General features: G+C 36.7%; 10 protein-coding genes and 2 pseudogenes across 11 annotated transcripts in view; 6 read left to right on the top strand and 6 right to left on the bottom strand.

Annotated features, from left to right (window-relative positions):
* LOC137715236 (uncharacterized) overlaps positions 1-3,364 on the top strand; it is a 5,662-nt gene extending 2,298 nt beyond the window's left edge. Inside the window, exons 8-17 of the mRNA XM_068454488.1 lie at positions 14-133; positions 266-315; positions 847-1,009; positions 1,107-1,244; positions 1,443-1,565; positions 1,661-1,759; positions 2,127-2,216; positions 2,356-2,440; positions 2,695-2,825; positions 3,029-3,364. Coding sequence (XP_068310589.1) covers positions 14-133; positions 266-315; positions 847-1,009; positions 1,107-1,244; positions 1,443-1,565; positions 1,661-1,759; positions 2,127-2,216; positions 2,356-2,440; positions 2,695-2,825; positions 3,029-3,172 — 1,143 coding nt within the window. The 3' untranslated portion in view covers positions 3,173-3,364. The remainder of the gene's footprint in view (positions 1-13; positions 134-265; positions 316-846; positions 1,010-1,106; positions 1,245-1,442; positions 1,566-1,660; positions 1,760-2,126; positions 2,217-2,355; positions 2,441-2,694; positions 2,826-3,028) is intronic.
* Positions 3,365-13,408: 10,044 nt separating this feature from the next.
* Positions 13,409-20,730, top strand: LOC137714646 (heat shock 70 kDa protein 17-like). Its single transcript, XM_068453806.1, has 6 exons — positions 13,409-13,449; positions 18,083-18,347; positions 18,441-18,602; positions 18,818-18,892; positions 18,979-19,079; positions 20,266-20,730. The coding sequence occupies exons 1-6, from the start codon at positions 13,409-13,411 to the stop codon at positions 20,363-20,365; spliced, it is 744 nt and encodes a 247-aa protein (XP_068309907.1). The 3' UTR covers positions 20,366-20,730.
* Positions 20,731-21,372: 642 nt separating this feature from the next.
* LOC137714177 (uncharacterized) lies at positions 21,373-23,035 on the bottom strand. The gene is made up of 6 exons (XM_068453456.1): positions 23,006-23,035; positions 22,643-22,837; positions 22,075-22,371; positions 21,787-21,951; positions 21,611-21,694; positions 21,373-21,524 (listed from the first exon to the last, which is right to left on the bottom strand). Exons 1-6 carry the CDS (start codon positions 23,033-23,035, stop codon positions 21,417-21,419), a joined length of 879 nt encoding a protein of 292 aa, XP_068309557.1. The 3' UTR covers positions 21,373-21,416.
* A 1,636-nt stretch (positions 23,036-24,671) lies between these two features.
* On the bottom strand, positions 24,672-26,392 carry LOC137714647 (uncharacterized; annotated as a pseudogene).
* Positions 26,393-27,039: 647 nt separating this feature from the next.
* Positions 27,040-29,993, top strand: LOC137716246 (transcription factor bHLH7). Of its 2 annotated transcripts, none has more exons than XM_068455671.1 (8): positions 27,040-27,233; positions 27,720-28,153; positions 28,357-28,419; positions 28,561-28,707; positions 28,901-28,966; positions 29,237-29,302; positions 29,511-29,570; positions 29,668-29,993. In XM_068455671.1, exons 2-8 carry the CDS (start codon positions 27,752-27,754, stop codon positions 29,824-29,826), a joined length of 963 nt encoding a protein of 320 aa, XP_068311772.1. In that variant the 5' UTR covers positions 27,040-27,233; positions 27,720-27,751; the 3' UTR covers positions 29,827-29,993. The 2 variants fall into 2 exon arrangements, with proteins under 2 accessions (XP_068311772.1, XP_068311773.1); XM_068455672.1 differs by having other exon boundaries at positions 27,725-28,153.
* A 94-nt stretch (positions 29,994-30,087) lies between these two features.
* LOC137716247 (uncharacterized) lies at positions 30,088-33,043 on the bottom strand. Its single transcript, XM_068455673.1, has 9 exons — positions 32,841-33,043; positions 32,570-32,631; positions 32,358-32,412; positions 32,016-32,114; positions 31,760-31,846; positions 31,071-31,187; positions 30,772-30,864; positions 30,600-30,630; positions 30,088-30,439 (listed from the first exon to the last, which is right to left on the bottom strand). The coding sequence occupies exons 1-9, from the start codon at positions 32,943-32,945 to the stop codon at positions 30,264-30,266; spliced, it is 825 nt and encodes a 274-aa protein (XP_068311774.1). The 5' UTR covers positions 32,946-33,043; the 3' UTR covers positions 30,088-30,263.
* A 7,722-nt stretch (positions 33,044-40,765) lies between these two features.
* On the top strand, positions 40,766-42,196 carry LOC137714140 (adenylate isopentenyltransferase 3, chloroplastic-like). Its single transcript, XM_068453421.1, has 2 exons — positions 40,766-40,944; positions 41,049-42,196. Exon 2 carries the CDS (start codon positions 41,073-41,075, stop codon positions 42,033-42,035), a length of 963 nt encoding a protein of 320 aa, XP_068309522.1. The 5' UTR covers positions 40,766-40,944; positions 41,049-41,072; the 3' UTR covers positions 42,036-42,196.
* A 5,172-nt stretch (positions 42,197-47,368) lies between these two features.
* LOC137714648 (uncharacterized) lies at positions 47,369-48,149 on the bottom strand. The gene is made up of 2 exons (XM_068453807.1): positions 47,999-48,149; positions 47,369-47,886 (listed from the first exon to the last, which is right to left on the bottom strand). Exons 1-2 carry the CDS (start codon positions 48,147-48,149, stop codon positions 47,369-47,371), a joined length of 669 nt encoding a protein of 222 aa, XP_068309908.1.
* Positions 48,150-53,240: 5,091 nt separating this feature from the next.
* Positions 53,241-54,054, bottom strand: LOC137716232 (uncharacterized). Its single transcript, XM_068455656.1, has one exon. It carries the CDS (start codon positions 53,938-53,940, stop codon positions 53,446-53,448), a length of 495 nt encoding a protein of 164 aa, XP_068311757.1. The 5' UTR covers positions 53,941-54,054; the 3' UTR covers positions 53,241-53,445.
* Positions 53,873-56,139, bottom strand: LOC137716230 (protein WHAT'S THIS FACTOR 1 homolog, chloroplastic-like; annotated as a pseudogene).
* A 2,247-nt stretch (positions 56,140-58,386) lies between these two features.
* Positions 58,387-64,968, top strand: LOC137715341 (DUF21 domain-containing protein At4g14240-like). The gene is made up of 13 exons (XM_068454631.1): positions 58,387-58,733; positions 58,850-58,926; positions 59,172-59,255; positions 59,368-59,481; positions 59,799-59,882; positions 60,119-60,190; positions 60,595-60,662; positions 63,120-63,207; positions 63,339-63,412; positions 63,507-63,867; positions 64,024-64,070; positions 64,153-64,222; positions 64,599-64,968. Exons 1-13 carry the CDS (start codon positions 58,457-58,459, stop codon positions 64,707-64,709), a joined length of 1,527 nt encoding a protein of 508 aa, XP_068310732.1. The 5' UTR covers positions 58,387-58,456; the 3' UTR covers positions 64,710-64,968.
* Positions 64,969-66,680: 1,712 nt separating this feature from the next.
* LOC137716080 (uncharacterized) overlaps positions 66,681-69,097 on the top strand; it is a 5,164-nt gene continuing 2,747 nt past the window's right edge. Inside the window, exons 1-4 of the mRNA XM_068455474.1 lie at positions 66,681-66,829; positions 67,184-67,248; positions 67,726-67,888; positions 68,076-69,097. The exon at positions 68,076-69,097 is cut by the window's right edge and continues 123 nt beyond it. Coding sequence (XP_068311575.1) covers positions 67,201-67,248; positions 67,726-67,888; positions 68,076-69,097 — 1,233 coding nt within the window. The 5' untranslated portion in view covers positions 66,681-66,829; positions 67,184-67,200. The remainder of the gene's footprint in view (positions 66,830-67,183; positions 67,249-67,725; positions 67,889-68,075) is intronic.

Raw genomic sequence — 69,097 nt, forward strand, 5'->3', positions numbered from 1 at the left:
TTGAATGTATTAGGCCAATCATGCGAGAAATGAAGCAATGACGATTGATGATGTTTTGGGTGAGCGAATACCTTTTAACCAGCAAAAATCAATGCAAGAAGCCGTTTATGATGCACTTAATATGGATAGAAGGGTAGGCACTCAAGTCTAGTGCCTTGTGTTGTGATTTGTATATTAAGATGGAATGTGAACATTTAAATGCTTCCTTCTCCATGATGTTGCTGTTTTTATTTTCTGATAAACTTATTTCTGGCTATGTCTTCAGGGTAAAGGGAATTTACAATTTCCTGGGTCGCACCCTGTTTCGCTCAACAGGTTTGTTGTAAAAATAGCCGTATAGTTTTGTTACTTCTAGTGGTTTTGAATCTTTTGTTTTCAGCATTATAAACTGAAGGCGCCTTTTTCTGTTCAGCTAGTTATCATTGAAAATGTCTAAACATGGATATTTTTAGTTTGTAATTTGGAAGTTCAGTAACCAATTTTGGGCGAATGAACTTATCATCGAAAATATGTTTTTAAGAATGGACAGCTAATTTCTCAGCCCAACTTCCTTTTTGCTTATAAATTCAGTCTTACTAATTTTTCAGCACTTAGCCTGTTGCAATGTATAGATTAAAAATGTCTAGAAATGTTTGGTTTTGTAGCAAATAATATCTGCACGATATAGGTAATTCCAGATCTTGCTTTTTAGTTGGTTCAGGCTGGAGACTAATTGCCTTACATGTTTTTAAAGGCATACTATCATTTTAAAGATACTCATTTTATGGTCCATACAACACTAAATTCAGTACTTTACATTGATCTTCCCTCCATTTCCAAAGTTTAATATCGTTTTGTACTCTGTAGGGACAACCAACAACTGTTACGGCAGCGCTATTACTATGCCACATGGAAAGCAGATGGAACACGTTATATGATGCTAATTACATGGGACGGCTGTTACTTGATTGATAGGAAATTTTTTTTCCGACGGGTCCAGATGCGGTTCCCTTGCAAATTCTCAAATAAGGTGCGTATGTACTTGCAGTTTTGTTACATGGAATGCATGTAGTTTGATGTGAAGTTATCCATAAGTGACTCCCTCCTATGTAATTATTCTTCTTAAGGTTATGCCTGAGAAGACTCACAACTTCACATTACTTGATGGAGAGATGATAATTGACACTGACCCAAATACTCAAAAGCAAGACCGAAGATACCTCATTTATGACGTCATTGCAATCAACCAAGTCTCTCTTGTAGAGGTTAGATATACGATAATGCTCTGGGAATCTGTCTTGAAAAGGCCCCCTCCCGCTGTTTTTCGTTTGGATTTATTTTCTAGTCATCGCATTTTTGGGAATCTCTTGAGTTGAACGGTCTCTAAATGTTCTGCTGTTAAGAATTCCCTTTTATAAGGATACTTCAATTTATTGATAAACTGGCAACCACAAATGGTCCAGCTGCCATTCCATGAACGATGGAAGATGCTTGAGAAAGAAGTGATCGAGCCTCGAAATATGGAACGGGATACTCTTTCCAGGAGTGTGGAGCCTTACTACAGATATGACTTGGAACTGTTCAGTGTATGTATCCTGACAATTAGAGATTACCCTAAATGTTTTTTATTGTGAATATTCTCTTAAGATTGGTGATTAACCTTGTTATAGATGTTCATCAGGTAAGGAGGAAGGGTTTTTGGTTACTATCTACAGTCAACAAGCTTTTGAGGAAATTCATTCCTGGACTTTCACATGCATCAGATGGTCTGATATTCCAGGTGATTGAGGAGTGATTTTGTGTTTATATCGTTTTATATAAGTAACTTATGTGATTATATGCGGATGATGAACAATAGAAACGAGTAATTTGGTAAATTTAGCAACCACCACCAAGCCTTATCCCACTAAGTGGGGTAGGCTATATGACCAAGGTTCAAATTGTGTTTGATACTGAATTGCCTGTTTTGGTTTCTTACAATAACCTTTTGGTTGCTGTTTGGAACTAGCTGAGTTGATTTGTACTCCCGTGAAGTAGTTTATCCGTTCTGCTTTACTTCAATTGCTTATCAATACAAAACTTGATTCTCCTATGATGAGATATCACCAGTTCTAGAGCAAAATTTGTCCATGATTCATCTTTTTCAGGGCTGGGACGATCCATATGTACCCCGCACGCATGAAGGTCTTTTGAAGTGGAAGTTTCCTGAAATGAATTCAGTTGATTTTCTCTATGAGGTTATATAATGACCCTTTCTTTCGAACTGCGCATTTTCTTATTTTAATTTAGTTTCGCGGTTGCAAGTTACAGTTTTCTCTTCCATTTCCTTCTTTATGAACTTATAGGTGATAAGCTAAATGAGTTTTGTGTTGACAGTTAGGAGTCGATGGCCGTGAGCTACTTTTTCTGAACGAGCGCGGAAAGAAGAAGCTTATGGGAGGCTATAGGGTTGTTTTTAAAGGTCGACTTTTGATATTTTTCTATTTTTTATAATTATTAATGGACGACGTTTTAGTTCCAGCTCCAAATGTCTGGTACCTTGGTACTGAAACTGCAGGATTTCTGCATTCTAGTGTAAAACCATAATTCCAGAATTTATGAGCATAAAAGTGCATTAATTTATACTGCAGTAGGTATCTAATTACGTTAATTTGATTTGAAAACTTCAACTTAGCTTGGAATCTAATACCTTGGTGTTCCAAATTCAACTTGCAGATGAATTGGATCCTGCTTTTTGTTCGGGGAAGATTATAGAGTGCGCGTGGGATGCCGGTGGAAATGCGTGGGTGTGTATGCGGACTAGGCCGGACAAATCAACCCCAAATGAGTTCAATACCTATAAGAAGGTATTTCTATCATGCAGCACTGTTTTGTTTTGTTTTTTTTTTCTTTCTGATTTCAGGTTTTACGGAAGAGGTGACCCAAAACCGAGCGCAATGGCGTTATAGGATTCATATAGCCGACCTAATGAAACACTGTTGTAGTAGTTGTTGTTTCTGATTTCAGGTTTTGTTTAGGACTAATGAAACGCTGTTGTCATCCCAAACAGGTAATGCGAAGCATAAACGATAATATTACGGAGGAAGTGTTGTTAGAGAAGATTGAGGAGATTGTCCGGCTACCCATGTACGCCGACCGAATACGGAACGATATTAGGGCCCACGAGCACACATCTTCTTCCCGGCGCCGGTGACTTGGGGTGCCCAAATAAACATACCACCAATTAAAGGTCACAAGAAAGGGGACAGCAAATTCAGTGCAACCCTAATTTCACAACCACCTGATTGTGGTTTATGTTTTTGTCATCATAGCACATTATCAATTTGTAATCCATAGTGTACAATGTACATTAGCAATGTGTTTAATCAATCAATTTATTCATTCATTCGTTTCTAACTAGCGGGTGTGAGAAGCACCCTTGTAGGAAGCACTTCAATTGTTTTTTTTCGAGATTTTCTTACATTTTTATTAAAGATAGGTTCTAAAAATATTTTCACAAAAAATGCTTTTAATCATTTTAAAAACGCTTTCAAACGAGTTATAAACGAGTACATATCTAGAATAAAATGAAATTCAACCGTTGAAAGGTTTTAAAAATAAAAGGACGTATGTTGCAGTAATAATCTTTTCCAAATTAGTCAGGACCAACGCATTTTCTTGTGTAGAAACCTTACAATTGTGTACTTCTTTCTTTTTTTTTTTTTTTTTTAGATCTGATACAATTGTGTACTAATTATTACAATAGGAAAGTGTTATTATTTGACATTGCCAATTTCTCAACAAATGACATGTTAGAATGCCACATGAGTAGGAAAGGAAAGGAGAAGTGATTTTCGAACATTGTTTTTTCTCATCCTACACACTATTATTTATTTACAATTTTTTTTGTTTATTTAATCCGAAAGTTAAAAATAACTAAATTGTGTAGGAGAAAAAAATAGTGAAAATCAATTTCAAGTAAAAATTGGATGAAAATTATTTGCTATAAATTGAAAATGTAATGGCAATGTGTTTGGGTTTGTCATGCAGTTAATTTGGGTCCAGTCTCTTTTGAATAAGCTTTTCTTTGTTGTCGGCTACTAGTTGCAGATATAGTTGGAGTCTCATAATCTCCTGATATTTTCTTATGTAATTATTTCTTTTCTGTCGAGCTTGTGCCCAGTTGTCAACCAAAAAATTGTAATGGCAAGGTTGGATTTGAGTATTTTGTTTCATCACTTGGCAAAACCATAAAAAGAAAAGGCTTTTTAGTCAAAATGGTATCTAAGATTTGTATAACTCCTCACTTTGGTCCGTGAAATTTGAAATCAATAGAAGTGTACCATCAATCATTTTGGTCATTTCATGAAAAATTTCCATTAAATAACGATACAATGACAAAAATGCTCTCAATTTTTGTCAAATCATTCGACCCATTGTTTATTAAATTAAGGGTATTTTTATCATTTTGGTCCTTATTTAATATAATTTTTCGTGAAATGACCAAAATGATTGATGATGTATAAATTCAATGACCATTTATATTGATTTCAAATCTCAGGGATCAAAGTGATGAGTTATGCAAATTTCATAAACTATTTTGACTAAAAAGTAAAAAAAGAAATTTACAAGTAAAACCCTATATATATGAGTTGAAATAGTGGAATTCGGCCACTTAAATATTAACTTTCAGTAAAACGACTGCCCCGTAAATTCGAATCCCTTTCCTCCTCTGAAACCATATCCCATTAGCACTAGGAAACACCGATACATATATTCCCAAACGATAAAAAAAGGAGCTACCTGTTCTGTATGCTTTTGGCAAAACTTGCCAGGTCTTTCTGTTTTTTTTACACTCACGTGTCTTTGTGTGTTGCTCCTCATGTGCGTTGTAGAAGAAGTATTCGACGCAATGGTGAAGCCATCTCCGAGCAGAGAGCGCGAGGAGCAGAAGGGGAGTCCACCCGAAACTTCGATGACGCTGTATCAACGAACATCGTTCAAGAAGACGAAGAACTCGAAGGGTTTTGAGAATGACGACGAGGGTTTTGAAATAATATTGCCGCTGCTGACGACGGTATCGATAATTTTCTGTGCAACAACGTGGATTTCATGGCGGAGGACATTTTTAGCGACCCTAGTTTTGACGGGGCTGCTGCTGCTGCTGTGGACTCATCGTTTGCAAGCTTTAAGGCATTGATGGACAACGTTATTGCTGATTACTTGACTGAAGTGTTTGATAATTCCAACCGCAACGAGAGTCCCGTTCGAGTCGAAAGCCGCGAAGATGTTGATGAATTATTGGAAAAATATATTGTTTTTCCTTAATCCGTTTTTTTTTTTTTTTGGGTACTTTGTTTTCAATTTCTATAATTCCACTCCAAAATACTAAGGATTAATGCAGTGAGTTGTTACGAGATGAAGGGGGGACTTTCGTGGGCGGCTTGTGCTTCAAAGTTTGAGGGTTTGGCAGCAAGACATGGCGGCTTTTTGGCCCAAGAGCTTTAGCCACAAAAGCTCAAGAGGGAGAAGACTTTTCTCATGTTGGTTTGGTCCATTCCTCAATGATACCACGTTCATTCTCAATTCAGTTTCGACGGTGAAGCTCCAACAACATGTAAAACGAGAGGTTAACGAGGTTGCTCATAGACTTGCTCGGCATGGATTGACGGTGGATTTGAGGAACCACCCGATTTGATAGTTGATTAGTAATTATTAGAGGACAGTCATAATTTGTACGGCAATGCTAGCGTGACTAAATTTGTAGACAAAGTCTTGGAAACTAAAGAACATGGAAATTGATAATTGATTTATTACTTAAACGTTGATAAACGTACTTATTCCAATTGATGAGGCATCACTTAATTTGCAAATTTAGTTTCGCTAACATTACCATAATCTGTAATTTTGTACGGGAACTATTTTTTCCTTCGTCCAGGTCCGTTTGAGGAACCACCCAAATTTATTGGTGATTTGTTATTAAGGGTTAGTCAATTAGTCATGTATATCTGTAGTTTGCAAGAAACTCTTTTTTTATTTGTCCAGATTGAAATCTGGGGTAAAGTTGAGTTGTTTTATTAACACCCCATATATTGTTGAATACACTCCATATTTGCTTTTTCAATTAAAATTTATCTTAATACACCCCACATTACTTCCAATAATATCCTCATACACTAAACTCTCAACATAAACTCCACATTTTATACACACAATCCACACTGTTTTGTGTATAATTCAAACAATTATCCTAGATATGGTGATCCTTTTGGATCCCGCATGCACATTGAAGCTCCTCATCCCTTTCCCAGGCAATACGAGCAACCGTCACTTCCATACTTTTCTAGACATTATGCTAAAAACAATCCTAATCCATATGGGCTTTACCCACATAATGGATTGTTTCACCATCCTACTTGCCCTTGCTTCTATTGCTATGACAAACACCTGTGGGGTTTAGCGCAATACGAGATGGTCAAGTTACCTTAATCCCTAAATGGGAAGCTTTGTTCATTCCCATTCATATAGGGTGGTGTTAACCGGCGGTGGCCGGCCATGTCTTTCGTTTTCTAGTGGTGCTCCATTTGTATATTTAATTAGGTCAAAATTGTCATTGCATATTAGGGCTTATAAGTTATTTAAAATATAGGTCTATTCAACATTGTTGGGGTGCTAATAAAAAAAGCCGGCAAAGTTTTATCTAGATTCAAATAAATACACTAGATTTTTGTTGTTTTTCTATATTAATTAATATCGTACTTATTGGGGAAAAAAAATACAGTTTGATAGCTAGTTTAAATTGACTAAGAGAGATGGAGTTAAATCTTTCGAGTCCGGAAGAAGTAGATAACCGTAGCTTGCCACTAGTTATTCTTTTTTCTTTTTTCTTTCTTTTTCTTTTTTGAAAAAAAAATAGAGAGAGATGGAGCTAGAAATTTTTCTTAATAAAGACTACTTTGAAGATAAAATAAGGTTGACAAAGAAGAATGCTAGAATGTTCATGTTTAAATTTCTTATACCAACATCAAATTAACAAATGAAATGTACTTTTAGATGTAATATAGTAAAAGAATGTTATGATCCTTCTATTGTTAATTAGTTGTTATGACACTATCACATGTGACATTCTATAGTAAGTTGAGTTACTATCTATATTGTTAATTGATTTTATGGTAGAGCCTCAACTTTCTTTTGATTAAATGTGTAAATGTGAATAATAAGTTCATAACCTTCCTTAAAAAGATTAGCTTATAAACAGGCGGTCAGGTTTTTACAATTAATAAGTTCATAACCTTCTTTTCAAATATTAGTTAATAATACTATCAAACCTAACTCACATATTAAACAGGCAATCAGATTTTCACTCGAAAGTAAATTTTTAGAATTTATAACTCAACCCAACCCAATTTATTTCGATTGGATTGGTCGAATTAGTCGGTGAATCCACTAAATGTCCAAACCAACCCAAACATTTGATGTGTTGGTAAGATTCTATAAATCCAATCTGATCTGTAACTGTTTTGTTTTGTTTTTTTTTTGTTTTTTTGGGGTTAAAAGGCAAATATATTACCACAAGAAAAAACCAAACTTACAAACGGTACTAACAAGGGTCCAAAAACAAAAGTACATATACAAGCAAAATGGACTAGCCAAGTAAACAAAAGCAAAGCCCAACCAACAATGTGGGCCCCAAACAGAAAAACCGAAAGAAAGCCGAGAAATCTGAGAATTCGGCAGCAGCCACCGCTGCAACAGTATTTCCCGATTTGCACAATTCCACGTCTCCAACCCCAGCCGAAGGAAAGGGCAAAACGAAATAGAAAGCAGGGGAAAACTCTGCCGAAGGAAGAAAAAGGAGACAAAGATAGGAAGGAGAGATGGGCTAACAAACCCCAGCCGATCTGCACAGAATTGAAACTTTCAGACAAACACTGAGAAAAACCCTCAAGCAGAGAAAGGCTCTCACAAGGGAGAGAAAATTGAATTTGATCTGTACCTTGTTTAGTAAGAACAAAAAAGAGAACAATTTACATAAAATTAGTGTATTATGTAGCGTCTTTATCCAATAATAAATATCATGTATTGAAAAGTTTGACAATGTTAATATATTATTAAACGGGATGTCACGATGGTAGTGAACCCATCTAATACAAGTCCTATTTTCAGATGTCGGGGAATTAATTAAAACAGCGCGCAATTAATAAGAGAGAGAAACGAACGCCACTCGGGTGCCACGAATCCGATTTTATTCGATCCACAACAAAACCCTAAATTTTCCTCTTCAGCTTTGGATTAATTAATAAAATTAATTACTCATCCCCTGCAGCAATGGAGTTCAAAAAATTAATATTTAATTCCCTTATTTCCTTCTTTCCGTAAACCAAATTAACATGCGAACCATAAGAACAAGCTTAAATTGCTTCAGTCAGTGAAATGACACCCACTGAGATTAGGAAATAAAAATCAATTTTTTACTTTTCGCATGAGGAAGATTTAGAGATATTTTCAAAAATTCACTGGGATCCCTACTTTTCTATCAATCTATATATTTACCATAACCTTCCATGTTTTTTTTAACAAGCTCTTCAACATTCAGCTCCTCAAATTCTTTCTGTACTCTGGTTTCCTCGTTTTTCGATCACTTTCTCCTCGTTTGATTGCCGGCGAAGTCGATGGTGCGACAGGAAGAGAACCGGAAGCGCAAAAAACCGTGCGAAATCAGTTCGCTATGCCACAAAAGGCACCAGACGCTGCACAAGAAAGCTGAGGAGCTCGAGGATATCGATGCGAAGGTTTGCATTGTTTCTTATGATGTCGATGGTAATTTAGGGGTCTGGCCGGAAGACGAGCGCAAGGCTCGAGCCATCATGATGAAGTTCAAAGAAGCTGATGCGAAAGCAAGCTTGTCACCAATGCGTAGAGGAACGGAGGTCAGGATTTCGGATATGCTGGGAGGCAAGATAAATAAGGTGGAAGGAAAAAACAAGCGTAAGATGAAAGGAAAAAAGAAGGATTTCGAGGGTTTTGATGATCGCTGCGAAAAGGGTTTTGAGGGTTTTGAGGATCGTGGCGAGAAGGGTTTGGCAATGTGGGATGATGAGCATTTAGGGCAGCTGGGTGAGTTGCAAAGGGATTCGTGGTGGTGTATAACTAGGGTAATGAAGAGTTGCATACAAATTGCGGATGAGATGATCCAATCAATATTACTTGAGGGGCAAGCTATTCAGCCTTATGATTTCAACAATGTTACGGCCACCACTCCAAATTTCTCAGTAAATTCTGAACCAACCGGTCCAAAGTTGCCAATTTCCGGAGATAATTATCACGATGAAAATCATATTGTTAGTGGTGATAATGTCGGATTTTCTTCTGAAGTTGGGAGTGATGGTCGTGGCGATGTCAATAATACTTATGCTTATAATCCATGGGGAAATTATATTAATTTGGGGGATGATTTTGATTACGGGGATTTTGGTGAGATGGGGGAGAAGATTAACAATATTAATAATGATTATCAGCTTGATAATTATAATCCTCCATTGATGGACTCTTTAGCACAGAGCTCCAATATTTACAGTGAGAATCAATCATATTTTGAGGCAGCGGACAACCTTGCTGCTAATTTGATGGGATTTGAGAGGTGTGCTGAAATTAATAATATCCATGTTGGCAGTATTATTAACCCACCACAAACCCTAATTAGCTCATGGGGTAAGGATTTGACTCACATTCATCAACCAATGATACCCAAACGTCAGGAGGCAGTGTCGTTTTCAGTCTGGCCACAGCCCTTGCAATCTGCTCAGATGTCCAACATTTTTTAGAAATATATTTTGGTACGTACAAGCATATAACTACGGCATTAATATAGTTAATGTGGAACTCACATGTATTAGAGAAAGTTTTGCATGTCTAATTAATATTAATTTTTATCTTATTTTGTTCGTTTAAATATGGCTTTATTTTATTTTATTTATTTATTTATTTATTTTTGTTTGTGAACATTGGACATCATTAACTAACACTGCTACATAACAAGCCATTCTTGGTGTTCTTAAAAAAATTGGACGTTGGACATTATTCACTTTATATCTGCCAGGATTGGTTAAAAAATATTAAAGGCGGGAATTTGGCCATTGCACTTTTCTTGTCGGATATAATAATAAGTTAGTGTCAGTTATATCTGGAGTTTATTGACACTGTACTGCATTGTTATTCGACGATACCTAAATCACATGTCGGAAATATCTTATCCGACAACATATTGTATTAAACCGCCACCACTCACCGACACATTAAGCTAATTTTATAGTGGTGTAATTTTCTGTTCGTCAATATATATTTTGTAGGCTTCATGTCGCTGCAGCAAGACGTGGAGTTCCCTTGACATCATGAAGAGAGAGCAGCTACCACTTAATTACTTTCTAGCATTGAGCTTATTAATTCCATAGCTAAGTAGAAGGAAGAGACATAAAGACCATGTAGAAGAATGAATTAACTGTTCCAATTAGTGATAATTGTCTTTTTGAGATATATATATTCGGGTTTTAACTATGCTAAATATTTGTTGTGGATCATGAAACTTTACTTATTGACTCCAATTTTGTTTTTTTGGTGAGAAAAGAGCGATAGCTAAATGTATTAAGTTGTTAAAAAAAAACCAACAATCTAATACAAATCGAAGAACCAATGACCTAACTTACATAGGGAAAATTTAAGCGAGCTAAACTACTTTACGGTTCAGTTGCTTACTATGCTAGGTCATTTTTCTCATCTCAAAGCGATTATAATGAACCAAAACCACTGATAAAACGCTCGCGGTCACCCTAAAAAACATTTCCTTCTAAAAATAACTTAAACTTAAGTATTACAATTCTCGAGTAAATCATTAGATCTAAGATCATGATACTCTTCAAACCACGTAATGCAATTACCTATATGCAAGGCAAAGCGAGTACAACGTGGGATTGAGAAAACCAAATTGTCAACTGGAAATGCATACAAACTAAATATATATATGGAAAGGTGTGTGCTATTCACACACCCCTTTTTATTTCTTATACATTCTCTTAATTTGTAGACGTCAAATCGACTGAACTAAAGAAGATCAAAAGATAGAAATTAAGAAGATGTGTGTGAAAAGTAAATGGGTGTGTGGATAGCACACCATGTATCTAAACATAAAAAGAAAATGTTTTGGAGATTGCTCGAGTTCCTCAACTCACTCGGTGGCTTAATATGTAACTAAGAATAGAGCATCCCATGTATAGAGAGATTTTTCAATGTGTCCGGAATATAAGCACATATGCTTTATGTTTCGTACAAGTGGAGAGATACTTGAATTTTTTTTTTTCCTTTACTTGTATATTAACATATGGCATACCACTTCATATTCCGAGCACAAATCTCCCACATAAATGGAGATGGTGTTTTTTAAAATGTTGTTTAATGCATGAGTACCTTTATTATTCTCAAGCCTTTACTTGCTAAGAAACGTGTAGATTGACATAAATACGACATGAAACATGAATGCGACACAAATCTAACATGAAAATAATTGGATCAACATGAATGTGACTCGTTGCTGCCCCTCCCAATAAAAAAAAAAAAACCCTTTTATTGTGGCATTTAACTTGCTTTATGTTAGTGAGTAGGTATATTTGGCATTAACTGTATACATTTGCTAAATTATTAGATGCTCAAACTTTCTAATCATGGCAGAATGCGCTTTATCACAATTACAGTAAACTATAATGATTATGCACTTTGTTGCATGTTTTTTTGTTAAAAATCATGACAGTTTATTGCAATTACGATAAAACATAATCTGCCATGATTCGAAAGTTTAAGCTCTTCCTTTTTGTTTGTTAAAAAGTATTTTATAATTTAGCAAATGTATACAGTTAATGCCAAATAATATACCTACTCACTAACTTAAAGCAAGTTAAATGCCACAATAAAAGGAGCTTTTTTATTGGAAGGGGTAGCAGTGAGTCACATTCATGTTTACCCAATTATGTTCATGTAAGATTTGTGTCGCGTTCATGTTTCATGTCGTAATTAGCAAGTAAAGTAATAACATTTAATAATATAATAACACATAGATCGATTTTAGAGAATATTTGTGAAATCTTAAAAATAAATAAGAGACTGAAAAAATCACAAAAATTGCACCTCTGGCTACCTAGCTAGATAGTCTTTATTTCGCAGTTAAATAATCGGATAAGCATACACACAAGTCAATGATCAGTCATATGGCATTTGGCAATGGAGAGAGATTGTTGGCCGGGATCCATCACAAGATGGTGCATCTGCTTGCAATGGCCTCCTCACACCGGACCGCAGCGTGTCGGACTGTCATGCGGTCAGGGTATGTAGGAGGCAAATAAGTACCATGCGACACATGATTATTATTAATATTATTATTATTGCCTGCTGCCTCAGGAGGAGTATGAACGTACTGAAACTCAAATAAGTTGTGGTGGCTACCACCATCAGAACTTGTGCAGCTTCTTCCTTCGCCACCTTCATGATCTCCGCAAACTTTGTTCGCGGGCCTGCTATTGGTGCCTCTTCCTCCGCCATGGGGCTCATTTTGCTCGTCTTCCTTGACATTAATGACTTTAACCCTAGCATGAGCTTGGGGTTGGGGTTGTGGTTGAGGCTGAGGCTGAGGTTGAGGTTCAGGCTTTTCGTCGAAGAATGTGAGCTTAATTCTTTGATTGCTTCCGGATTGAGTAAGCTCCAACTTCTGTAGCCTTTGGATGTTGGGAAGTTTTTGGAGCTCCCCCATTTGAGCCCATCTTATGATCTCAAGCCCTTGATCTTGTGCTCCGTCCGACATGTGGCTACCGGTTGCCTTGGGTTGCAAGAAACTGCTGTCGGGTGGCGGTAGAGTATTATCCTCACACGTGAGCCCTGCAGAAAACCTAGCATGCCCTACTGCCTCGTTCATGTTCTTGTCTACCGTGGATTCAACAGTTAAGCTTCCAGATTCCGGATCGAACTTAACAGAATAGTTTCCTAGTGAAAAATATGATCATAAAAAAGATAAATAAAACACGAAATATGTTAGTACCCCGAATTAGTTCATAAAAAATAAAAAATTATAACAAAATAAAAAAAATACCCTGAAGATTTGAGAGGAATCTCTTGAGCTTCTTTTGAGATTTGGGACATTCTATGTTTATTTTTGTAATCTCAGTCTGCAATGATACAGTTTAAATAAATTAATGCTGCAAAATATTAAAAAAAAAAAAAAAAAAAAAAAGGCGATACCAAGACAACAAAACAATCTGTTTTGCGAGGATAGGAGGATCATACAAATTGGCAAAATGTATACAAACAAATTAGTTTTCAATTGGTAGGAATTGGTAAGTACCTGAGGAATGTGATTCTGGGCCATTGATGGTGGCTTTGTAGTATTATCCCTGGAATCAAGAATGATCAGATGGCTGAGATTTCTTGCAGTTCAAAGGAAATGAGAGAAGGGTATTTATATACATACAGAGGATCCTTTGTCTTAAATTATTTTTAATTTTCTTGATTGAATGAATTAATGATTTTCTAGCATGCAGAAAATATTTTGTGAAAGTGAATATTAAAAGAGAGTACGAGGACATGTATCTTGTAGAATCTCAAGGATTTATGTGCATAAGATATCTCTGCATGAAGAGGAAGGGATTTAAAAATAAAAAAAATTATTACTAAGGGAAGAGGGATTTGAAATGATTATAATAATTTAAAAGAATGAGAGTTTTGCACCCGAAAAGTTTAAGTTTCCCCATCCAATAGAATATCAGACGCATGCGAAGATGGAGGGATTTGAATCCCACGAATTGGACCAAAACATTTCCATATTAATAGTAACTTAGAAGTCCAAGTAAATGGCTAAATTTAGTTAAATTATATTCACGATATTTACAAAAATGCCTTTGCAAATGACGATTAACTCATTCACTATTTAGTACCAAACTTCTTACAAATATATAGCGTTATGTATCCATGTGACTCTCGAATGGGACATCCTCCAACTCAGACCAACTGCTCATATCCGAAGATTGTTTGCTTTGAAATACAATAATACGAGTTTAGTTCATCCAAATTATACATTTGAGCATGACGTGACATGGTTGATAAGTCACACATGCCACATGATGTATTATTCTATATATTATAATAATGATGGACGGCAAGGTTAATATGTCTCAATTCTAAGGTATATTAATAAAAAAAAAAACAAATCCGCATGTTTTTATTTGAGCGGAATAGTAACACCACGTGACTGTGATTCAAACACACCGAAAAATTGAAGGAACTACACCTTGAAATAGAAAGTTTCACATACAGCTTGCTTGATTCTGTTCGTTTGGAACCAAGTCCAAAGTCTCACCAACTTATCTTAAATCAGAACACAGATTTTTTAAAGAAACATGCAGGATTACCAAACACAACAGATCGAATTTGAAATCTATTCGAAATACAATGGTTTTATTTTTCCCACAAACCGAGTCACACTAGTAGAAAAACATGTTTGCGCGACGGAATCTTGCGCGACGGAGAAAATTTTGTCGCGCAAAGTCCGTTTGCGCGACGTATAACACAAAACGTCGCGCAAACGGACTTTGCGCGACGGCACTTTGCGCGACGACGAACGCGTTGCTCAAAACGCCTTTGCGCGACATAGGTGAACATACGTCGCGCAAAGCAGTTTTGCGCGACGCCGTCATTCGTCGCCAAACTTTTGGCGCCAAACGAAAAAGGATTTACCGCTTCTTTCGTTGACTTTGCGCGACGCAGGTGGGCATACGTCGCGCAAAGATGTTTTGCGCGACGTATGACCACCTGCGTCGCGCAAAACATCTTTGCGCGACGTATGCCCACCTGCGTCGCGCAAAGTCAACGACTTTTTTTATTTCATTTGATTAGTTTGGGAGGCAGAAACTGCAAACCCAGTTGCAGCAGCTACCTCCGTCTTCCATCTCTCTCTTCAAAATCGTCTACCAGATCAGGTTTGAATTGATATTAATTCTTTATGTTTTTTCGATTGCAATCCTTCCCTTGTTCTTAAACATGATGTAAACTGAATTAATAATATGTAGATCCTTCATGTGATTCATTTACGAAATTGAAATTGTAAAATCAAGGGAGATAACTATCTTGTTGATTTTCTTTTTCTCTATACACCAGGTAGTTCCAACAATACTTTAACTAGTAAATGTGCTTTGAAAAATATTGTGTTACTAACCTTGTTTCTACTAGTGCTCTTAGCATATGAGTATTTCTAGGATCCTTTCCATGCTGTTAATACCAAAAATTAAGGAAATTATCTACCAGAAAGTAGTCATAGTATATGAGATAGACATTCATTTGATGCATATAAAAACTATGAACTTAATACAAATATTGTGTTCTTATATTAAATAAAAATGCTGAAAAAATGAATTTAAGGAGGAAACATGTAACATTATATATTATCAATTGTGTGTGGCTTAGAAGCTTCTTTAGCTTACATTATGAAAGTTGAGCTAAAACATTATCACCTAACTAACATTGTTGTTGATTTTTGCTATATATGTTGCTATTTGCAAGTGTTAGTGTTGTGGTGGGAAAAGATATGAGAGTTGATTGGACAAAACCAACGAATTTAAATTTGAATGCAAATATAATTGCTTAACCCGGATTGAACATTGGACAAATACATATGACGACTGGAGAAGTTTGAACTCTAGCAACCAAAGGCGCTACAAGAATCTTATGCATACGTTATATTTTTGGAAAGTGATTTCTACGCACATTATAAACTCCTATTTATTTATGGCCAATTATAAACTGAATAAATTAGAAAATTTTCAAACTAATCATATAATACTCAATTGTAAACCATAAGGCACATAGTTCTACTTCCTCATGATTGAGAGTTGAGATACATATAAACACTAACTCATCTTTTAAACTTCCATTTCCAATTTGTTAATTTATGTATACGTTCATATATTTGTCTCGTTACTTGATCTCTGAATGTTTGTTTTTTGCAATTTTTGGCGTATGCGATCTCGAAGCATATATAAACAAGTTTGACGGTTGGATCGTTGAAATTAGTTTCGTAGGATGTGTATCACATCAAAACGATAGATTCACTAACACTTAAGAGTTTATTTACACTTTCATCAAGTATAACATAAGATTTTGTGGTATCTACTAGTGTAAATATTTTAAATAGAAGATCGAATTCATTCATTGTATTTGTTTAGGGTCAAGGAGTGTAGCTGTAAAAAATCATCAAAATCGGAGTTAAAATAACAGTTAAATCGTGATTTTTCGTTTATAACCGTCGAAAAGTTTTGTCTTATTACTTGATCTCAGAATGTTTGTTTTTTGCAATTTTTGGCGTATGCGATCTTGAAGCATATATAAACAAATTTGACGGTTGGATCGTTGAAATTAGTTTCTAAGCTGCATATCCCATCAAAACGATAGATTCACTAACACTTAAGAGTTTATTTATACTTTCATCAAGTATAACATAAGATTTTGTGGTATCCACTAGTGTAAATATTTTAAATTGAAGATCGAATTCATTCATTGTATTTATATAAGGTCAATGAGTGTAGTTGTAAAAAATCATCAAAATCAAAGTTAAAATAACCGTTAAATCGTGATTTTTCATTTATAACCGTCGAAAAGTTTTGTCTCGTTACTTGATCTCTGAATGTTTGTTTTTTGCAATTTTTGGTGTACACGATCTCGAAGCATATACAAACAACTTTGACGGTTGGATCGTTAAAACTAGTTTCGTACAATGCGTATCACATCAAAACATTAGATTCACTAACATTTGGAGTTTATTTATACTTTCATCAAGTATAACATAAGATTTTGTGGTATCCACTTGTGTAAACATTTTAAATTGACGATCAAATTTGTTTATTGTATTCATATAGGATCAAGGAGTGTAGCTGTAAAAAATCATCAAAATTGGAGTTAAAATAACCGTTAAATCGTGCTTTTTCGTTTATAATCGTCAAAAAGTTTTGTCCCGTTACTTGATCTCTGCATGTTTATTTTTTGCGATTTTTGGCTGATGCGATCTCGAAGCATATAGAAACAAGTTTGACGGTTGGATCTTTGAAACTAGTTTCATACGATGCTTTTCTTATGAAGTTCAACCGTATATATATTTACTAAGTAGATTTTAATTTATTTATTTATTTCGTACTTATAATACTTAAGAGATTGACTGATATATATGAAAAAAAAAATTATTGTGGGTTTTTGTTAGAAAAATATATTATTGTGGGCTTTATGTTTAAAAAAATTTGAATTTGAAAGGAGGAAAGTCACATTTTCGGTAATTTTCATAATACTTTTTTTTTCCAATTAAATACTTTGCGTGACGCCTTAGTATGATCGTCGTGCAAAACAACTTTGCGCGACGTCGAATTAAACACCTACGTCGCGCAAGGTGTGATAATTTTGGCGGTATAATAGTGAAAAATAGGCGGTTTTTTTCAATTTTTCCAAAATTTTCCACTTTGCCCTCTTTATCTCCCTCAATTCGAACCCAAATGACAGCCCTTCTTTATCTCCCTCTCCTCCTTCTATTCAAACCTAACCCAACTGAACCCTCCTCCTTCTATTCGAACATAACCCAGAAATCTTGAACCATCCCTCTTTATCTCCCTCTTTCCTCTTCACAAATCTTGAACCCAAAATCCCGTCCCCTTTCTTTTCCCGTAGACCCCAGATCTCTTTCTCTCCTCTTCACGCAAATCTCGAAGCCGACGCGAATCAAGTCCCAAAATCAAGGTAAGGGTTTTTGATTTTCAATGGGTTTTTGTTATTTAGGGTTTAGGCTCAAATTGCAAGTTGATTTCTGAGTATTTTGTTGATGTATGTGTGTTTTGTGTATGAACATGAAATTGGCTTTTATTAATCTGATTTTAATTAAGGATGCATATGCCGTGTTAATTAAGGACCTTTTAAACAGGCCGGCGGCTGATGAACTTAAAATGCCTTCAATGACAAGTACAAGATGATGTTTATTAGGTACATGTTTATAGTTTTATGCATCACGGAATTTGTCTTCACCCATTAAAGCAAGTCTGCATTTCTCTTTGAGTAGAAGTGGTGTTTTATCGTTGGATCGTGCAGATGCTGTTATTGAAGTGTCAGAATGGGTGGAAGTTCCTAAGAAGAATCTGAGTGTGGAGAATTCAACTAATGTTGCACCGAACATTTCGACTGAAACTGGTGCTCAGAACTCTTCAGAAGACAGCAATGGCAATACTAATGATGGTGGAAATAGTAACACTTCCAACTCTACTGTAGAAGCGGATGTTGTTATTGAAAAAAAGCTGAAAAAGCGGACCTTTAGGATTCCACTGAAGGTATACGTTAGTTAATTTTCTTAAAGTTCTTTCATGCTTCTCAACAGCTCATTAGAAGCTCGTATTTTCTCAAATCTCCTTTTCATATTGTAGATTGTTGAGAAAACAGTCGGACCTGCAATGTCTCCTTCAAAAGAATCTCTTGCTGAAGCAAAGCGTAAATTAGAAGAATTAGACAAGAAGGATGCAGAGCGGAGGAGAACGGCAGAGTTGAAAAATAACTTGGAAGGATACATATATGGTACTAAAGAAAAGGTGTGTAGGTGCAATCAAATATTTTTTTCTTCTCGGCATAAGAAAACCATCTTCATTGCATGATATATTTTTTTATGAATATTTACGATGTTTCCAAATATTTCTGGATTTTTCCGTGATATTATGCCTTGCAATTGTTGTTTGATAAAGTTATTAATGTAGTTTGTTTTGTAGTTTGTTTTGTATATTATGCCGTGAATTCTTTCGTATACCAGTTTGAAACATCCGAGGAATTTGAAAAAATTTCAACTAGCGAGGAACGCCAATCCTTTATTGGAAAGCTAGATGAGGTAGACATTTCTTTATTCAACCCAAAATTCAGCTTCATCATATCTCTGTCCTAAGTTTTCCATTTAACCTGTTGTCTTTTTCTTAGGTGCAAGAGTGGCTTTACACCGATGGTGAAGATGCTACTGCTTCAGAGTTTCAGGAACGCCTAGAGATGCTAAAAGCTATTGGTGATCCAATATTCTTCAGGTATATTCCAGTTTAGTTTGTTTGGTTTAAGTTTAATTGAGGGTAATACTGCATTCACCAAGAAAAAAGAATTGGGCAGTGATGTATAATTTTCAGATGTAATTTCTACAATTTAAGTCCTGTGTCAAGTCAATGCAATGTATCTGATCTGATGATTTTAGCTTCATTAGGTACATGTTTATCATATTCTGTTTATAGCTTCATTAGGTACATGTTTATAGTTTTATCATATTCTGTTTCACTTTCATAGAACCAAAGATCAAGATGATGTTTATAGTTTAAATTATGGGAAGAAAATTTAAATTTTGTGCACTGGAGAAGCACGCTACTTTTTCAGACGATACTTTGACAGATAGCTTGGTTTTGACGAGTGTCCCTTTGGTTTTGGAATTGCTTGCCATCCGTTTTCTTTTTCTTTTTCAGACGATACCTTGACTGCATAAGCAGCAACAACTTCACTGGTATTTTTCCTTGATGGTTTTTACCTTATTAAGTGTTCTGTGTCTGTGGTATAGAAATCTCACTGTTTTCGATCAGGATTTTGCTTACTTTCTTGCTTTTTATCTTCATAATTTCAGAAAAAAGACTAATTATTTGGAAAAATTAGAGGCGACCTCATACAACATTTTGATTCCTTTAATGATTTATTTGGAAAATTTTAAGAACTAAAATGTATAAACTTTTGGTTCAGGGCTGAAAAGTTTCTAACAATGTTCTAAAATCCAACTAAGACCAGCCATGTGATACCCTGGCTTTTCCTATATAAATGGAGTATCCACCTACATGCACAGGGTGACCTAATTTATTAAGTTTTGGTCAGTTATATAAAGTCAATAACATTTATAAGGAAATATGGCTAATAACGTAGCCATATCATAATAAGCCTCATGGTCAAAATTTTCTCCAATGTTTTGTAATGATATATATATATATATATATATATATATATATATATATATATATATATATATCTAGTTGTTCTGTATTTATGTAGTTGTGACAAGATTGGGACACTTATATATATATATATATATATATATATATATATATATCTACCTGGTCAGGAGATTACTGAGCAGTTTCATGTAAGTATATGTAATTATTATTATTCTTATATGTATGAATCATTCAAATATTATTTATATTTTGTTATTAAACATTATATGTTTTTTCTTTATTATTATAGGCTACTATGGTGGAAAAGAGCACTTCTGTTCTCCAAGAAGCAACATCGCAGCTTCCCCCGGAGACCCCGATCGAGGACATCACGATACCTGAGGATGTAGGTTTTCAGATCATGACTGATGTCCTGGATCAGAACTTAGGTCGTCGTTGTGGCAAAGTTGTTCGGTGTATGGGGAAAGCACATATTCGTGAAACGGGTGCCTCTTCTTCCAAATCAAACGCAGAGGTAGATGCATTGAAGGAGGAAGTGACAACCCTAAAGGCCCAGGGCGAGCAGATGAAGGAGCAGCTGAGGGCCCAGGGCGAGGAGATGAGGTCATATGGCGGGGCGTGGAGAGACCTTGTACAAGCCATACAGATGTCCGGCCTTCAAATCTCACTACCAGCACTTCATCTTGGTCCACCTTCGACCTCAGAGCCACCTCGCCATGCTGATACCTAATAGCTTGATGTATTAAACCTAGTTCACTTTTAGTTTTTTTTTTTTTGTTCGGATCTTGTATGTACATTTTCATATATTTTATAATTAAATGCTTTTGCTTGGTTAATTAATTATTCTTTCGAATTTAATTACAATATTTATCAAGAATTAAAAAAAAAAAAAAAAAAGTTTGACCAAAACTACTCCCCACTTTGCACGACCAATCACTTTGCACGACGCATGGCTTCGTCGCGCAAACCCACTTTGCGCGACGTACGCATGAGTCACGCAAAGTGGGTTTGCGTGACGCACAAAGTGGGTAGTGCAAAGTGGGTTTGCGCGACGTACTCCGTTAGTCACGCAAAGTGGGTTTGCGCGACGACCAACGAAGTGTGTCGTGCAAAGTGAGTTTGCGCGACGCACCCGTTAGTCACGCAAAGTTGGTTTGCGTGACGCACTCCGTTGGTCGCGCAAACCCACTTTGCGCGACGCACTCCGTGGCCGTCGCGCAAACCCACTTTGCGCGACGCACGCCCCGTGGGCCGTCGCGCAAACCCTAGCGTCTCAGACTTTGCGCGACGATTAATGCGCGACGAAGGTTGCGTCGCTCAAACCCTTAGGCAACGATTTTTTACTTTGCGCGACGAAAGTACCTACGTCGCGCAAAGTGTTTTTTTTACTAGTCATTTAGTTCAAATATTTGTACTTGCACAATGAAACTAACTCTAACTTCAAACTAAAACAGTTCCTTCCATGACAGTAACCGCTTTCCCTCGCAGCAGCACCCTTTGATTCTGCTCGTCTAGATGAATGCTTACAACTCCTCCTCGACGCGATGCCTAAAAATAAGCAATAATGTATCAACATACGGGCTTGTAAGCTTATGATCAGAACGAAGATAGGGAAAGAGAGGGATAGGGATTACCACGTATCCAACAACATCAGATTTTCCGAGTTTTTTGCACCAGTATGATGCTAAGACACAATGTGCGCTCCCGCAAACAGGATCCTGACATAAACAAGAAGCAGCATTCAGATTTTTATCAACTGTAGTTCTTGAGTTCACAAAACCGAAAACTGATAAGTGAGCAAGCAGCATACCTCATTAACACCGTGTTTAGGGGCAAAGAATCTACTGTAAAAATCATAACCGGACTCTGGAGGAGCAATCGCTGTTGCAAGCACTCCCCTAGACCCGGGACATTTTTTTACTGCATCAGGCTGTGGCTGTAAATCTGCAACCGCTTTTGCTGATGGAAGCACAACCTTGCGGAAAATGAAACAAAGAATGAAACAGAACCATCAGAAAGGAAAAGTTATAGGCTTATATTGATTGAAAGGATATATGGAACTGAAAATGCAGGTTCCTAAAAGGATTGCATGACTTACAAGTAGATCATCTGTGACAGTTGCCCTCCTTATATCAATAATACAAGCACTGTTCAAGGCCTTGGAGATAACCGAAACCTCATCAGAGTTGAATTCATTAGACGGGGCGGCAGGAAAGTTCATTTCAATGAAATAGGACGACTCCTGTGCTTCACCATTGGCTGTCTTAACATCTGGAACCTTCTTAGCTGTTAAAATTCCGGACAGAGTCGAAAACTCAATAATGTCGGAACTTATCAAACCAGACTTAAAGAGAGTGTGTGAAGAAGCTAATGTTCCATGACCGCAAAGCTCAACCTGTGAAAAGGGAATCGGATTTAGATACCCGAGTGGAAATAAAGTTTGTTTTTTAAGTAAAGTTACGCACATGAAATCCTAAAAAGAACCATTTTAACTGAATTCTTGGCTGCTGAAGATCTTGACACTCCGAATTTTGGCGTGGGTTTTATATTTCAAACTTTGCTACTATGAACCCAGATTACGAACTTGAAACCAGAGGAACTATAAAGATCGATTATTTGATCATATGAAAGGAAACACTAAACAGAGGTGATTGAGCTGATCAGACCTCATTAGTAGGCGAGAACCATCTGAGACCGAACCGAGGAGCTGAGTGAGAGTCATCGATTTGAGTCAAGTAACAAGTCTGGGAGAGATTGAACTCGAAGGCCACAGCTTGCAGCCACTGGTCGTCTCTATCTTCCTCCAGCAAGCAAACCGCTGCTGGGTTCCCCTTGAAAGCCGAGTCCGTGAACGCGTCCACCTACACAGCCATTTCACCAGTCAGCTCATACACTACTTGCACGCCTTACATGCAAGAGACACTTCCGCGATACCCCAAGTCAATCACGTCCACATTGCAGTGCGTGATTGAGTGGGGATACGGCCATGCAGGGAAGTCACAAACGTAAAAGAGATAACGAAAGCGTACCACATAATACTTGGCTGGTTTCTTCGCCATTGGAAGGAAGATTGAAATGATTATGCAGCACTCCAGAAAGAGTTTAAGTAAGAGAGTGACTCGACAAGATCCCACCTGCCGACAACTTGTCAAGAAACATATCTTATGTCTTCTTGGTCGAGTATGTTTTTCGACTTTCGATACAAATTACCGTCTCACGTTGTGCAGATAACTTTTGTTGTGAACATGTGATTGTAATGCGTTATTTTTGCGTACATATTGTATTATGATTTGCATGTAAATAATCCAACGTATCCCACCCTATCATTGTCGCATCACTTTTGCCAAGTCATTGTTTCTCCCGCTTTCTATTATTAAAGGAAAAGCAATCAAGATTCGGAAAAAAAAAAAAAAAAAAAAAAAAACGTGTAAAACACATGAAACTTGTGAAAATTTTTGTAGGCCATGCACGTCTACCACCATCATCATTGGTATTCACTGTTTTACAAATTCCGCTGACCCCCGCTTAGGACCACCTAATTAATTTATTCAAAGATAATGTTTCTGTTCCACGCTAATTGAGTAATTTATTCAAATATTTATATTTAGCACAATGAAATTCACTCCAATTTCAAGCTAAAACAGTTCCTTCCATGACAGTAACAGCTTTCCCTCGCATCTTTGATTCTGCTCATCTAGATGCATGCGTACTACTCCCCCTCGACGCGATGCCTGAAAGTAAACAATAATGTATCAAGATATAAGGTAGGAAGATTATGAAAAGAACAGAGAGATAGAGTACCATGTATCCAACTCGAATTTTCGGAGTTTTTTGCACCAGTATGACGCTAAGGCACAATGTGAGCTCCCAAAAAGGGGATCCCAAGAAGTAGCAGCATTCAGATTTATACCAATTATGGGCTCGTTTGGAAGTGCTTTTAAAATGATTGAAAATACTTTTGGTGAAAATGTTTTTGAAACCAATTCTTAGTTCCCAATATCATGAACTTGAAAGAAACTTGCTCATAGAATGAAAGGAAGCTGCTTACTACTTCATTAATTCTGTGTTTAGGGCAATCATATCCAGACTCTGGAGAAGCAATCCCCCTTGCAATCACTCCCCCGGACCCCGGAAAATTTCTGGTTTCATCAAACTGCGGCTGTAAATCTGCCGCTTTTGATAATGGAAGCACAACCTTTGAAAATAACACAAGCATCACTTAAGAGTACACGCTAGACTGCATTGACAAGACAATAAAATAGAAAATGATCAAAAGCATAATATGGAATCAGAAATGTTTTTTTTTGGGGGGGGGGGGGGGGGGGGGAGACGATAATTCAATTCAACGAAATAGGACTCTTGTGATCACTTGTCACAGTAGCCGTGTTCTCGGCACACTGAAAAATTTCTCAAAATCAATAACCTTGTGGTGATTAAACAATTGAGCATATGATTATGACATCAAATATGCCGAACAGAAAACCACGTTTTAGCGAGAGAGAGAGAGAGAGAGAGAGAGAGAGAGGAGAGTTCAGCAGCTCAGCTGAGATGAAAGTTGAGCTGTAGTAGCACCTTTCAACCAATATGAAGAATTCGGGATACAAATTTTGAAATGAAAAATCAAGGCACACCAAACTAATTTGCTCAAATTTAATTAATTCAAATATAATGGTTTGTCTCATAAAACTGAGTTATTTATTTCAAATAATTGTACTTGCAAAATATAAAAAATTCCAACTTCAGGCTTAAAACAGATCCTTCCCTCACAAGAACAGCTTTTCCTCGCAGCATTACCCTCTGATTTTGCTCATCTAGATGAATGTTAATTGCTCCCCCCCGAGGTGATGCCTGAAAGTAAACACCAACATATGAGGGGACTAAGATTCTGATAAGACCAGAGAGAGAGAGAGAGAGAGAGAGAGAGAGAGAGGGAGGGAGGGAGTACCTGATAAGCAAAAACATCAGACTTTCCAAGTTTTTTGCACCAGTATGATACTAGGGCAAAATGTGCGCTCCCACAAACGGGATCCTGACGTAAACAATTAGCAGTATTCAGACTTGTATATCAAATGGTTTAAAATTTTAAATCCGTGTTAGCAGGTTCAGATATATATTCCGGTACCTTAGTTCGGAATAACAAAACTGACAAAGATTACACGGGAAAAGACACAGGAAAAGGTTCCAAGCAGGTTATTCAAATGTTTTAAATCCACTTTAGCAGAAAGAAAAAAAGAGAGGCTTATGAATGCAGGTACATAATCTTCTCATCTAACATAGCAAAGCTGATAGAAATATGATACAGCATTTGGCACCAGGTATCAGGCACTTGAACGAAACTTGCTGAGAGAACGAACGCAAACTGCTTACCTCATAAATTCCCTGTTTGGAGCAGAAGAATCTACTGTAAAAAGCATATCCAGATTCCGGAGGAGCAATCCCTGTTACAATCACGCCACTGGACCCTGGACATTGTCGAATTGCATCAAACTCGGGCTGTAAATCTGTGACAGCTTGTGCTGATGGAAGCACAACCTTCAAAAATGAAACCAGTATCACTTAGGAGTACATGCTAGAGTGTACAGGCAATCCAATGTAATAAAAAGCTGTCCGTTGTTTTATATGCTTCTATCGATCGAAAGCATAATACGTAATTGAAAATGTAGGTTTGTGGAAGGATTGTACGACTAATTACAAGTAAATCATCTGTGACGGTTGTCCTCCTTATTTCAACCATAGAAGCACCACCCAAAGCCTTGGAGATCACCGAAACATCACCGGATTTGAATTGATTAGATGGGTCGGCAGGAAAATTCAGTTCAACAGAAAAGTGTTAGCGATTGGGAATGAAATGGAGAACTCTCAGGCAAGAAGAACAAGAAGAGAAGCTAAGAATTTCAATCAGAAACATTCAGAGAATGTTACTCTGCAAATGTTGCAAACTCAACAATGTCGGACTTTATCAAGCCAGAGTTGAAAGAGTGTATGCAGCTGCTAATGTTGCATGACCACAAAGCTCAACCTGCAAAAGAGCAATCAAATTTTCAAGCTTGATTAAAAATGCATATTCTACTTCATACATCAGTTACAAAATCAAGAAATTAGCAATACCAGTCCAGTTCAGGAAAATCATTTTATTGAAATGTCACATTATCACATTAAACTTAGAGAAGTTAACCTAAGTTGGGGATCGTTTGGAGATGCTTTTTGACCCAAAGTGGAAGCCAGCTTTGAGCCCAACACACTATGGACTAAGCAAGAGATCGACCTACATGACACCAAGCTGATGTCAGCCATGTGAATTTCTTTTTTTTTGCCGGTGGCATGTGGGATACACGCACGCGTTCCAACATTAACAAAAAAAAAAGTCAGAATCTTACCGTGGGCCACGTGTCCACTTTTAGGCTGTTGGATTTCATTTTTTTGAAATTCAACGGTCCAGATTAATTAACTTAATACAAAAACAAAATTAAAAGATTTTTTTTGTTTTATATATAAATACTTAACTATCTTTCACAAAAATAATGACACGTGACATGATAAGATTGGTTAAAATTTCTATTTGAAATTAAAAATAAAATTATTTTATTATTATTTTATAAAAATTTAATAATATTTTAATACGAATTAACTAGACTCTTATCCAGCTCATTTTTTAGGGATGAAGATGCACTTAGCTAATTACTATTAATTGGAGTCAATTATTATTCATTTAAGTGGATTAAATGGACTTTAGACCAGCTTATTTTTTAGAAGTGGAGTTGCTCTTAGAAACACGCCCAACTTTTTAATAAAAATCCAAGTGCTTTTACAACCCAAAAGCACTTTTCCAACTATTTTAACAACCTAGTAGAACTTTTAAATAAAGGGAATTTTAACGAAAATCTCGTATATTTTAATAAAAAATCACATTTTTATACTAAAAAGTCAATCCTAATATTATTCGCTTTACCTTTTATTTTATCCTTATCATTAAAACTTAAAATTTTTAAACCTTTTTTTTAATTAGTTTTCTTTAAATAAATCCATGTACGCTAAAGGCCTCATCTGGCCTGCACTCCTCTGACAAAGCTTAATTTCATCTCTGTTTGTACGTACCGCTCTGCTGCCCACGCCAAACACAATGGAGGCAAAAGCGCGCCATCACCTCGCTGCGATCTCTTCTTCTCTCCGCTGAAAATCCCTAAACTCCAAAGCTACCCCTCCCCCCTCTCCGCCGGAACCGCAAGCCGCTCTCGTGCTTCCGCTCGTCACAAAAAGGTAACATAATTAAATCATAAGCCAACCCATTTCACTTCTTCCCATTTTCCCAGCACGATTCTGCCATTAATTCTTACATATTTCTTAATTTTTCATTGTTTTGGTAATTACCAGTTTTTCGTAGTAGCAGTTTTTGTTGAATGGTTATGCTTGTTTGTGATCTCTGGTTGAAGATTTTTTGTGGGTTCGTAATTGATTAGCAAGTTAATTTTTGGGTTAGCATGAAAAATGGGTTCTTAGTTACATCTTAATTAGGATTTTTTTTTGCCACTATATTGTTTGGATTTGCTTACTAGCTTCCAAATTTCCAACTGGGTTTATTGACATTGTTCTAGTGGTAGTAGAAATCCACAGCTTTACCTCATTTCACCTTTCTTGTTAATTTGTTTGGTTTAAATAACTTACAGCATACAGAGCTTTAAATTTCCATGAACATATGATTTGGGTTGGTATTGGTAGTTATGCCGTTTCTTCGCTCGTGGTTAGTTAAGATCGAAGATCCTTTGCATCGGGTTGATATGGAAGGGCAGAGTAGCCTCACCAACCCCATACAAATGCTGTCATTGAGTTTCTGTGGGAATGCTGCGGATGATGTCTCCGAGGCACTGGGCTATGATCTGAACCAACATATTATGATGGAGGCTGGAAGGACTGCAGACCAAACTGATGTTCTTTCTTTACCTTGGTGGATTCAACCCGAAAAGCCATCCCACAATTACGTTGGGTGTCCAGCTGAGAGTTCAGCATTTGTCCCAAGGTCTCCTTGTGAAGATATGTGGGAAAACATTCCTTCATCTGTTGCTAGCATACATGATGTTGGCAGAGTTTCTGAATTCCAACAAGATGGGTTGTACAGTGATCTGGGCAATGCTTGTGGTTCTAAATCAACTGATTTCTCTAGGGATATGGACTCTTCAAAGGTAATATTCTTGGAAATGCAACGTTACATTTATCCGTTGAAATTAAGATGAGAAATCGAAAATTTCTTTGGTTTGAAGCTCTTCCTTTCTTTCTTTGAAGGATAATGCTTATGGTTGGAACTTCCCTGTCTGGTTGACTCTATAATTGGTTTTTCTCACCCAATTCCTTGTTTTGGTTCTTATAATTGAATTTTTTTTGACAGATGAAACTTCTGAGCCTACATAATGAAGAACTAGTGAATAGACAACATCAGCTTCCCGTGCAGGTTAAGTGAATTTTAACAGCTTTCTTTGATATCACATTCAGCTGCGATTGCCTCGAGCAATCAGTTCAATGATAGCAGTTTTTTTTTCTTTCTCTTTTGAGAACTTTATCATGATAATGCTGTGCAATGTACTTTCTGCAGTATCATACTTCAAGGACAGATAATCCAAATTGGGATAGCTATGATAGTGTTTCTCAAGTTGATCCAAGAGCAACAATTGACACACCTGGTTATCTTTCCCAGCCACATCACAGTGTTTCGAAGCAGAGAACTTTTTCATCTGAATATGTAAGCCTAGTGCTTTGAGTAGATAAACTGAACTGTCGAACAATCGTGTGATTTTCCATTCGGATAGCAGACATCACCATTACCTGTTCTGTTCACCTCAAGTCATAATGTTTGTAAATTAATGTAAATGGATTTTGTTAAACATTTTGTTGGAGATACATTAGTTTCTTTAACTGGTTTCTTATTTATTCAGAATCGCAGGATGCGAATCGGTGAAAGGCTCAGTGCATTGCAAGAACTGCTTCCAGAACCTGCAGAGGTATATATATGAAAGAAAAGAAAGTATGCAGTTGCTCATGTACTAGATGTCCATATAAACATAATTAGAGTTTCACATGTAAATGTAATACACTCACCGACATATCATGCTTATCATAAAGATCAAATGTAGGCTTACAGAGTAGGATTACAAATTTAATCATGTCTTATATATGGCCTCGGATTCAATGCTACTATTAGGCAAACCTATTTTTTGCGTAGAATGCGTTGAGATGTCCATCTATATGACTGATTACTTTTGAACGTGTAGGGTCGTCAAGTATGTGTACTGGATGATGTAATTGACCAAATCAAGTTTTTGAAGCTTCAGATAAAGGTAAATCTGTCTCTTTACACTGCAACTCTACAGGTTTGCATGATTTTTACATGAATGAGCACCTTCTCAAAAATACAAACTGCAGTGTGGCGTCATCAGCAGATTGTATTCGGATTGTCATTGTTCTTACAGGAACAAGCCATGATTCTATGGCAGTTTTTTTTCTTCTTTTTACAAATAATGATATTTATATTACTCATCTTTGCAGGATTTAAGTAGAAGCAGATTGGGAGGTGAACTGATTGCTGAACCTATCATTTTCCACGAGGTAAATTCATCTATTCTACGCCCTGAGTTAGGCAAAATCATCGTCCTTCACATTATGCAAGGGAGATTTATATGATGGATCTTTTTATGTTTCTCAGGGATATGGTCACTACTTTTGCCACCAGCAGATGCTGAATGAACCTCTCGAAGAAATGATCGGAAAATTACTGGAGGTAGATGTACTGGCAGCAAGCGAGCTGTTGGAGAAGAAAGGTCTTGTGCTGCTGCCAATGGAATACTCCGAAGATTCAGCTTGAGTTAGATAGATACTTTGCACACTACATAAATATCATGTTTAATGTTGCTCTTTTGTTGAATTTCATGAGATTTCATCAAAATATGAATTGTGACTTGCCGCACAAGATTCTCGATGTGAACACTTGCAAATTGTGACGAGTTTGGCAAGCTTGGAGAATCTTGTTCTTACTGTGTAGCAACTAGTAAATCTTCTAACAAATTCACTTTTCGGGATTTCTCGTCACGTAAGATCTGATGAATGCGAAAGAACACGATTGATTTGAAAACAAATCATTTCGGGTGCTGTATATTGGAACTTGGAAGTGCTGTACACGAATGCTAGAGAAGAAAAACTTCTCCTTTGCACGTTTACACTTCAATCCTAAGCAAAAATATCACATCTATACGTAAATGACGAAAAACATTTACATTTAATTTGCAGTTTCTTTTCGTGATACTATCTTAACCGGTCAGAGTCTATCCGGACTACGAGAGGCTTCCGAAGATCCAAGGACGAATCTGCTCCGATGGATAGCATTGAAGGTGACAAGATGCCTTCTATTTCAGCATTTTCAGCCACTGCTTTGTCCAATGAAGCCTTTGCAACTTTAGTAATGCAAACCATTAGAATCACTGTGCAAGTAACACGAAGGAACTCGAAATTTAGCAAATGCTCGAAAGGAAACGAAATGATCTCATTCTCAGACAAAATTTACCGGTCAAAGAATGAGATATCATGTTAACCACAAGAAAAATATCTATATCACGATTCAAGATAAAGAAAAAAACTCACCGGATATTCCAAAACCTAGCGCTATAAACACCTGCAACCACAAGCCGATTTTGATATCAATTGAAGAAGGAAGGGATGCAGTAGTCACGTAGCATTCCATACAGATGAGAAAGCTTGAGTCTGTTGCACTCCTGTTAAAATTTTAAAGCTCTAACGGTCATGCAGCACTTACCCAATGAGTGGTTGAAACCCCATTCCACCCGTCTGTAACGTCTGAAAGATCCTTAAGTGTTGTACCAACATACACCAGTGCAAATGTGATGGGCTGAAATATAAAGGCAAACCAGATTTCATCACTAGAATGAAAGGGTTACTTATAAGTACTCTCTGATAGAATTGTGTTTCTAACACCAATGAGACGTAGGCGCTGAACTTTTCGGATTTAAAATTTAGATAGATCAGCAAATTATGAGCTCTGACAAAAAATGATCTTCATGGCTAAATCAGAATGTAAATAAAGAAAGTGAATACCATCATCCCCAACCAAGATGCCAGTAAGTAGTCCCCTACGTTAACAGGAGTCACCGAGAGGAGGTAGTTCAGCACGTTAAATGGAAGCAAAGGAGCAAGCCGAAGTAGCAGAACTATCTGTTGGGCAAACACCAAAAGTAGGAAACGAAAGATCAGGAATTTCGTGGAGAAGAATGAAAACCACAGAAGCAAGAATAGAACCTCAAATCAAATTTTTATAACTGTTTATATATAAGGTAACAGATGCATCGACCAATAGAATTTTTAATTTACTACTACTGCAATAAAAATGTAAGCCAGAGCAAAACCCGCTTGCACCACATTGGCTCACATCACTTTAAACTTTGTCCTAAGGAAGTTAACACTACTTAGGTCTCAAAATTGCAAGGGGAGAATTTTCTCCTTGAAAAACTACTCTATATATGCAGGGGTTTCTAAGTTCACATGAACTCTCACATGATCATATGTGTACAGTGTCATCACCCTCGGTTAATTATTCTGTGCTACGGATATGGCCCTGTCGGATTCTAAAATATTATTTTACTTATCAGAAATAGTAACAATATGTCTATGAATATGTTGATGGTATTGGTCACTGTGACTGCAAGAATTTATCTTCTTTCCAACCACACAATATATCACATCCTGGCATACTATGTCCAAAAACAAAAGGTTCAGAAATTATATGCCTTAAAACCCGATCTGTGAATTGCAATGGAAACAGCTTGAAACGTTGGATAATTCTTGAGTTTGGAAGTGACATAAGATCTTCCAATCTGCACGAAGATAAAAAGTTAAGATAAGCGTAAGTGTACAAAGCTGTTAATGACAATATACTATCAACATCATTGGTCAAATCCACTGTTTAGCTTACAATGACAAAAGCATACACATCCAAGCACACATACAGAAGAACCGAGAAAATCAATATCTTCAGAGACTCACTGTTCTTCCAAGAAAAAATGACGCAGTGGCACCTAATGTTGCACCAACAGAGTCGGCAACGAATCCAATGGGCAAGCCAAAAAGATAACCTCCACCAAGCTGGCAACAGAAAAACAAGTCAATCACAAAAGGGATCCCTCATTTTTCAACAAAAGGGGTTAATTAACACCAAAATGTCAAAACTAAGATAAGTCCTACAGTTAGACCCACTATAAACGTGCACTAGATAGCGCATTAATAGTCAAAATTTGGACAAGCTACAGATCTTCACCAATAATTACAAGTTTGAAGCTAGTTTTAGATGACAATTAAAGCAACCGGAAATCGGAAACTTTGGCTTACTGTAAGCACAGAAGCTGGAACAGAAAGGACTGTGAGAGGAATGTATGCAACAGCCCTGCAATTTCCCAAACCAAAATATGAGACAGATGATATAGTGAAATCAGATGGAGGAATGTACTACCTGAATATGCTCTTAGATACACATATACATATACATCATTGATGAATGAATGCAAAAAAAGATAATTAAGGCTAAGTGAGATGAAACTTACAGCACAAGTGGACCCCAGGGGCCAAGATCCTGCTTAACCCATATCAAGAAGTCCTTCAAAAACTGGATTAATAAGCAAATCAAACATGGGTTTAGCTCATAGTTAAATAAATTTACAAACTTTAACCAAAAATCCAACTTAAATCCTGCATTAAGCTCCACCCAAAATCCAGATATTACAGATTAAGCAGAAAACGTTAGCATTGGCAAAACAACACACTGAGAATGTATACACACAGATAGATATATTATATTATAGAGAGAGAGGGTGCCTGTTCGATGGGGAGGGTGACGCAGGCGGTGACGACGGCGGCGAGGAGGAAGAGGAAGATGGCGGATCGGAAGGTGCAGGCCCAGGAGAGGTAGCGGAGTGCCATTAGCGACGAGAGCAGTCTACGACGCCAAGGCCTCAAATGTTGGCGGTGGTGGTGGTGGTCGTCGTCGGCGGCCGTCAAAGTGTGGGTCCCATCATGCCTAAACGACAAGCGGACCCTCAACTCTAGTGCGTTCGCCAGATTTAGCTTTGACGATGGTCAGCTCCCGCCTTTTACTATTGCCATTACCTTTTTTAGCATTTAGTATTACATCCAAAAGGGGGCCAAATCTCACATGCATTGTAATTACTAATTCTGGTTATGTAATAAACTAATCTTATCTTAGGGATTGTTTAGCGGTTAAGGTTAAACAAGATTAGAATTGAGTCCAAGTTATCTCAATCGAATTCACTCCTTTAAGATGACAAATTCTAAGTTTTATTCGTATTATATATTGTTTACTTCAAAATTTAATGAAGTGTTTCAGTTCAAATTGATTCAATAAATAAGTCATTCTTTATCCTTCAAGTCCTATTGGACTAAACTCTCAAAATTAATGAGATAAATGCTCACAAAAAAGCATTTATCTCATGAATTTAAAGTGTTCAAATATGTATTTGTAACTCGTAGTACTTTGTTTGAATCTCTTTCCATGATATTGCTTGTTCAAATAGAAAACAAATCCGATTGCCATACTAGTATTGTTGTATATAAGGGTGACATTTTAGGTCCAATCTTTTAATCCGATCCAACTCATTCATTAAAAATTAGCATTTGGATGAGTGGTCGAGTCTTTAACGAATGGACCCGTTAATCATCCATTATTTCAAGGGTCATTTTGGTTCCATCCACATACCATTAACCTTTGTTAGCACCAGTTAATTGAGGATAGTTATGTAATTTCAAAAAAGAAAAACCTAATTAGGCCGCACTCTTTTCCTTCGACTCGATTGCATACAAATCTCAAACTCACGTAGTCACACTATCACTCCTCTCGTCCTCTTCTGAACACCGCAAACTACAAATCATGGGTTTAACTATGATTGCCCCCTTTAACGACACCGATATTGTCCCCAACTTTACCACCAGCCCAATCCATCAGGTGTGGGGTTTTACCACAAAAGGCCTCAGTACTAGTTAGAGTGGGGTAGTCCTATTTAAAGTCATTGCTTTTCTTTTACCCCTACCGATGTAGGATTCTAACACTCCCCCTCACGTGTTACCCCATGTAGCGGTTCAAACGTGGAGATCCACACATCAACAATTGAAACTCAGAGGTTGACTCCATACCATGAAGAAAGTTGAGGTTCCACCATAAAACCAATTGGCAATATGAGGAGTAGCCTAACCTCTTAACAATGGCATCAACATTCATAAATTTCAACAATAGAAAATCAACATTTATGTAGGATTACCTTCATGGGATTTACCTACTCTAACATGGGATTACCCTTCGTGGGATTTACTGTCAACAACTTCTTTAAACTTCATTGTTTCTAAGTTCCATTGAAAGCAAGTCTGGACTCTTAACATAGAGCCAACCTCTGAGTTTCAATTGTCGATGTGTGGATCTCCATGTGTGAACCAATAAATTTACATGTGAGGGGGAATGTTGGAATCCCACATTAGGGGGTGGAAAAGAAAACCATGAGTTTAAATATGATTACCCCACTCTAACTAATACCGAGGCTTTTTGTGGTAAAACCCCATACCTGACAGATTGGGTAGGTGATAAAGTTGGGGACATTATCGTTGTCATTAGAGTGGGGCCCTATGGGCCCGCCGATCCAAAAATCTAACATGGTATAAGAGCCAAGGTTCGGGCTGGTGCAAGCCAATGTGCTTGTCATAAAAAAGGAAACAAGCCAAGACTCTTAACAAAGAGCCGGCCTCTGAGTTCCATTGAAAACAAGTCTGGACTCTTAACATAGAGCCGACCTCTGAGTGTCAATTGCTAATGTGTGGATCTCCAAGTGTGAACATCTAAATGGGGTTACACGTGAGGGGGAGTGTTGGAATCCCACATCGATGGGTGAAAAAGAAAATCATGGGTTTAAATATGATTGCCCCACTCTAATGACACCAATACTATCCCCAACTTTACCACCTGCCCAATTCGTCAGGTGTAGGGTTTTACTTAAAAAGACCTCGGTATTAGTTAGAGTGAGGTAATCCTATTTAAAGTCATTACTTTTCTTTACCCCCACCAATGTGGGATTCTAAATTAGAGGGTGAAAGACAATAGCTCGGTGGAGGACATCGCTTCAGCTTGGACGATGTAAGCCCCAGTTTCCTTACTTTTATGTGCCTCCAATGCACATGCCACAATCAAAATTTATTCTACATGTGATTAAAATATGTGTAATCTGTATTGAAATACAAAATAAAAAAAATTGCTCACGCTATGAACGGGTTGGATTTGGGTGATCCATTAACTTAAATTTTGAATGACCCGTTAGCTTAACAAGTCCGTTTAAAGTCGACCCTGACCCAATAAAACTGTCCGTTTATAGGTCTAGTTGTATGTAGATTCCTATGCTTTTGTCGAAACCCAACCTGGTGGCAAGAGTGGGCTGTACCTTTTGGAATTTTTCATTAGTTTGGATTGAAAATTCCTACCCAAGTTATCGTCACAAAATAAGGTTTTGGGCACTTGCATCAATCCACAGCCTTAATCTTAACCCACTAGGCCTAAAACAAGCTATGTGAAGCAAGTCCGTGCATTGCCATTGGGAGGGTGCATTCGGTACACACAAACCCTCCCAATGCACTTTGGAAATCCAATTCATAGCTCAACATACTCCGTCAATAAGGGGCTAGCTTCTTCATCACCTCCGCTCGAAAACAATCCACGTCATTGAGCCTGGCTTACGTATATATTTCGTTTTTAGTTTGTTTTTTATTTCCTTTTCATTGGTCAAATAACTAGCAAAGCAATGCTGGACCTTGAGAACAATTTTTCAGTTTTCAAGCATGAGGGTATCGGGTACTAAATTGCAGGAGAAATGGCTAAAAGGCATGATCAAAGGCGAGACAGATAGTTGGCCAGCAAGATGTGGTCCTCCAAATAAAGGTTCATATGACGTAAAATACCAAGCAAACTTGCACATCTTGATGCCCCTCTTTAAGTTTTAACCTTCAGGTCTAGGGTCATGTGGTCCTTTGCGACAACCAAACCCATTTGCATAGAATTAATGTGTTTTCAATTGGCTATAATAAGTTCCTCTCCCTACAAGAAAGAACTCCATCGAAACGCAGATTTCATTTCCGCGCTATATATCTCAAGTTTCCATGAAGAACTTAGGTATGGACATTCCAGCCACATCATCAGTAGGGAACCTCTCATAAAAGTATGGGAATTCCCTTCCATTTTGGTCTCACCCAACTCCAAACTGATCCCACCAATATACCGAATAGTGTAGCCCTACTGAAATTTTTCTCCAAGTTTTCACTCATTGCCACGTGAGCCATGCATAGTGGCATCTCCAGTTTAGCTAACTCTAAACCATATTGCGCAATTGACTTGAAATATGTTCAATACAATCCTCAGCCCTACTAGTTAAACTCTAAAACTTATTGTGTGATTGGCTTAAAATACCTTTATGCAAAATAGTACCTTCAGTGTACGTAGCCAAGTTTGTCTCCGTGCAAAGGAAGAAGGTCTTGGGTGTGGCATCCAGAGTGAGTGTGGTGAAAGAGGGGGTGGAAACTAAAATGAGGTACATAAGTATGTGAGTTTTATTATGTGTGGGACCGCACGAATACGGGGTCATAACTTCTCGTACGAATTGAAGTTTTATTTAACGTTTGAGCACGTTCAACTACCTACTCAATACTCCAATAATGGCACCTTCACTTATAATCATCCATCACATTCATCATTGCAATCCTCCTTTTTTCGTTCTGTCTTTGGTATTTGACCAGGCTAGATTAGCTAGTTGTGACGTTGGTAGGAGCCAGCCACCGCCCCACAGCAAATAATTTGCAGTTACGGATAGGCCATTTTCAACTCGATATCTCGCCGCATTCAACTTTGTTTTTTATTTTCTTTGCACAGCTGAAATTATTGAAACGAAATCATAATTATAATTTATAAAAGCTTTTTCTGACTTTGATTTTATGTGAACTTTGATCGATGGGATGTCAATTTGATCGATGCAACTGTATCTGTACATGGAATGGAAATAATAAAGTTATATACAAAGGTTTCTCATCCATGATGATTAAAAAGCTTTGCTTTTTTTTTTTCAACTTCATCCCATCACCCTAGTCCCAGCTGGCCGCGTGATCTGATTTACACCATTTTGGTACTCTTCGATGTGAAATGAGTACATGACATGTAAGATGTTCACACCTCTATATGATTGATCATATACACACACACACACACACATATCAATAATGAGTTGGGAGAGTTCATGTGCAGGTGGACGACTCTCAGCCACTAATGCATGTGTAACTCACATGACTGATAATCGATTACCCTAAACTCTAACCTCTAAAGATTAAGCTCCAAATAGAATTCATATCACTTGCACGTACATGAATGATTGCTAGTGACAATATTCCTCATAATTTATTTAGTGCATATGATTGACCTATATATCATATAAGGCTTATTAGTCGAAATGCCCCCTGAAATTGTGGTGAGTCTTAGTTTACCCCCTAAAACCGGTTTTGTCTCATTTTGCCCTCTGAAACTGACATTTTCAACTCTTTTGTCTCACTTTACCCACTTCTGTTAATGAACTGTTAAGCTTAAGGGTATTTTAGACATTTCAATTTTTACACATTTATTTACCTCTAGCTTGCACACTAAACAAGTCTTAATTTTATTTTTGACAACTCTAATTCAAAAACATAAATTTTGGGCACTTTTAAAAATAAATTATTCAATCAATAGAAAAATTCCGAGCAACAAAGTCGTTGTATCAACCAAAATAAAGGTTACATTTGTTCGTAAAGTCATTTCACTTGCAAGACATCTATGTATTGGCTCGAAACTTTGCAATTGAAAAATATTCATTACAACAAAATCATTATATCATTAAGCTATCATATCCAAATTAAATACTTCCCAAACCAAAAAAATCATTTAAAGCAAATGTGCACAGTTTGAACAAGCTCATGCCTATTGGAATCAATGTTCAACAATTTGAATTTTTTTGTTTCAAACTGTGCACGTTTGCTTTAAATGATTTTTTTTTTTTTTTGTTTGGGAAGTATTTTACATAGGATAGCTTAATGGTATAATGATTTTGTTGTAATGAATAGTTTTCAATTGCAAAGTTTCGAGCCAATACATGGATGTCTTGCAAGTGAAATGGCTCTACAAACAAATGTAACCCTTATTTTGGTTGATACAATGATTTTGTTGCTTGAAAATTTTCTATTGATTGAATAATTTATTTTAAAAAATACCCAAAATTTATGCGTTTGAATTAGAGTTGTCAAAAATAAAATTGAGACTTATTTAGTGTGGGCACTAAAGGTAAATAAAGGTGTAAAAACTAAAATGATTAAAATACCCTTAAATTTAACAGTCCATTAACGGAAGTGGATAAAGTGAGACAAAAGAGTTGAAAATGTCAGTTTCAAGGGGTAAGTTGAGATGCAATGGCAGTTTCAGGGGGCATTTCGACTAATAAGCCATCATATAATGATGAGTTGAGAGTCCATACGCGAGTTGAGAAAAAAAAATTGTCCATATGAGAGTGAACGACTTCAAGTGTTAATGCATGCGTAACGCACATGACTAGAAATTGGGCTAAATAGAACCTAAATCCTAAGACCATCTCCAACCCATGGGATAAAACTTAAAATATAAACTTAAAACACCCCCCCCCCCAAAAAAAAAACAAAACCAAAAAAAAAAAAAAAAAAAAAAAAAGAAAAAGAAAAAAAACCATCTCCGACCATGGCCTAAAATAAGCCCTGGGCATAAAATATATCTCTGGGCTAGATTTCCCAAAGGATTTAAGTCTGGTTTAAATTATTCTGAACCCACCAAATTGTTATATTTCAAACATTTTTTTGGTTTTCACTTATAATCTAACGGCTATGATCAAATGAGATCAAATCTAATAGTAAAAATAAGATTTTGCGGTCCAAAATTAAATCTAACGTCTAAAATAATTTAAATCAAATTTAACTTAAACTTTATAAATACTTATGTATTTGTATGATTTTTAATTACTTATCAGAATTTAAATATTTTTAGACTATAACGTTCATCAAAATAAATTAGGATAATCTACATAAATTTTATTTTCAAAAAAGTTACCGAAAAAATAAAGTTAGGCTAAAATCATTGTTTAATAATCTTGGGCTAAAATTTTAAGCCATAAGAGTTGGAGGAGAAAAATAATTGCTGGGATATGACTTAAAATTTTTAAACTTTATCCTCAAGGGTTGAAGATGGTCTAAACTATGAATACAATTCAGATCACTTGTGCGTGAATGATTATCCGTGACATTATTTCTCTTTATAATTATATTAGTCGATTTCTAGTGATTAACTGTTATTGGCCTGTACTAATCAAAGCATGACATAACCCAAAAATTCCATACCAAATCGTTTTCAGTTTCTCTTAGTGGAAACCAATCTAGCAAACCCTATCCTATATACTGATCATATATATGATTAGACAAATCATTTGAAATGCATGCCAAAGATCATAATTATCCTCACTATACTTATCCTCACTATCCTGCAATCTGTTCATGTATACATGTTACATCATAATTAGAAAGTTCTACGAATCAAACATTCTACATGGCGACCCAAGTTAACAAGATTTTTCGTTTTTTGAGAGTGAAAGGGAATCAAAAACCTCTAAACAGAATTTATTTAATGGAACCTAATGATCAATTAGCTACCCTTGTAATATTATATTTAACTTTTACAAGTTAATTACTTTGTGATCGAAATACGACCAAGCTAGGTAGATTCAGTGGAGTCCCAAGAAAATTTTACAGAATAAAGTGAGTTATTCTATTACATCCCGAATGAGAAAAGTGACCATTGATTTGACCATCACTAAAACGACACTCTGATATTGGAAAACTTATTTAATTTAATTTGGTTCTTTTTATTCCGTTGTCAAATGAAATTCTTCCCTTCCTGTATGTAATACATATATTTAATTAATTTTTAGGTGCCATATAAACCTAATTAGTAAGCCCTTGGGATTTAATCACATTGAAAATTACATTAGGTTTTTATTTTTATTTTGTATTTCTTCTATATTCGGATTCAAGGCCAGACATTGGTTTTGTCAAATCCACTGTATGTGAAGAATCAGATCTTGCTTATCAAAAATGCAAGCATGTACAGTTGAGTCCAATTAGCGTAACTATCAGATGTCGTTTTAAGAATCAAAATCTTGCTGCAATGAAATTTGAAATGGTACTTACCTTACAGTACTACTACTACTACTACTCATGTATAAAACCATGGATCATGTTTGTTTTGTTTTTCGTTTTTCGTTTTGGCACGAACTGTTTTAATCAATAAGAGTGACGTCAAAGTCGAATACAAAGATATTTTTCACACTGCTTTGTTCAACTAGCCTAACTCGTATATGCAACTCTAATCATGCTTTCGTTATTGTTGGTTGTTTTCTTTCATGACTTTGATTACTATATATGCAACTCGAAAGCTATATTATATATGCAGCTAGCAATCAAATCAATAAATATATCAAACTTTGTGGAGGGAATATATTGCAAGACCACTTCTTTTAATTTCCTTTTTTTTCTACCTCCACAAGTTTAAAGTTGACTACTTGTAATTCCAAATTCATAACCAATTGACCAACTTGCCAATTTTCCTCGTATATAAACATTGAAAACCTCCCCTTTCCTACACGAGGTGTGAAGAAGTTGCTTCAACTTTTTGAGAAAATTTATGTATCCTCATAACTTTGGTTACTTATGACATCAGTTCTCTCTCTAGTTAACTAGTTATATCAAAAGAGCCAAATAAGCGTGTGCTGTATTACCGTCTGCCAACTTCCCTCTAGCTTCTTCGTCTCGGTGCATCTCATAAACCAATTTACAGGTAAATATATTAAAACCAGACTCAAAAATTGGATCAAATTTGATTTGTTTTAAGTTTTGATTTCATAATTTTATGTTTTCCTTATGTTTTGTAACTTTTTGCAGATAAAGTATTTGATCATCACCAGCATGATGCCAATGTGCAAACAAATACAAACATTACTACATGTTCCATCTAGTGGCCATAATCATAAAATGGACGTGTTCAATCCTCACCGGCAGAAGGAGAAGGTGGTGATCGTAATGGGAGCAACAGGGACCGGAAAGTCAAGGCTCTCCATCGACCTAGCCACCTGTTTCCCGGCAGAAATCATAAACTCCGACAAAATGCAAGTCTACGAAGGCCTTGACATAGTCACCAACAAAATAACCAAAGAAGAGCAACGTGGTGTGGCGCACCATTTGCTAGGGATGCTAGATCCTCATGAAGATTTTACAGCCAGGGATTTTTGTGACCTAACCTCACTTGCCATTGAATCCATTTTAGGCCGTGATCGGCTTCCAATCATCGTTGGAGGTTCCAACTCTTACATCGAGGCGTTGATCGATGATTACGACTATAAATTTCGGTCCAAGTATGAATGTTGCTTTTTATGGGTAGATGTGTCTACACCCGTTCTGCACTCTTTTGTGTCAAAACGGGTAGACCACATGGTTCAAAACGGAATGGTGGATGAGGCGAGAGAGTACTTTGATCCCAATGCAGATTACACGAAAGGGATTCGAAGAGCAATAGGGGTCCCTGAATTCGATAAGTACTTCAGGTATGGGCTATTTTTGGATGAAGAAACTCGTGCTCGGTTACTACAACAAGCAGTGGACGAAATTAAGGACAATACGTGCAAATTGGCATGTCGACAACTGGAGAAGATTCATAGACTTAAAAATATCAAAGGGTGGAATCTGCACCCGTTGGATGCCACGGAGGTGTTCCGAAAGCGCGGCGAGGAGGCCGACGAGGCCTGGAAAAAGCTTGTGTCGGGGCCAAGCGCTATGATCGTTGGCCAGTTTCTTTACAATATGACAGCTGAGGTTCCTCCACATCTTGGAAGCCTTAGGGTTCTTGAAGCACTTGCAGCTGCAACTCACTAGAGGCTTAGACATTAAAATTTTCTTATGCAGTAGTTATCTAATTTATTCAGTGTAAAATAAAGAAATTAATTGTCAGTATCATGGACACTTCTTAAGCATTAATTTATTGTATCGAATAATTCCATCTCATGCATGATATGATTGTAGCTTTTTTAGCTTTCTTAAGAGCACTTCCGTCCTTAATAAATGTACTAGCTCAAAGTCTATTTTATAGACCAGTCCCCTTAAAAACCCACTCCACCCCACCCAATAGGTTGGCCCAAAGTGGAGGCTAGCTTTGAGCCCATCACATAATGGACTGATCAAGGGACTGGGCTACATGATGTCATGCTGACGTTAGCTATGTGAATTTCTTTTTCTTTTTTTTGCCACTGGCGCATGGGATACATTCATGAGTGGGCGCGCGTTCCAACATTAAAAAAAAAAAGTTAGAATCTTACCGTTGGCCACGTGTCCACTTTTGGATTGTTGGATTTCATTCTTTTGAAATCCAACGGTCCAGATTAATTAACTTAATAAAAAAATTATTTAAAAATATAGAAAAAAAAAAGATTATATATATACACACCTAACCATTTTTTGCAAAAATTATACTTTCAGAAAATGACACGTGGCGTGACAAGATTAGTTAAAAATTCTATACAAAATTAAAAATAAAATTATTTTATAAAAAAAATTAATAATATTTTAATACAAATTGACTAGACTCTTGCCCAACTTATTTTTTAGGGATGGAGATGCATTTGATCAATTACTGTTCATTGGAGTCAATTACTATTCATTTAGGTGGTTTAAATAAACTTTCAGCCATCTCATTTTTTAAGAATAGTGTTGCTCTAATTTGTCTTTAATTAGCTGGTATTGGATCTATGAAAAGGAGGCAGATTCTCTTCCCTCCCACTTTCCGTGCCCTCCTGTTTTGTGTGGTCACGATTAAGCCACGTTAACATTTTTATAAGACAAAAAAGAATAGTAATATAAAGTATTGACGTGGCTTAACCGTGACCACACAAACATGAGGACACGGGAGGGCACAAGAAGTGGGAGAAATCTGCCTCCCTATGAAAAAGTAGAGTTAATTATGATGATGATGATGGTGATGATGATGATGATGATGACAAGATAAAGTTTTTTATTTTCTAGTACAGATTAAGTGTGTGCTCCGTACATTCATGTCATACCATATCTCTGTAGTTTTTGTCATGCATTGCGTATGAATTTGCTTTAAAGAATCAGAATCTTGAAATGATAAGGATATGGTTGAGATGGAGATGGATTAAGATAATTAAGTTTTTGATGCAAAACGGTAGTATTTATATTAGGGTAATGTTAGGTAAACTAAATTTATAAATCAAGTGATGTGTTATTAGTAACTAGTAGAAAATAAACACGTTAATCAACACTTAAGTAATAATTTAATCGTTCACAACCACATCATATAGAATCTCCCTAATATTACTCATCTTATTAATAATCAAAATTAAACAACATATTCATCAACTGATTAACGTGTTACGAATAATATATCATTCGGAGGCTCATCAAGTCAAGATAATTAAGTTATTATAATGGGTTTTTGGATATGATCATTGCTTAATAAGAAGTCAAAAGCATGGCTAGTTGGATGCGAATAGACGATATTTCTTCTCATAAAAAGCAACTATAGAAAATAATTGAAACACTAATTGGAGTTTGTGATATGCAATCACTATGTATTATTAATATGCTTTGCTTTCTTTTCACGCATCACACACACACACACACACACACACACACAAAACCCTTTTGTTGATTAATTTGCAAATATGCAATGTGGAGCATAATATACAAGGTGCAAATGACAAGACAGATGCAGCACCCCCATCCTCCACTTAATACATGTCCTAAATAAATAAGAGAAATACTAGCAACCTTCTCATTTAGATTTTCTCATTTTACTTGCTCGACTTTTTTTTATTCTTAATATTGTTTGAGGATCGAAACCGCCTAAATGTTAGGTTAGTCTTTATGATCAACTTTGCAAAAAATCATTCAAATTAGAAGTTATCTAACTGTTCAATTAACATTATCAAAATTTAATATAAAATATATGGTTAAAAGGATCGAAGAACATGTGGGAAAACATAGCGGGAGCAAGACCCAAATATTGTAGATTTAGACTTCAATGTCCTATTTGAGCCCATGACTCGCCGTATCAGCAAGACGAATCAAACTAGTATGCCCATTTTTTTGCCTAATTTCTTGTTTACTAGCTCAAATGAGATTTTGCAGATATGATATCTTTAAAGGCTTTTCTACAAAAAAAAAAAAAAATGTTTTCAATCTTCTTGTGAAATTGCATGATGAAAATGAAATGAAAGTTGAAGATAAAATGAGGAAGTTCATTTGAGACGATGACTAGCATTCCTTAATAAATATGTAAAAATCTTATTCTGCAGACTAGTTGTCTGAAGAGAACGAGTCCATTTAAATTAAACAAAAGTTATGGACGCCGGTGTTTGGTGCTTATCTAAAATAGGAGGGATACACATCATACACTGACTCAAGTTCGTACATAGATCATTAGTGGACAATGACTCAAAGCTAGCTCAGTCTTGTTAGTTACCCTATTTTTTACCCCCCAAAAAAATCCTCCATCCATTTCGGTCCAATACTCAAAACCCTAATGGATTGCTTTGGTAGACTCACTGTTTTTGTCCAAGACTCAAAAACCCTAATCTAGTTAATTAGTTCTCACGTACATAATAATACCTAACTAATTTACACAAAAACCCTAACAAAAGCAACTAAAAAAAGCTAACAACCAAAAGAGAGAAGATAACCTAAAATTCTTTTTCTGTGGCTTCATGCCGCTGCGCCAAAAGGCACATATCTGGGCAAGTGGGCAGATGGGCGAGCCTGTTGTGTTCTACTGTGAAGGTGCAAGAAGCATGAGAACAAAGTCCCACAAGTGGCTTTGGGTTTTTTAGCTTTTCTTTTTGTGTGCCTATAGATACGATACACGACGAATGGATTGTTAAGAGCATCAATCTCATTGTTGAGAGCATAACTATATTGAAGAAAGAAATGTATTTTATGTGTTTATAAATAATTGAGCTGCTCGTTATGTTCCTAATGAATTTTATGGCGAAACCTCAACTTTATTTATTTATATTACATGTGTACACTATTATTGTGACGTTCTATATCAATAATATAAATAAATACAGAAAATTATAAATATCGTTGTATTATTAACACGGAATGTTCTGATAACTTGTTGCCCTATCTTTTTCCTGGGTTCCTGACCCAACAAGGAAACAAAAAAAACAACGAAAATGGAAACAAATTGTAAATGTTCGGAAACCACTCACTAACTGTTGTCATTTTCATGCACGATGCACGATGCTATACATTATTCTGGTTCCTATTCATCTTCTCTTTTGTAGGATTTTTGTGCCCTAATTTGAGAATGAAATCCAAGAAGCATATCCAGCCACCGGGAAAATGAAATGCTTAGGACCGACTTAGGAAAATACCCACAATCTATCACCCACACCAAAAAATTAAATAAAAAATTGCATCCATCTATTTGTGAAGAAAACCTGCCATATAGCAGTGGTATATAATTAAGTGTTTATCTATCTTATGCCGGTAACATCCATCATCCCCATATTTCAGCCATAAAACTAGCTAGGTCCAAACGAAGTTAAAATTCCCTATCACCAATTTTATATAAGGAAAACTAATGAAAATGACTTCAAAAGTTTGCATTTTAACCAAAAACCACCCTCTAATTTTATTTAATAAGACCCACTCCAACCCTGAGCTAAAACCCAAATTTTCTCTTCCCCCTCCCAAATCCAACCCAAGACCTAAAACCTAAAACTTAAAAGGGGGGCCAAGTACCGGCCAGTTTTTAGCCCACAAATTGAAGTGGGGCCCACGGGTGAGAGTGAAAAGTGGATTGTGAAGCCCAAACCCCAAAACCAAGTTGCCCAACGCATTGCACGCGCAAGGCATCTTCCCAGTCGAGGCCCAACCACGTAGGGTTGTCCCCTCGCGTGTCAACCGGTACTATAGCCCAACGGCTACTTTTCTCGAACCAACGGCTGGATTTAAATAGGCCGTTAGTTAATCCAACGGTCCAGGTTCAATTTTTTTTTTTTTTTAGTTTTATATTTATACATTTATTGAATCTAACGGCTTAAATCGAATTTAAATGGAATATAATGAAATCTAACGGTAAAAAAATCTAATGGTCAAAATTTAAATCCAACTGCGAAAATATTTTTAAAAAAAAATTATTTAACTCAAAATTCACCCAAAAACTCTATAAATATTAAATACCTATTTATTTCTTCGAACGTCCACACAAAACTCACTTTTCTCCTACAATTCTTCTAATTTTCTTTCTACCATTTATTCTCATTTCCAAATTTTTCAAGATGGCAAAAGAGTATGTTAGAGGTCGTAATTGGACATTTGACAAAGATATTGCTTTATTTTTGGCATGAATTTCTATTAGCAAAGATGGTGCCGTCAGCACGAATCAAAATGAAAGGTTTTGTGGGGTAAAATCGTTGATAAGTTCCATGAAAACTCCAATGCCGATCGAAGGAAAACTGGTGGTGTTTATGATATGTGGAAGATTATCAACAAAGCGTACACTTTGTGGAAGGGAAGCATGCAATTTGCACAAGAAGACACTTAAATTTATTACTAGAAAATACCAACATAATACACTTAAAATTATTACATAAATGCTCAATCAACATCATCAACGTTCACTTTCTCGGCACCATACATGCTCAACCAAATCCTTGCGGAGTGTGTTGTGACCTTTATGAGCTTGAATTCTATTTAAACGTCTCATATACTCATTCAATGTGACCTTATCCTATTGGGTCTCATATGTGGTTTCAGCGAGATATTCAACATCTCTTGCAATAGTTCTTGCATGTGTTGGCTGGTCATCATCCACATCTTCATCTAAATCTTCTTCAATTTCGATGTATTCATCTTCCATAATCATATTGTGCAAAATTATGCATGTCATCATGATTGAATGGAGGTTTGTGGTATGCCAAAGTCGTGCAGGCCCTCTAACAATGGCTCATTGAGCTTGTAGGATCCCCGAACGCTATTTCCATATCCTTCCTATAAGACTCTTGCCTCTGTGAAAATAGTTTCTTCTTTGCACTATCGGGATGAGAAAAACTTTTGACAAAGGTAGACCAACTAGTATAAATATCATCAGTTAGGTAGTAACCTAGCTCATACCTATTACCATTTACCTTGTACTGAAATTCTGGTGCCCATCCATTGACAACATCATCTAACAGAGGTGAAGATCAAAGAACGTTGATATCGTTGTTTGATCCAGGAATGCCGAAGAATGCATGCCAAATCCATGTGTCATAAGACGCCACAGCCTCGAGCACGATGGTTGGCTTGTTATGACGGCCCTTGAATTGGCCAGCCCAAGCAGTAGGACAATTCTTCCACTCCCAATGCATACAATCGAGACTTCCTATCATGCTATAGAAGCCTCTTTTGTCTACCTTGCGTAGAAGCCTCTTCAAGTCTTCACGATTTGGCTTGCAGAGGTATGTGGCTCCATATATGGCTTGAATTGCTTGACAGAAGCGTTTCAGGTTCTCAATAGCAGTACTCTCCGCAAGTTGGCAATACTTGTCAATTGAGTCTGCAGAGCACCCATTAGCTAGTATCCAAAATGTAGAAATGAGCTTCTGATGAGGTGACAGACTTTGTCGGCCGATGACATCTATCTTCCTTGCAAAGTAGTGGTTATGATTGACAACTGCGTTCAAGATGCTATCAAAAAGCTCTCTCCTCATCTGAAAACCGCCTTGGAAAATCATGAGCATGAAATCTCAGACGTTGGATGAAATAATCTTTCATCATTCGGTCAAGACACTATTCTATATCATGCTACACAAATGAACGCCTCGTGACAGAACCACGATAGTTAGATTCGGCATGGTACTCATATTGCATAAGCAAGTTTGCAAGTTCAGCTTCTGCGTTGATCATTTCTATATCCTCAATGTCAAGGCTTACTTGATATTGTGTCATCTGCATTGTCCTGCTACGCCTTCTTCTATCACCCATTGATGAGATATTGAGGATTTTTAGGAAACAAAAACACTTTGAAAGTTAAAAGATTGGTGAATATAGAGGATGATTGAAGGTTGAAAGATTGTGTGATCAATTGATATTCAACCTGTGTTTATATAGAGGATGATTGATGAAAGTTGAAATATTGGTGAAGGTTGAACGATTGGTGAAGGTTGAAAGTTTGGTGAAAGTTGAACGATTGGTGAAAGTTGAAAGTTTGGTGAGTTTCATGTGTCGATTTAGTGATTTTTCAATATTTATCGGAATTTAAATATTTTAAGATTAAAATGTTCATAAAATCAATTTACGATAGTCTTCATAATTTTTTTTTAAAGGTTAATTTAAGAAAAATATTAGCCTAAGTTCATTCTTTAATAATCTCATGCTAAAATTTTAGGCCAGAAGGGTTGGAGCAGAAAAGTTGTTTTTGGGCTAAAACCTAAATTTTTTGGGCTAAAAATTTTAGGTTTTAGGCCAAGGGTTGGAGATGGTCTAATAAGGACCAAAAAATAAAAAATAAATAACCTCACAAAAGCGAGTGCATTGCAAATTCTGTAAACTTACCATATATATTGCAGCAGCCCACACCTTTTATTATTATTTTCTTTAGTAGCTTCAAACCCTAGCCTCATAGCCCCACGTGCGTCCTTCCTCTTTCTTTATTTCATGTTTAGGAGCTTTAATGATGATAGTTAGTACTTTCAATGCTCCCCTCATATTCCCACTCTCGCCATTTTTAACGAAAATGTAATAAACTATCTCCCATAATAATATTAACTGATGATTTCCTATTTGAACTTTTTGTGAGAATGGAATAGGCTCTCATATTTCCTAAAATTAGAGAAATACATGCTCTCTTCAGACTTAAATAACTAATTGCTTTGGATTACACTTCTTGAAGATATTCGACCATACTTAAATAACTAATTGCTTTGGATTACACTTCCTGAAGATATTTGACGATCATAATACTTTTGACGACATTCTTGTGTATAGAATAATTATTTGGGTTTGCTATTCATTGTTAGAATGTTCACAACTCATCCATTAATCAGTATAACAACTAATCAGAAAACACAACTAATCATTTGTATCTAGTTAATGTTGATGACATGACTTTTCCAAGTTTATTTTTCAAACCATTGGCCACTAATTTCTTGGCCCCCAAAACCATATATGCTAGTGTGCATTTTCCAGTTGAGCTTCGTCTATTGTCCATTGTTTTCTCTGCCATGGTTAATGAAATAGTGATAGTACTGGTGTTCAATTTAATAAATAGTTAGTGTTTAGTTTATGAAATAGTGATAATATTAGTGTTTAGTTTAAGAAATAGTCAATGTTCAGTTTACGAAATAATGATAGTATTAGTATTCAATTTGAGAAATAGCTAGTTTTCTTTTTAAGAAAAAGTGATAATACTAGTGTTTGGTTTAAGAAATGGTTAGTGTTTTGTTTACGAAATAGTGATAGTATAAGTGTTTGGTTTAAGAAATAGTTAGTAATTTACGAAATAGTGATAGTACTAGTTTACGAATTAGTGATAGCAATAGTGTTCGGTTTAAGAAATAGTCAATGTTTCGTTTACGAAATAGTGATAGTATTAGTGTTCAGTTTAAGAAATAGTCAGTATTTAGTTTACGAAATAATCAGTGTTCAATTTAAGAAATAATGATAGTACTAGTGTTCAGTTTAAGAGTTAGTCATTATTTGGTTTGAGAAATAGTTAGTGTTAAGTTCTAAATATAATCAGTGTTCGATTCTAGAAATAATCAATGTTCAGTTGTAAAAATAACTAGTGTTAACATGACATGACACAAACTTAAAAAATTGTCCAAATTAAAGATAAAATCACTATTTCGAAATTAAAATAAGCATTGTTTATGAAACTGAAAAATGAAAATTTTTCTTTATTTTTTGTCTTGTAATATTATTACTTAGTTTGTTCCAAAAAAATTATGAAATAATGGTCAAATAAACATACAATAAAATAAAAAGTAAAATTTGCAATATTTATGGAGTAAGAGTAGAGTAATATGAGAGATGAGAAAAAAGAAAAAAGTTAATGTGAATGGATGAGATGAGAGGAGAGACAAATTTAATGGGAATATGTGAAAGAGGGGAGAGAGAGAGAGAGAGAGAGAGAGAGAGAGAGAAGAGAGGAGCTAATAACGGTAGAGGGAGAAAGAGGGATGGAGGGAAAGTGTGTAACTGAGTAATGTGACGCATGCGTTAAATTTTGTTTTTTTAATTATTATGTTAAACTTTTGTCGTTTTCATTAAAACTTAAGTCATTTTTATTAAAATTTAAGTTTTTTTTATTAAATAAAGTTAGTGAATGATTTTTGGTTAATAAAAAGTTTAGAAAAGCCCTTTTCATTAAAACTCAGTTTTATATAACCATACATGTATTATATATCTCAAGTCTCATAACGTAATTATACATCAGTGACATCTAAGCAATTCTTTTATTTGAGCTATAATACGCGTAGCATCATATACTTGTGAACCTTTTTACAAATAAAAAAAAAAGTCTTTTCTTTCATATACCAAAATTATATCTTTGAGAACAATTTGAACTTTTTAATTACTATAAGAAAAATATATACATATATATGGGCAAGATTCGCGGCACCGCTTTTCTTAAACAGTTTTTGACACATGTTTTTGTAAGCCCCATTTAGTAATATATTTTAATGATTTGAACCGTCTATCTTTTAAAATATCATTCATAGATCATCATTGCACAAAATTAGACAAATCTAAAACCATTAAAACATTAATTTGTAGAAACAAAAAATGTTAAATACATTTCTACAAAAAAAACCCTAAACCCTTAATACAAAATAGTGCCATAAATTCGTCTATGTATGTGTGTGTGTGTGTATATATATATCTTTAGGTTCACAAGGGGTCCTCCTAGTACGGAAGTTTTAAGTTTGTAAACTGTGGGTACATGGTCAAGATATAGATTTCACTATTTAAGGGCAGAGAATAAATTCATAGCAAACAAAACAAAGAAAGCGAAAAAGGGCAGAGATCGAATAAAGTTTTGGGTGAAATGGGAGGATACCGTCGACCTGTACAACCAATTAGCTTATAGTCAATTGTTCCTTTTGGTAAAAGTAAAGGTTAATTTCGAATAAACTATCTTCAATCAAGTCACCATCTTTTAGATTGGAACATATTATTATTGGGGTTGTTATCAACATACATACAATCTCCATTTTCCATTCTTTGTCGCATTTGCAGACACTTGGAAACTTATCATTCATGGAGCCAAAGATATATGATAATATTATCTTACATTCTACCATACATTTTTCAGTGTGCACCGAACACGAGGACATCTTATGTTGTTGTACAATTTGAGAGACACTTGAAACAAAAAATTTCTCCAATTAAATAATGACATGTAATGTACTGCTCTGTGTTTTGATCAGAATGAAAATTCTCTCACGTTCTATAATTCTATGAGCAAGAAGATAACCCTAATTTTCTATACTTCAATGGGTGAACCACAGATATTACTTTATTTATGAACTCTTGGATTCATGATTATGTTTCTATATGTATTGATAAATTATCAATCATCTATTCCAACAAAAAGAAAAATAAAATGCTAATGAGGATTGAGTTGGTAAGGTTTGTTCTCTTCGTTATATCAAGACTTAGGTTCGAAATCCATTCTCAACAATTTCTCTTGGTGAGAGATCTGTAAGAATAAAAAAAGAGGCTAAAACCCTTTTGTGAGTCTTTAAAGAACCTAGTGGCTGTGGCATGCTCTGGCCCTGGGACGGAGTAAGTCTCTCCTCCCCTGAACTCTTTGCAAACAAACAAAAAGAAAAATAAACTGACATGCAACCCTAGCGTAGGATTCCTTTTTTCAACATGGAAAATTGTTGCATCACATCCCGTACAAAATGTAAAGCAGCTAGGAATGTTCATTGGTTTAGAAAAATCTAGCCATTCAAGATATGTACGGTTTTAATAAATGCTGATTTGCATGGAGACGCTCAAGATCATTTAAACTTGCATGCGAAGCTTTATTTTCTTGGCATGAGATTCACGTTCTTAATGTAAAACATCATATTCAACATAGAAACTAAAACAATTACGAGAGCTCGTCGATTTATAAAATCTAACGAATCCACATTTGATCCAATATATATTTTGGATTGTTGATTTTCAATCCAAACCAACCCAATTCCTTTTTATTGGTTTGGATTGGATCTCCATTTTTAATAGTATGAAACATAAATACATCAAATGTGAAACAACTTTCGTCGAGTCTAATTCAGTCACAAGTTCTAATCGATATAGGTGTAAAAACAAAGATTAAATGCTAAAGAAAAGTGTATTCGTTTCACATTATATTAAATGTAGTTCTATCAAATAGTTTAAATTGTTCGTTATATATTAAATTTAATTAACATACAAGAAAAAACTTTATTGGATTCAATTGGATTCTCACAAGCAAATACGCCATCAGATCCAATTACGTTGGTTTGTTTTGGATTGGATTGGATTTGATCGCTTTGTTGAATTGGATTGATCACTTGGTTTCATTAGAATAACAACTTTGTCAAATGCAGTTCATATGAACATGTTTATCGAGAAGAAAATCAAGTTACTGATTCTTTAGCTTCATTTCGGGCAAATGGTTATGTCTATCACTGATTTTTTACGGTTCCAAATTTTGTTGCCTTTACCCATGCTAGTGATATTTCATTTTGTCTTTATTATCAGTTTCGTTGATCATTTGGTCATTACGGATTTTAACTTAGTCCCCCACTTGTATTTGTTTCGTTTACTTTCCTTCGTATTTCTTTAGAAAAGTGGTGGAGGAGGGACCCAAGGGGTTTGGGCATAATAGTCCTCATCCCTTCATGTGTAGATAAGCGCCTCGTAAGCGACCATTGCCAAAATACTAATCTCATATAATCTTAGCTAATCTCATCTAATCTTTCTCGATTGAATTTTTATTTTAAAACAACCCTAAAAGTTGCAATCTGGGTAGGAAAAAAGTCGAATTTCAGGGTCTAAAATCAAAATTATATTGATAGGTTAAGATCCTCGCCTCTTGTCCATGCATAAACTTCAATTCTTTTACGTTGAAAGCTCAAAATTACTAGAAATATAATAAGCAGTTAAATAAACAACGCCAAATTTTAACAAGATTTTAAGTATTACAGTCATACCACGAAAACATCATATAAAACCAAATATAAGCAAGGAGTGCAAATAAATTAATTTTCCGTACGCTGATGAGCAAGTAAATATGCTTTATTCATCATATCTTGATCCTGATCGGAGTTCCGCACGTGTAGCTAATGGTGCAAGTTTCTCCGACAGCCACGGTGTACGCATGAGCAGGCCTAATGAGGAAGTTGGGCAGGTGAACCAGCAGCTCACACACACATTGATTGTCCAGCTGGGTCAACCACTTACAACAGTTATCCTCTGCAGGAATGGGTTGATGATCATGATGCCTGTGCCTGTGATGGACACGTCTATGTCCATGGTTGTGTCCATGTCCGTGACCGTGTCCATGTTCCTCTTCCTGTCCTTCATCATCATCGGGGGGCGAAGGGGGAGGGGAGGGGGGTGTTGGTGGGGGCGTCGGAGTAAAGGGGAGCATCGAGCAAGCATAGTTAGCAAGCGCAAATTGCGATGCACAGAGAGGGCGCGCAGGCGGGAACACATGCTGCGCCTTCATCTTCGGCAGGAAGAGCAAGGAAGCTGCAAACAAGGTTAAAGTAAGAATCCTGACTCTCTCCATGACCATTTCAGCTATCTTCTTCTTCGGCTAATTCGTCTATTTATACACTGTTGTGGTTTCATAAGCTTCTTGTTTTCTTAGTTGTTAGGCTCTCTTTGTGGGTAATAATTATAAATAAAAGACTAATTAAAAAAGTAATGGAGATTACCAAGGGAATGAGGTTTAGGTTCCCATTCATTTGGTGTGATGACTCTGTTTGTGTTAGGTGACGTGCAAACTCTCCCAAATAGTGTTTCCACAACCGACCTTGCTCCTACCAAACTGCAAGAACAGAAATTACATTATATGTGTCATTTCCCTGTCAATTTAGCAGACATTACAAACACTACCATCCTGTCTGGTCACAACATAGAGATAATGAAATACACATGAATCCGATGCATGCCCCGTTTCCAGGATTGTTCAAAGAAATGAAACGGTTACAGCTAAAGCTCAAATGAAGATTGAGGGAGGTAGAACTTCCGGTTCATTACGGACGGCTATACAGAAATGCAGAATAGGAAAGCTAAAAAGAGATGAATTCAGTTACGATTGGTAAATAGAATAGCATTCACTTCCAACGCGGTATAAACTAACTGATGCTCTAAACAGAATTCAGTGGATATTCCCTTTAGAAGTCGGAATGTGTTCATTGTCTAATAAATCAATTGCCAGCATTAATACATCGATACTTAGTTGCACTTTGACTGCACAATAACAAGATCAATATTTGCTAAAATTGTGTGATATTGCGAATACAATAAGTGTTGGGATGGAACTGAATGTGAGAAACACATTGTGCATGATTACAACTCCATGACAATGTCGCATCACATAGGCGAGCATGCATCCCAAAATGTCATAGTGCTTCCGTCAATAATTTCCATTTTCATGAACTGTTGTAGAATCGAATAAAAACAAACACAAATTTAATATGGCACCCAAAAAAAGCAGTTCCATCCTCCATCAAAGATATTCAGGTACACCAAGAATCACTACAATACTTGAGACGAAATTGGTTAATTAAAAACAATAATCCCTCACAACCGAGATCATCCAATACTTTCAACACTATTTGCAGCTCAATGTCAATACATATGATTAAGAACTAATTCCTCATTACCTGTCGTCTAGTTGCAAATTTCACCGCTTCTTGATCACCAACCATGCACTTGTCCTATTCTTCGTTCCTCATAGCCATCATTTCCTTGTTCTTCTCAACCTCTTCTCTTTGCAACCACAAATGCTCTCGTCTCTCCCTCCATCCCTCCTCCAATAGCTCCGAAAACTTGTCCTTTATCTCCAGCAGCGGATCTCGGTCAATCAACTGATCATCCTTGGATCGACGCATCTTCATAATACATTTCCACCCAATCCCTAACCCACTCTCTCATTTCCTTCTTCAAGAAAAACCCTTATGGCAGCCTATAGTCAAAATTCGGCCGAACCCAAATCCCTGTCAAATTCGACTCCTCTTGTGCCCTCCTCTCAATCATTGATTTCGCAAACTCGGGGTTCCACGAAACCAATTCCAGATAACAATTCTCCTCTCCGGGGCACCCAAGTATCCGAAAATACTCCGGATACTTGGGCACCAAGCTAACCAAGAAATCGTGCCGAATTCCCTCTTCACATGAACCAATTTATCAACACTAACAACCCTATCCTTGCACATCATCAGCAATTTACACAATTTAGACACAATCAACGGCTCATTTTCCTTAAAAATCCTCTCTTCCTCCTGCAGAAACATCCTTAATCTATCGCTAAATCGAAGAAACTGAACCGGTTCCGATTTGAGTTTAATTCTATCATAGTAAACATCGAACAAACCTGGGTTTCTGCTAAGAAAGGTCTTGACTTTGATGTTGAGCCGCAGCCTTTCGCGCCGTTTTTCGAGGTACCGGAGCGGGATCACCCGACCCGGTTCGTTGTGCACCTCCTTGACGACGCGGGCGCAGAGCTTGTACGGCTTGTCGTTTTCGATTGCCCGGTCGAGCTTCTGGTCCTTGCGCCAGACGACTTTGAGGCTCGAGATTGATTGCGATTGGAGGTGGGTTGCTAGGTGCGTGCTGGGTCTGAGAGCGGGCTTGCGGGTGCGCATATAGGAGGAGAATGGTCGGGTTTTGGATAGCATAGCCAGAATCGGAGACCGAGCTGACTCAGTCACTGGACACAGTAAGAGTAAGAGGAGAGAGAAGCAAATTTCAAATTGGGCTTGCAAAGCAACAAAGTTGAATTGGGCTTGAACTGTATAACTGTTTTATGGATTTGGGCTTGGAAGCTGGTCCATATGAATTACCTTGGGCTTGGCTGCTTGGCCCATATAAAGTCTATTAATATATATATATTAGGGTAAATTACATTTTCATACCTCAGGTTTGGAGCCTATTTTAATTTCTTACAACATCTTCAAAACATTTCACTTTCATACCTTAAGTACTATTTTATTTCAAAATAATACATCCGTTACATTTTTCCATCCATGGATCCGTTAAGTGCTGACGTGGCTGCCACATATATGCCACGTGGCAAAAATTTTTTTTTTTTAAAACCTGAATTTTCAAAAAAAAAGAAAAAAGAAACCCATCCCCGACCCACGCTCTTCTCCCATCCATCATCACCCACCCCAAAATCCTACCAGAGCCACCCCTCTCTCCCATCCCCCATCAACCTTCCCAGAAATCCCCCATCACCCACCCTAAAAAAATCCCACCCAATATTAGGTGGATCTGGATCTACCACAAAGCCAGTCCAAAAATCATCTCAAACTCCCCAAGATGAATCTACCACAAAACCATCCAAGATTAGGTGTGATTTGGGGTCTCAGTGCAAGGGAGGTGGGTCGTGGGGTCCCGCCGGGGGGGGGGGGGGGGGGGGGTGGGGGTGGGGTTAGTGGGGTGGGCAGGGGATGAACTGGGTTGCATTTTTTTTTCTCTTCCACTTCCTCTTGTTGTTGTTGTTGCAAGGTGGGGAACTGGGGGGAGGGGAGTTGCAGTTTTTTTTTTTTTTCTCTCTTCTTTTTCTTGCAGGTGGGGAAATGGGTTTGGGGTTTTTTTTTTTTTTTTTTTTTCTTTCCTCCCTCTTCCTCTTCTTCTTCTTGCATGTGCGGAACCCGCGGGGGGGGGGGGGGGGGGGGGGGGGTGGGGTGGGGTTGCAGATTTTGTTTTTTTTTGTCCTCCCTCTTCTTCTTCTTCTTTTTCTTCTTCTTGCAAAGGGTGGGGACGAAATGGGTTGCAAATATATATATATATTTTTTCTTCTTCTTGTTGCAGGTGGGGAATCGGATTTGGGTTTTTTTTTCCTCCCTCTTCCTCTTCCTCTTCTTCTTCTTGCAGGTTTTTGGGTTTTTTAGGGATGTGGGTCGCTAGGGGAAGGGATAATGGGTTTTTTTTTTTTTTTTTTTTTTTTGGGAAAATTCAAGTTAAAAAAAAAAAATTTAATTTTTTTGCCACGTGACACATATTTGGCAGCCACGTGGAATATATGTGGCAGACACGTCAACACTTAATGAATCCATGGATGGAAAATCTAACAGATTATTATTTTGAAATAAAATAGTACTTAAGGTATGAAAGTGAAATGTTTTGAAGATGTTGTAAGGAATTAAAATAGGGCCCAAACCTGAGGTATGAAAATGTAATTTACCCTATATATTATCATGGTTAGGAAAAATTTTAAATTGTGTCCTAAAAAAAATAAATTGATATCAAACTCGTCATCTATAAAATTTAAATTTTATATTTTTCATGTATAAATATAAATAAAGAAAAACAACACTAGACCATACTAAGTTCTTCGTTGTTTAGTAACAAATTGCAACTTGAGCAAAAGTCAATGTGCTCATTTGAGAATATGTATATAATGGGTTTGGATTCGCGGACATTATTTTATACAGAGTTTTCACCTTTCAGGACCTAGTCAATTCAAATCGTTTATTTTTTTTTATGTCTTCCTCAAATTGAGTAAATTGTAGCAATGATCTTTCAATTTTAACTCAATTGGAACAATGGTCTCTTAACTAAAAATTTATTACCATTGGTATTTCAATTCATCAAAACATGCAACTATAATCCTTCAACTAGAAATTCATTACCAATGATCCCTCAACTTTAATCCAACTGGAAAAATGATCCATTAACTTTAATCCAACTGGAGAAATTGTCTCTCAACTTTAACCCAATTTTAGCAATGATTTTTCCAACATAATTTATTTTGATAAAATTTTGACAAAGTTGACGAAAATGATCATAGTTACATGTTTTAATAAATTAAAAGAACAATGATAATGAATTTTTAATTAATGGACCATTGCTCAAATTTAATTAAACGCGTACAATTTACACTTTTGCTTTTCCTCCTGATGAAAAAAAAAACAGATCTCCCGGATCCGCATTTGGCAGAATCTCGACCGTAGATCCTTTACGACTCCACTCTCCACGTTTACATCGTGCGCATCGTCAACGTCCTCAGCACCTTCCCGCACTGCGACGAGTCAGGACACTCCAAAAAACGGCGTGCCACACTCTCTCACTCCCTCCCGATGCCGCTTCCGCCGACCGCCCAAACCAGCGCCCTAATCTCGCCGCCGAATACGACGGCGAAAATGATGTCGTGGAACGGTGCCAAGGACCTGGTGATGACTTCTGACGACATTCCGTTCGGGACGGGGTCGTGGTATCTCTACGCCGGCGTCTCGTGCCTGCTCGTCCTCTTCGCCGGGATCATGTCCGGCCTCACCTTGGGGTTGATGTCACTCAACCTCGTCGACCTCGAAATCCTCCAGCGCAGCGGTAGCCCCACTGAGAAGAAGCAAGCCGGTCGGTTTTTTGGAAAATTGATATTTGATTAACGAATTGGTGTTTAATTATACTTAATTGAGATTAATTATGCGATTAATTTTAGTGGTTTGATGTTGATCCGTCTCTGTTCGCAGCTAAGATACTACCTGTTGTGCAAAAGCAGCACCAACTTTTGGTCACGTTGCTTCTCTGTAATGCTTGTGCCATGGAGGTACTTTTGACAATTTATCGATGCCAACAAATGTTGAATTTCGAGATTTGTGTTATAGATTAAACATTGATTTTCGTTAGATAAGTTTAAATTTCGAGATTTGTGGATTAAATCACACTCATCTAACCACAATTGATGCGGTTGTGATGCTGAACATATGAACATGTTAATTGGTGTTACCAAAAAAAAGATATGAAAATGTTTAATTTACTTGTCTTGTTTTGTGTTTAATTTTGCTTGTGCAGGCGCTTCCTTTATACCTTGATAAAATCTTTCACCCAGTTGTTGCTGTTGTGCTGTCTGTAACTTTTGTTCTGTTATTCGGGGAGGTACGGCATTTTCCGAGTTATTATTTATTATTGAAATGCAGTTGGATAGAGTTTTAGTGTTAAATGAGGTTATGGGACTGTGACTGACCTGTGCTTTTCCATGTTGGACTAGATTATTCCGCAATCTATTTGCTCAAGATATGGGCTTTCAGTTGGTGCCAATTTCGTTTGGCTTGTCCGCATTCTGATGGCCATTTGTTATCCAATTGCATACCCAATTGGAAGGGTATGTAATTATCGTTTGTACTGGATCACTGAATTTAATTTTCTTTTCAAGTTATTGTCTTTTATTAGTTTATAGCTCAGTCATCTACTTAGTAAATTGCTTTTTGCGGCTATGAGACATTCAAGATATCACATCAACACTGAGACAAGTTCTTCTTAGGCACCAGTGACGTTTTAATATTATACTTGTTATAATTTTCATATGTAGATCATAAAGTATGTTTCCTATTTTAGTAAAACATAGTATGGACGGAAGTCCAATACGTTTCAGATTCGGAAATTGATGTTATAGCTTGTAAATGTAACCCATGGTTTCAGGTTCTTGATAAGGTACTTGGACATAGTGATGATTTGTTTAGGCGGGCTCAATTGAAGGCCCTAGTCTCTATTCATGGCCAAGAGGTAAGCTGCTTAGATTGGAAGTGTGTACGACATTACTTTCATATGTCCAAAGTTTGTTCCTGACTACTAATTTATTTTGTTGAACAACTGTAGTGATAAATGATGCAACTAGTTCTGGGTGTTGAATGTGACTTTATGATTTGTGAATGGCTGCTGAAAATTCCAGAACAGTTACAGTTGTGCCGAATTCAGATTGTTTTCTGTTTTCCTTGACTTGCTATTTCTATCCATTTTAGGCTGGTAAGGGAGGTGAACTCACACATGATGAGACAACGATCATCAGTGGAGCCCTAGATTTAACTGAAAAGGTACCCAATTTCTTCAGATGTATTTAAGCTTTGCATTTGTCGTTGCAGCATATGACACAGGAAATTTATGAGACATTACAGAGCAATTTGAGGGAAGATAATTTGACTATATAAGGGCATTTCCATAAAATTTCTAGTGTTACTTCATGTACATGTTCCTCAGTTCTATAATATATACCAATTTTCTCGCTTTCTATGTGCATTCTTGATCTTCTTGCTGTATTTCTGATACTGGTTCCCAATCTATTTTGGTCCTTGTCTTCCTGGGTGTTTGATTTTAGTTGCAATTTTCAGCTTCTGCATGCCTTCTAAGTATTGAGATAACATCACAATCCACGTCTGCGTGTTGCATTTTCTCTATTCTTTGAAGGATTCATAATAGTAAAGTTTCTTTTGATGTCCAGACCGCAGAGGAGGCTATGACACCTATTGAATCAACATTTTCCTTGGATGTTAATTCAAACTTAGACTGGTGTGTTTGCCTTGGACTCTTCTACATATTCTTTATTTTGTGCTCTTTTTTGTGTGGTTATATTGAAATAGCAATTACATCTCTAGATCGTACTTTTTTTTGTTGTATCTGTTGGGTTTTACGGCTCAAAATTAGGATGATGCAAAAAATTAGGTTTGTGTTACCTGTTTGGTTTTGGTGTCCTATTTGGGTTTGGATTTTGACTTCTTAGTTGGTTTCCTTGGTGGAGAGATTTTGTTAATTACCTATTTGATTAGGATTTGGATTTACTTCCTATTAGGAATCTTATTGTAACCTAAGTCCTATGCACTATAAATAGGTCCTTAGGGTTAGTGTATTTTGATGAGGCTATTCGTGTGGCAATTTAGTGAGAGTCAATTTGTGAGTTTGCGAGTTAGAGAGCAATTTGGGATAATCTTCTCCGTTAGTTTTGGGTTCTTTACTCGTTTGGTTTAGGGTTTGTAATTTGTGGGATTTGGGTAGTGAGAGTTTAAATACTCTTTTGTAATCTCCGTTTGTTTGGTGAAATTTCTCGCCATGCTTCGCTTGTGGACGTAGATTTTATGCCGAACAACGTAAATCTCTTGTGTTAGTTTGAGATTGTTTTAGTTTTCACCTACCACGTTGATATTGGTACTTTGTTAGAATTCGCTTGCGTTTCGCATAAAAGTACAAGAAGTAGTATCAGAGCCCGGTTTCAGCTTGGGCTTTGCTTGGCAGTCACTATGAAGCCTTCTGTGTCGTCGGTGAAAGTTGATAATGAAAAGTTCGATGACTTTGGTATTTGGCAATTGAAGATGCATGCTTTGTTAGTTCAATAAGGGCTTTTAAAAACGCTAAAGGGTCTGAAGGCTTCGTGGACTGATGAAGAAAAAGAAGACATTATGGAACGGGCATTTCATGTTGACTTTATCGAATGAAGTCTTGCGTGAAGTTGGTAGCCTCAAATCTGCACCCGAGTTGTGGCTAAAATTGGAGAGCTTGTATATGACCAAATCCCTTGCTAAACGGTTGTATTTGAATAAAAGTTTGCATACTCTTTGTATGGATGAAGGTACGTCAATTCATAAGCATGTTGATGAATTCAGTAAACTTATGATGGATTTGAAAAGTGTGGACGACCAAATTAGTGATGAGGATTATGCGATAACTTTGTTGTGTTCTTTATCTCCTTCGTATGAACACTAGAGAAAGTCTTAGTTTGGAAGATGTTAAAGTCACTTTGAATTCTAAAGAGCTAAAGAATAAAGTGTCTGGCACACAAGACGGAGCTTTGGTAGTTCAAGGAAGGAATAAGGAAAGGAGCAAACTTGGAAAGAACACTTGTAGCTATTGTTATAAGGAAGGTCATTGGAAAGTAGATTGCCCTAAACTCAAGGGCAAAAAGAAGCCGTTTGATAAGTCTTTTGCTAGTATTGATGCAAACATTGCAGAAGATCGTTGTTCTGAACTCCTCTAAAGGTTATGTGAGGAGGTGGAGCTTGGTACTCAAGCTCTTTGAGTGGAGTGCAATTCGCACTTTTTGTTTGTACGTTCAAGCTTTTGCTTGGATTTTGTTTCATATTTGCTAGTTTCCGTAATGGAATTTGTTGGAGAAGGCATTGGAGGAAATTTCAAGTTTGAAGACTTTTGGATTTTTTAATTCTAGGTGGAGATCAGTTTCGAAAGAATTTGGTGCACGTTTGCATTTGTATTTTGGTATCCCAAATTTGAAGTTTGTATTTGATTTGGAAGTTTGCTAATTTCTCGCCAAGGTGAAGATTGTTGGGTTTTACGGCTCAGAATTAGGATGATGCAAAAAATTAGGTTTGTATCACCTATTTGGTTTTGGTGTCCTATTTGGGTTTGGATTTCGACTTCTTAGTTGGTTTTCTTGGTGGAGAGGTTTTGTTAATTACCTATTTGATTAGGATTTGGGTTTACTTCCTATTAGGAATTTTATTGTAACCTAAGTCCTATGCACTATAAATAGAACCTTAGGGTTAGTGTATTTTGATGTGGCTCATTCGTGTGGCAATTTAGTGAGAGTCAATTTGTGAGTTTGTGAGTTAGAGAGCAATTTGGGAGAATCTTCTCCGTTAGTTTTGGGTTCTCTACTCGTTTGGTTTAGGGTTTGTAATTGTGGGATTTGGGTTGTGAGAGTTTAAATACTCTTTTGTAATCTCTGTTTGTTTAGGTTTTACGGCTCAAACAAACAATCTCTTGTGTTAATTTGAGATTGTTTGTTTTAGTTTTCACCTACGACATTGATATTGGTATTTTGTTAGAATTCACTTCCGTTTGCGCATAAAAGGACAACAGTATCTGCTGCTATATTGAGCAAAATAGAGTAGAAACTAGGTATTGACAAGAACTTATGAGGATCATCTGGTAATAATTGAGATGGGTGTTGGTCTTCTTTTTGTTTTCTGTTGTAGAGGGAAATATTCATTTTTAAACTGATATTTGTTTCCTCAGGGAAGCAATTGGGAAAATTCTTGCGCGAGGTCATAGTCGAGTCCCCATCTATTCTGAAAATCCAAAAAACATTATCGGCCTCCTTCTGGTGAGTGAAAACTTCTGGCCTTTGATTTCCTACCATTGATAACAGTTAATTGTAGAATTGGTATGTCACAGCTGATTGTAGGATTCGCAAGTCATTTTTATAGTTATTCATTTATTTTGTAATGGACTTAGGTGAAAAGTCTTCTCACAGTACGAGCAGAAGCAGAGATTCCGGTCAGTGCTGTTTCGATTCGAAGAATGCCTAGGTGCGTCACTTCTTTCTCCATATTATCCTTTATGTATATATCTACTTCTGTTGTATGTGGGAAAACTTTAAATAATTATGCATGGATTTCCCAGGGTTCCGGCAGATATGCCGCTTTATGATATACTTAATGAGTTTCAAAAAGGAAGCAGTCACCTGGCAGCTGTAGTGAAGAGCAAAGGAAAGAGCAACCTTCTGACAATTCCTGACGTAGAGAATTTCAAGGAGGATAAACTGGCACAGTTAAAATCTCAACTAGCTGCGTCCTTGCCAATCAAGCAAGATGACAAATCAGGGAGTGTTGCTCTCGACATAGATAAAGCTCCAAAGTCTCTGCCAAACAAGCCAACTGTTCAACCGAATGGCGCTATAAATCCAAATTCATCAGAGGACATTGAAGACGGGGAGGTCATAGGAATCATCACCCTGGAGGATGTTTTTGAAGAACTTCTGCAAGTATGCTCTGCGTCTATCGAATCTCCTACCCTTAAGTTCAATTTATGTGGTTCAGTCAGTATAATATTGTGTTCAACACCAAAAAATGCCAATACTATTTCTTTTCACATGCGCTCTGTTTTATGATGAATTTTCCTAATCCTCTTTTCAATGCAGGAGGAAATTGTAGATGAGACAGATGTATATATCGATGTACATAGGAGGTATGATGGGATCTGAACTCTAACTCTCTCTCTCTCTCACCGTCAAGTTCCTTGATTAAATTGGAATGTGTGATTTGTATAGGATACGTGTGGCTGCTGCAGCAGCTGCTTCATCCATGGCACGAGCTCCATCAACTCGGAAGTTGCTTGTAGTAAGTTAACATCATTTACTTGTCAGTCTTTCGCTAAGTCATTGGAACATGAGGTCATCAACCAATATATCTTAAAAAGCACAAGCTTTTCCAGTAACTGAAGCTTTCACCAAATCTGTGATTTTCAAACATGCATCTCGCTGTAGTTCAACAGAGTTTATGTAAAAGTATCCGCGAAGCTCTTCCAAGTCCTTGTTCTCTTGATGTGCATTCCTCATGCTTTAAGAAAAAGTTACAAATATTGATAGAAGTATCAAACTTTTTTGCTTCTTCCCCGATTACGTATTTTGGATTGAGTAACAAGCTGTGCGTCATTTGTATGGCTGTTCTGAAGTTAGAAGTTGTTTTGTCTAATTATGTAATCGTTATCCTTCAGGGCGCTCTAAGTAAGCACGGGCAAACCCCGAAGAAGTCTGCAGAAGATGATGGACATTCGGTGAGGTTTTCAGGGTCTCCACGGGAGCCTCTTCTAGGCGGTAAGAGATGACAGACTTGTAAGTTGTTCCAGACTTCCGGTTGGAAAAACTAGCTACGAACGCCAGCAGCTAGCGTCACCACGGAGTTGCGATCAGCCGCGTGCGACTATTACGGAGTTATCTGTAAGCTAGGGTTTGTAGGTTATAGTGCGTGCATGTAATTTCTGTCTCTGTTTTGTCAAATCCATGTCCATTTCTAGAGCTAGAAAACTAGGTGTGTCCTACAACTACATTAAACCATTTGGGTTTAGAAAAGTATCATGAGGATTTAGAAATATCCACACCACTCACACCACCACCCCCACCACCACCACACCCCCCCCCCCCCCCCCCCCCCTTCTCTCTCCCGGCTCTCCAAAAAAAAAAAAGAAAAAAAAAAAAAAAAAAAAAAGTAAATTGTAGCAATGGTCCTCAATTGGAGCAATGGTTCCTCAACTAACAATCCATTACCATTGGTCCCTCAACTCATCAAAACGTGTAGCTATGATCCCTTAACTAAAAATTTATTATCATTGGTCCCTTAATTTTAATCCAACTAGAGAAATGGCCTCTTAACTTTAACCCAATTGGAGAAATAGTCTCTCAACTTTAACTTAATTGTAGCAATGGTCCTTCCAACATAACTCATTTTGACAAAATTTTGACGAAGTTGATGAAATGGATTATAGCTACATGTTTTGATGAGTTGAGGGACCCCAGTTGTAGCAATGGTCATTCGAACATAACTTATTTTGACAAAATTCTAACGAAGTAGATGAAAATGACTATAGCTGCACATTTTGATGAGTTGAGGGACCAATGTTAATGGATCTTTAGTTGAGGGACAATTGCTGCAATTTGATTAAAAATAAAAGATCATTACTACAATTTACTCAAAAAAACAAAAAAAATGGAGAGAAATCTCTTTTTTTCACGTTGTTTGAAAATTTGGAGCCTCTTGCATTTTATTAAATAAATAAAAAAATTGGAAAGAATTTATTTCATATTTTCTTGATAAATGCGCTTTTCTATATGATAAAGAAGGATTTAAACTTGGATACAATTGCTGATGTGTATTTTTGGGTCAGATGATTTTTTCCATGTCATGATGCCCCACCATGCGACATGTCCAACCAATCAACATCTACAATCGCATCGATTTTTGACATATCATTCATATTATCGATAGTGTGAACATTTGAATTAATATTCGTTGAAATTATGTCAATGTGCTTATCGGTGAAAAAAAAAAAGGGAAAATTGATGGGATGGCATCATTTTGTTGTAGGATTGTTAATGAAGTCTAAATAAAAGGTGACTGATGATGTGATATTATGTCGTGGGCTGGTTCGATTGTACGACCCGAATTTTTCCCATTTTCCAAAAATTACCAACCACCCAAAATGTGAATGTGACATCTAGATCATAACGCGGGTACACTAAAGCAAATGTTACCACATAACATCGCATCATTAGTCTGAGGCATCCCTGCATGTACTGAGTAGGTAAGTCTCTTTTTCCATTTTCACATGTTGATTTTCACCATTTCGGGGCCACGCCCCATGTGAATGAGAATCTTCTTTGTAAGAATCTCGATGATTTTTAAATTATGATCGTTCATTGTACATATTGCGGTCATAAATTATTTTAGATATTTTATTTAAAAAATTAAATATAAATAGTATCTGATAAAAATTAACTGCACGATTTGAAAATTCCGAAGATTTTCATAAAAAGGATCCTCATGGGCCCCAGGTCGCAAAACAAGTCGGCCAGTAGACGCGGCGGGAAACTTCGCGTATTCCACGTCAGCTAACCGTTCTAAACCCGGGCCCATCACAGCGAGTAAAAAACTCGTATGCTAAGATTACAATTGGATGAATTGACGAAATTACCCTCGCACACCAGCTCGATTAACGAGTGTACCCGTTTCCTTAGCTGCGTGGGTCAAGACAACTCGGCCGAGTCATTGTTTTTCCCGAGAATCGAACACCACAAATACCGTACAAAAAACCACAAACACTCTCCTCCTCCTCCTTCCACCTTTCCGAACTGTCTTTTCATCTTCCTCTTCCTTGTTTTTCCGTTTGGCTGCCGAGAAAAGGACGAGAAAGTGTTCAATTTTCGCAAATTTTGATATTCATAATTCAAGGTTCTGAATTGTTATGGGAAAAAATTGATCTTTTCGTTTTTAGTTTTTTTTGTATTTATTTGTTATTTGCTCGGCATCCAAACGTAGCGATTGTGATTTTCATTTCATCGCATTTGTGATTTTTGCATTGTGATTAATTTTGTATCATTGGCTCTGAATTTTCGATGAAGATTATGATTTTTAAGTTTGATCCGCGGCAGAGTGTTGGGTTTAGAAAGTGAAGAAAAAAAATTTAATCTTAGATCTTGACCTAATTTTTCGTTTGAATTTTGTAATATAAGTCTAGTTGCAGCTTTGGGGCTCTCAAATGGATGAATTTTGTCTGTAATTTTGTATTCTGTTTTAAATATGCAGAATCGTATCTCTTGGAGATGGGTTTCAATGCTGTTTTTGGTTGCTTAAAGGAAGTTTTTCCACAGGTATGATTCTTTAACATTTTGAAATTCAATTATAAATTGTTATCCTTTGTTATTGTTGTGTAATTATGTTTCCATTTAAATCTTTCGGCTTTATAGTTTTTCTATGTGTAAGTCTTGTCAAACTAGTAAGGTATGAAGCTTAACAATTTGTCAAATGAGTGCATGGAATTTAATCTGAACAATTGGCGGTTTTGGGGACCCATATTCCGAGTTTTTTCGCCATTTTGTTTTCTTAAGTTATTATTCCAGTAGATTCTAATGATTCTGAGACTTCTAGTTTGATTTTATGGAATATGCATTAATTGTCTTGCCTAAGATCATAGGTGAGAACATAGCCTTCTTTGATTTTCCATTAAGGTAAAAGCTGCAACTTAATTGAATCTGTACAGTCTAGGGTGCTTGGGTTTTGTATTTGGTTAAAATGTTTATTTTTTACTCAGACTGAGAGTCCATATTCTTTCTTCTGATTCGCCTCAGGTTGATTTTCGCATTCTGAAGGCTATTGCTATTGAACATCCCTTCGATGCCGATGCAGCTGTGCTTGATGTTATTAATGAGTTCCCTAACTTGGCTACACAGTCATTTTCGTCGGCTTTCAGTCCCACTCAGGTTCAGAGTCCCGAGGCTCTCCCAGTTACAGGTATTCTGTAGCTTCTCGCGAGAACCTTCTTTTGTTCCTGGAATTGTTCTGCTATTGCTGCTACATACTTTTGCCTCTTTCATGTCATTGCATATTGATAATTACTTGTAATACTAAAATGTTCCATTTTTTCTGTTTATTTATTTTTTATTTCATCTAAGTCTTTAATTCTATGCTGAACTTGCAGCTCAACACAAGGATAAGGGTAAATTATTGATGCACCAGCAGGTAATTAAGGAAGCCGAGTTTGAACCTCTTCCAGAACCAGAAAAGGCAGCTGTTGATGATGACAGCAAAAATGATCATACAAGTGGCATCTCTCATGACAATCCCACACTACTAGGGCAAGTGAGCTCATTTCCAAATGGTCCTGTTCCATCAGATGCTGATATAAGTACTGGAAGTGAAGAAGTGATTTCTGATGGAAAGGGTATGAATTTTGATGTCCAAGTTGGGCTGCAGCAGTCTGCATCTGGCATTACGACTCTTTCAATGCCTGGAAAGGATGTGATGACAGCTGTTGATGATGACAGCAAAAATGATCATACAAATGGCATCTCTCATGACAATCCCACACTGCTAGAGCAAGTGAACTCATTGCCAAATGGTCCTGTTCCATCAGATGCTGATATAAGTACTGGAAGTGAAAAAGTGATTTCTGATGGAAAGGTTATGAATTTTGATGTCCAAGTTGGGCTGCAGCAGTCTGCATCTGGCATTACGACTCTTTCGATGCCTGGAAAGGATGTGATGACAGCTGTTGATGATGACAACAAAAATGATCATACAAATGGCATCTCTCATGACAATCCCACACTGCTAGAGCAAGTGAACTCATTGCCAAATGGTCCTGTTCCATCAGATGCTGATATAAGTACTGGAAGTGAAGAAGTGATTTCTGATGGAAAGGGTATGAATTTTGATGTCCAAGTTGGGCTGCAGCAGTCTGCATCTGGCATTACGACCCTTTCGATGCCTGGAAAGGATGTGATGAATGGCACCTTGGGTGATGCATTTCCTGAATGGAAAAGTTTTTATCTCCCTTTGAATTGTGATTCTGATTTGGCTTTCCATGACACACGTGATCAAGTGGAACCATTTGCAGTTGATTCTTCTTTCGTAGAACATTCACTAGATGCTTCTCAGTGTGGCATTCCTTGTTCAGACCCTCTTCTTGCTGATGACAACTTACAGGCAACTGATCCTTCA

Source organism: Pyrus communis, chromosome 14 (genome assembly GCF_963583255.1).
Source record: "Pyrus communis chromosome 14, drPyrComm1.1, whole genome shotgun sequence".
Taxonomy (NCBI): Eukaryota; Viridiplantae; Streptophyta; class Magnoliopsida; order Rosales; family Rosaceae; genus Pyrus; species Pyrus communis.

Bases quoted from the DNA above. Each gene is read 5' to 3' on its own strand.
- LOC137714648 (XM_068453807.1), bottom strand. From the start codon at position 48,149: ATGGGTGATAGAAGAAGGCGTAGCAGGACAATGCAGATGACACAATAT. The intron at 47,887-47,998 runs GTTCTGTCACGA...TGATTTTCCAAG, and splicing joins TGCCGAATCTAACTATCGTG to GCGGTTTTCAGATGAGGAGA.
- LOC137716232 (XM_068455656.1), bottom strand. From the start codon at position 53,940: ATGGTCATGGAGAGAGTCAGGATTCTTACTTTAACCTTGTTTGCAGCT.
- LOC137716246 (XM_068455671.1), top strand. From the start codon at position 27,752: ATGGAAGGGCAGAGTAGCCTCACCAACCCCATACAAATGCTGTCATTG. The intron at 28,967-29,236 runs GTATATATATGA...TTGAACGTGTAG, and splicing joins TGCTTCCAGAACCTGCAGAG to GGTCGTCAAGTATGTGTACT. The intron at 29,303-29,510 runs GTAAATCTGTCT...TCATCTTTGCAG, and splicing joins TTTTGAAGCTTCAGATAAAG to GATTTAAGTAGAAGCAGATT.
- LOC137715341 (XM_068454631.1), top strand. From the start codon at position 58,457: ATGCCGCTTCCGCCGACCGCCCAAACCAGCGCCCTAATCTCGCCGCCG. The intron at 58,734-58,849 runs GTCGGTTTTTTG...CTCTGTTCGCAG, and splicing joins CACTGAGAAGAAGCAAGCCG to CTAAGATACTACCTGTTGTG. The intron at 58,927-59,171 runs GTACTTTTGACA...TTGCTTGTGCAG, and splicing joins GTAATGCTTGTGCCATGGAG to GCGCTTCCTTTATACCTTGA.
- LOC137714177 (XM_068453456.1), bottom strand. From the start codon at position 23,035: ATGGCGAAGAAACCAGCCAAGTATTATGTG. The intron at 22,372-22,642 runs GTCTGATCAGCT...CCCTTTTCACAG, and splicing joins GGTTCTCGCCTACTAATGAG to GTTGAGCTTTGCGGTCATGG. The intron at 21,525-21,610 runs GTAATCCCTATC...GCTTATTTTTAG, and splicing joins CTGATGTTGTTGGATACGTG to GCATCGCGTCGAGGAGGAGT.
- LOC137714646 (XM_068453806.1), top strand. From the start codon at position 13,409: ATGGCTGAGATTTCTTGCAGTTCAAAGGAAATGAGAGAAGG. The intron at 13,450-18,082 runs GTATTTATATAC...CTCTTTGAGTAG, and splicing joins TCAAAGGAAATGAGAGAAGG to AAGTGGTGTTTTATCGTTGG. The intron at 18,893-18,978 runs GTAGACATTTCT...TCTTTTTCTTAG, and splicing joins TTATTGGAAAGCTAGATGAG to GTGCAAGAGTGGCTTTACAC.
- LOC137716247 (XM_068455673.1), bottom strand. From the start codon at position 32,945: ATGGCACTCCGCTACCTCTCCTGGGCCTGCACCTTCCGATCCGCCATC. The intron at 32,632-32,840 runs GCACCCTCTCTC...TTATTAATCCAG, and splicing joins TCACCCTCCCCATCGAACAG to TTTTTGAAGGACTTCTTGAT. The intron at 31,847-32,015 runs GTGAGTCTCTGA...ATCTTCGTGCAG, and splicing joins CATTTTTTCTTGGAAGAACA to ATTGGAAGATCTTATGTCAC.
- LOC137714140 (XM_068453421.1), top strand. From the start codon at position 41,073: ATGATGCCAATGTGCAAACAAATACAAACATTACTACATGTTCCATCT.